A 71,487-nucleotide genomic window follows, 5' to 3' on the forward strand; every position below is an offset into this window, starting at 1 on the left:
AAATCAAGTCCCATTATCAGTATAGAGGAGGCACATGTGACAATCATACTCTCGCACACAATCACACTCACAACAACTTCTTGGAAGATTATTTCTGTGCCGGACACCGGTAACATTTCGGTTGCGACCCCCTATAATTAAATTAGTCTTTGGAAGTTTCCAAAAAAAACGTTGACCGCCAACTCTCACATGACCAGCCCAAATAGCCCTGGGATGGAAGCTCACAAATACCGCCCAAGTCATATGACTCGCGTTGGATCTCACTACGACGATCATCAAACGATAACGAATACCATCGCGTGAAAGCGAGAGAAGAGGGAAACAAACCGCATACACACATTTAATAAAATGGCACAGCGAAACGCCGCCGCAACAAATCAGCGATCGACGCGAGGTTACAACTGGACTCAAGTGTTTGCTGTGCAGGTGAGAGTGTCAATAACAACTTCATTGGAATCACACACAGTTCGATTGGCTGCGTTGCACATTATGTGGGAATGAGTAGGATCGTAGCATTTCTCCAGGAAACGGTGCTGACTGACGTGTACTATCAGTGTTGTGGTTTTTTGTACTTTTTGAGCATATACAAATAATATGATTTTATGTTCAAAAAGTCTCTTGCTGCCCTAAACATTGAAATGACATCAAAGAAAAATGAAGAGTACAGCTTCTTAGAAAAAATACCCACATTCTTTCAAAATATGATGTTTGGTGAAGTGTCAAACAAATCAATATTGAAGAATAATATGATGAGAAAAAGTTGTCAAAAGAATGTGGAGTTGATCCGGAGCGTTTGGTACGGTATGTCCACTAGGGTGGTCCAAATCCGGACTTTTTTGGGGCTACCCCCTGAAATCAAAGATTGACCCATCACTAGGCTAAATTCCAAATTTGAGCTCATTCTGACCACGGGAACCCCTCCCTCCAATCGCTTAAAGTTTGTATGGGAAAAATCGTCAAAATGTATGGAGAAAAGCAACTGTTTTACTTTTTTTACCTGTGGAAGGCGCCATAATTATCCGATTCTTACCATTTCTCAAATGTAGAACCTTCATTAAATTTAGAACAACTTTCCCGAAGACACCATATTTTTAGGATTTTTTCCCGCGAAGTTATTAGCGCCCAAAGCTGACCATTTTTGCGCGGCCAGCTGTAAGGGGCTACCTAACAACGATGTTTATTTCCAATTCGTACACGCACGTGCTCTCTCTCAGGTTCAAACTCTCTCACGAGCTTGCTCGCCTGCCTGCCTGCCTGCCTGTTTACCAACAAGCGCGCGCTGTTCTCTGCTTGGACTTTTGTCGTCGTCGTCGTTTTCGTTTGCTATCCGCTGCGCTGCGTTTTTTACATGTTTATTATAATGTTGAACTGAAAAACCAGATTTGTTTTGAGATATATAATTTAATGTAATATGTGATCAACAAAAGTTATCATATTATAAGAGCTTGTGAGAGAGAATACAAATTTGATGAATTAGTTCATCCATGAATCGTCATCTGTTCTGATCCAAACCTAATTGCAAACGTTTTGGATTTTAATTTATCTGCTTTTGTTACAAGAAATACCGTGCAGTTTTTTTATAAAAGGAAGGAATTTTCTTTAGTTTTTTTTAAACTGAATCCAAATGAGTATCTTTAAGGAAGGCCGCAACTGCAAGATCTGAAGGTAGTTAACGATTGTGCAGAAAGAACATCTCTTCGAATCGAAAAATTTACAGGTAAACTGACAAAATATGATAAGACCGATTCTTCGGCTCCTTTTCGAAAAATTCCCAAATTTTTTTTTCAGCGTTTTGGCTGTAGTGGCACAATTAAAGAAGAAACCCCCAAATGTTATTACATATTTGAAAAGATAATTGATTTTCCAACATAAAAATGACATGCATAATGAACACTATTATACCTGTGCTTCTTCTGAAATGAAAATGTAGCGGACAACGAAAGGAGCAAATTTATGAAAAACTCTTCCATTCAATGACTTGCAGACCTTATTTGGTCAATATTTTTGGCATTTCAGATAAGAAAACGCATTTAAAGCACATTGCAATTATTAGATCATAATCAAAATGAAATTTTTCACATAAAAACACATTGAAAATTGAAAAAGTGACATTTTGGTGTAGCTTCGCAAAAAATCGATCATAAACAGTTGCAATATTAGGTCTAGGAACACAGAAAGAAATATCCAGAAAGAATAAAAAAATAATTTGATTAAGTATATTTTTGATAAAGCAAACTACCTCACCTCCGTGTACGCACGAGAGCAAGCAGCAGTCAAGTGCTCTGTGCTCTACCGTTTTTTTCGAAATTTTTCGCCGTAGTTGATTGTGATTACCCGCGAGTTTGCTTCTCCAGCATGCCAAAGGCCGGCCGTGGCCGTGGCAGTTCGAGTGCGGCCTCGAAAACCCGCGAAGTTCGTCTACCGGCCGTGTGCAAAAGGTAAACAAACAAACGCCGTGTCGGCCGCCATCGCGCAGGGGAGCGTGAGCGCAGATGGAATCGACAAAAGTATCTACATCCCGGATACGTTCCGAGATCACCAGTGCGAACCCGTTCCGGTACTTCCGGTGCCACGACCAGTGGCACATCAACATCCGCCAACATCCCCATCAGGAACGAGTTCCAGATGCTGAGCGACGATGAAGAAAACAACACCGACGGTAGCAGTACTACCGACGACGACGACGATGAAGGGCGTGCACGGAAGAAAGTGTCGACGCCAAAAAAGAACAATTCTGCAAAGGAACGTAGACCACCTCCAATTTTTGTTTTGGAAACGTTGGCGGACGATGTTGACGAGTTGCTGGAAGGCCTCGGATATTGTCTGAAAATCGGTAAGTCGTCAGTGCAAGTTTACACTTTTGACAAAAAGAACTTCGACCTGGTTGTGGAGAAACTGAAGCGTCAAAACTTCAAGTTTTACACATTCGACCCCGTGCAGAAGACTGCCGTTAAGGTCGTTTTGCAGGGGTACCAAGACCGCCCGATCTCCGACCTCAAGAAGGACCTCTCGGGTGCTGGCATAACGCCGCGTGACATAAAAGTCCTCTCGCGGAAGACAACAGTAACAGGTACACACACCCTGTACCTGTTGTACTTCGACCGCGGCACCGTCAAAATTCAAGACCTGCGGCGAACTAAGGCGTTGGACGGGTTTTGGGTAAACTGGCGGTTCTACTCAAAGAACCCGTTGGACGCAGCACAATGCCACCGTTGCCAGAAATTCGGCCACGGCTCGCGGAACTGCAACCTCCCGCCCCGCTGTGTGAAGTGCGGTGAATCACACCTTTCTGAGGCGTAGCACTGCCGTGCAAGGCGGATTTAGGGACAAGGCAGAGCAAACGAAGGCGCGCATCAAGTGCGCCAACTGCGGAGGTAACCATACCAGCAACTACCGTGGATGCAGCGCACGGAAAACTACCTCGAGGAGCAGGAAAAGAGGAAGAAGAAAGCAGCAGCGTTCCACCCTCCTCAGCGAAGTACGAGCGAAACCGTGCCGGCAGCTGGTCATCGTACGGTTCCAGCGGACAACTCAGCGTTCCCTCCTGGATGGGGCGATCTTTCGCCAGCGTGGTCGCTGCCGGCAGTGGCAATACGGCCCAGCAAGAAGTTACCGGAGACGATCTCTTTACCCTGCCAGAGTTCTATGCTCTCGCAGGGGAGATGATGACGCGGTTTCGGACCTGCCGTAACAAGGCAGAACAATTCCTGGCCCTTGGGGAGCTGATGATCAAGCACATCTATAAAGGATAAAAACTGTGATCTAGTTTTAAGCTTTTTCTATTTCTATCCCCTTCCCTTGCAATTTTAGTAAGTTTTTTTATTTTTTCTTACTCTTGGTGACACCTTTATTTGCCAGCAATAACTGTTCCAAAATGGATTATGATGTAACACACAGCTGTAAGGAACTCCAAAACTCTGTTATGTACCTCAAAAGAACTTATTGTATCTTGATTATTCACCAATAAAACCGAATTGAAATTGAAATTGAAAGCAAACTACCTAAAGGAACAACATTTATATTACCTGAAGATTTTTAAATAATTGAATCATTATCATGTTTCTTTAGCATATACGAAAAACTTCGTGTAATGCTTGGAAAAAGAAACAAACCCTGTTCTCATGACATTTGCTGTAATTTTTTAATCGAGCCTAAGCTGTCTTTTCTTTAAACTATTTTTTAAGCGCAGTTTTTTTATTTTTGTCATAATTTAAAATTCTTTGTGTAAATATGGGTATTCGGCGCCGTCGCTCTGTGCCATACTTTCATACACTTAGGAGCCCAGGGCGGCGAAGTCCTTGTAGATAAAAAGGAAGACACTAGTGGTTGGTATCAGCAATGGAGGCCGACAGCTATAAAGTCAACTTCGTTTTTTTTTCATAATTTAAGAATTTATATGCTAAATATATCTCAAAACAATCCTGCTATTTTAGTTCAACATTATAATAAACAGCGGCGGATAGCAAACGAAAACGACGACGACGACAAAAGTCCAAGAAGAGAAACAGCGCGCGCTTGTAGGTAAACAGGCAGGCAGGCAGGCAGGCGAGCAAGCTCGTGAGAGAATTTGAATCTGAGAGAGAGCACGTGCGTGTACGAATTGGAAATAAACATCGTTGTTAGGTAGCCCCTTACAGCTGGACGCGCAAAAAGGGTCAGTTTTGGGCGCTAATAACTTCGCGGGAAAAAATCCTAAAAATATGGTGTCTTCGAGAAAGTTGTTCTAAATTTAATGAAGGTTCTACATTTGAGAAATGGTAAGAATCGGATAATTATGGCGCCTTCCACAGGTAAAAAAGTAAAACAGTTGCTTTTCTCCATACATTTTGACGATTTTTCCCATACAAACTTTAAGCGATTGGAGGGAGGGGTTCCCGTGGTCAGAATGAGCTCAAATTTGGAATTTAGCCTAGTGATGGGTCAATCTTTGATTTCAGGGGGTAGCCCCAAAAAAGTCCGGATTTGGACCACCCTAATGTCCACACATTCTCCCTCCCCTGTAGATTCTGTGAAATGTGATCGCAGAATCCTCTATGCGGTAAACACAGCGCAGTAGGGCTGGCCGCTTTAATTTTTGTAGCACATTTTCGAGTGTTCTCGGATGTACTGCAATTATTAATATTGACAAGAAAAGTACTTGGGGCGTAATCGAATCACAAGACTTTCCAGCGTGCTTTCATCGGACTGGCTGTAAGTTAGTAATACAAAACATTGACACTGCACTAAGGAGCGCTAGGTGATCTGATAGAGATAGAGCAAAAACATGTTCCTCTCTTTGACAAATCATTCGTATACGTGCCAGCGTATCGGTGTATTGGTGAGGACTGCAGATCGCTGTCAGGTTTACATAGAGTTATCTAAGCTCGCTCGCACACGCAATACATACGCACGTAGATAACTCTATGCGAGCAAAATTGTAGATTTTTGTTTTTTGCATATTTGGGAGTAACAGTGAAGAAAACTGTTAAGTATGTGTAAAAAAATACCGTTCAAAGGTTTCAACTAATTTGAATGCGCTGAGGACTTTGATATTGATCAGTTTATATACGAGCTCGCTGTAAAATCTGTTATAAAAGGTAACATTTTTCTAGCAAATCTACTATGACAGATTTTGGAACATTTTTTTCCTGTGGGTGCAACAGGGATATTTAATTATTTCGAAAATGTTTAGCCAAAGTTCCATTTATAACGTTTTTGCCTTCTTCACCTCAATGAGGAAAGGCTATAAAATCACTCGAAAAATGAACTTCTTTATTCGACCTCTTAGACCCACCTTCACGCATACCTATCGACTCAGAATCAAATTCTGAACAAATGTATGTGCGTGTGTCTGGATGTGAGTCCGTGCACCGAAAAATATGCACACGATTATCTCCAGACTGGCTAAACCGATTTGGACCGTTTTAGTCTTATTTGATCCGTCTTGGGGTCCCACAAGACCCTAGTTAATATTATATAGTTTAGAAAAGTACTTCAAAAGTTATGCTAAAAAACGATTTGGCTAGAGTTTAAAATATTGTAAAAAAGGGTGGTTTTTGTATGAAAACATCATGCTATATATTGTTAGAAAGGTATTTTAAACCTTTCTAACGCGTTCAAAAGATAGAAGATCTGACAACCCCATCAAAAGTTATGAGCACTTAGGGGAAGGTGGGGCAAGACGACCATATGGGGCAAGAGGAACAATCGCTCGTACGGCCGTAATTTTTACAATTTTGATTATTTCCAGTATGAGGAATTGTTGCTAACAATGCAATTAGCTTATTCTACTACCACATAACCGCCAATACGACGTAAACGCCACGGAGCATAAGATTTAATGAAGTTTTTTTCAAACCCTTTGTTTTCTTATAATATTTGGAAAGTACAAAATAATGCTTAGGGTTCGTTTTAAGGCTCATTTTATCAAAATGCATTTTTTCCTAGATCAGTAGTGTCCCTACCAATGACTTGCACCTATTTTAAAGTATGATTTAACTTTTGGTTATTTTTGTTGAGAGTTTAAAAAAAATCTTGTTCAGGTGGGGCAAGTGTACCATATGAATTTTTAGTAGGGAAAAAAATACGAATTGCTGCAACAACATATTTTATTGTAAAATAAATACATAAACGTTCTTAAAAACTGGTAAACAATTGTTAAAAAAATTGTCCATGCAAAATATAGTGATATTATGAAAATTTCCCTTTTTTCATCAAAGTAATATTTTTTTTCGTAAAAGCGATCAAATTTTTAGTAACATACTATTATTTAATCTAAAAATGAAAGAAATGTTTCAAATACATCCTAATCTGATGTATCTAAGTGATAACAGTTCAATTGTTAGCAAATTAACATGTTTTTGCATGCATTGTTCCTCTTGCCCCAACGGGTTGTTCGTCTTGCCCCACTAGTTGAGTAGAACGTACGGAAAATCAAAAATTTTAAAATCAATTTTTCATATTAAAAAACAGGATTTTTTAAAAACTTGTTTAAACAAAGTGTTAGTCAAGACCTGAAATAAGATGTTAATTAAAAAATCCGACAGATTTTTAACGTTTTTGATGGGTTACAACGATCATTTCCTTAGCTTGTTACACTTGCCCCACTTTCCCCTAAGTGTTAAATATACACTTTTTTGAGGCCGGATCTCAAATATTTTGATGAAAAAGATGTCCGGATCTATAATGCGACCCATCGTTGGATAGATAATCAAAAGACTTTTCCAACAAGCCCGAAAGATTGTACTTTAGTGTTTTTAATTCACCTTTTTGAGGCCGGACTCAGATATTTTGATAAAAGAATTGTTACTTATACACTTTTTTGAGGCTGTGTGGTGTATGAATGCGAGGAAGGCACCAACCACCCTAGATTAAGTAACGTTTTTTTGTATCATTTGGTATGATAATAGCAGAAAAGTATAAAACATCGAAAAATGTTGGAAATGTTATTTTCAAACGAAATGGAATAAAAAAGCTAAATTTCGATCCAAAATATTCAAATCATTTCGGAGTTTTTTTACGTTATTTGAAACTTGTTCTTTGAAATTTTACAAAACTTTCAAGAGATTTTAAAATAAAATAACTAAAACTGCTTGGCGTTTTCATTCATTGAATTTTACATTGTATTATCTATGGCATGTTACAATCAGAGCTCATTTCGCTGTTTATTGGTTGGTTTCAATTAAAAAATCAAAGTTTTGATAAACTGAGGAGTAATTTTACAAGTGATTTCAAATGATATTTAAGTAGTTCTCAGTTGGTCTAAGGCGATTTTTGTTTGACCCTCTACCCTCTACCGCCTAAATTTTGCTTTTTTTCGTGTTCAGAAGGACATCAACAGAAATCGAGTAATAAATAGCCGTATAGGATGTGAGTTTGCCAAATAATTGTTCGAATTGAATGCAAATAATAACAGAAAAAGTGTTGTTAAACAAGTTGTGTTCATTAGAATTCTCCACCACGTTTTAAAATTTTAGTAATATTTTTTCTAAGATTTTAGAAATCTAACAACCGTGTCAAGAGTTATAAACAATGAACACAATGGTGTGCCTATAAATGCATATTTGTCTCATGTGGGATTTCGTCACCTCGAAGTTATTAATTTCTTCTGTTATTGTAAATTTTCCTGAAAACCAAACAGAATCGATCCTCAATTCTGTGGAATCAGAAAAAAAAATATCGAAATGATCAATCCAAATCGTTCCATATGACCAAACTAATTGCAAAAATGTCCAATTCTATACAACTTTCTAGGGACTGTTGGACAAATATGCGATTATTGTACTTTTTAGTTGGAAAACAACTTTAAACGCGTTACTTTACAATAAATCTATTTCAAAAACAATTTCATCTCAAAAATCAGTTAAAATTCAGATTATTTTTAGAGAAAGAAGCAAACCAACGCTGCCCACATTTTCTTTTAAATTTTGTTTTTTTTTCCGTGTTCAGGAGGTCATTTTGAGCAACTTTTGTTCTACAAAAAACTTTACTTCTCTTGTTTTATGTTTTTCTGGTTTCATTTTTAGTATTTTAATTTGCATTTATCTTGATAAGTTTATGTTTGTTTTTGGTAGTATTTGGCCTATTTTACCACCCCCTATCATTACATTTTGCCTATCTAATTTTTTCATGTTTTTGTACAGTCACTTTTTAATTATTTTGTTTGTTTGTCACATAATCTGGTATAAAATGGCACCATTATCATTTAAATTGTAAAAAATGCGTAGAGGCATAGTCTGGGACACTTAAAAAATTACTGCATACTTCTTTTTACTTAAAATATAGAATATGTTAGAAAAAAAACACAGCCAAAATTGACCATTGAAAAAAAAATATATTTTTTCAACATTGGCAGTCACATAAAATAAGTAAAACTTCCAACCCTAAAATTGTCTAAAACTTCAAGAGTTCTTCTTTCCAATGCTTTTTGAAGATCAAAAATTGGTTGAAAAATGTAATTTTGGCGATTTTATAAATAGAAGCCCGTCTAAAGGCGGGGTTGGGTTGTAGAGGGTAAATGGTTGAAAATTCTTTTGCAACCTAATATAACCTAAGAAATATGCTTTTGAGGACAGTGAGTGGTATTACACACTTTTCAGAAGCTGATCTCAGAATTTATGACAAAAATAACGTCCGGATCAACCTGGGAATCTGTCGTTAGATAAGTTAAAGTGGAATATTTTGTGCAGTTTGAATATCAACAACCCACTCTTAAATTATTCGCACACTTATGAAGATGGTGATCTCAGCGGTTTTTAGACTGGACTTCATCATATATATGTAATAGCTTTGGATAAAATTACTACCGGGATGACATTTGGTCTTGGGGTGAAATTGATTCATGCCAATTTGTAGAGACCCTTCTAAGAAAATTACAAATGATTTGGAAACGTCATTATTCAAAGAAAACTCAAGTAGAGTGGATCAACACGCGGAAATTATGAATTGTTGCCACTTTTCTCATGAAATTCTTAGACACAAAGTTATGCGAAAGAAAAACATTTACTCTCTAGATCTACTTTAATATGAATCTGCCATAAATCTAGAAATGATATTGACGTTTGATTACAGTTTTTAAAGGTGTTTTCAAGTAAGTTTCTATCACATCTATTGTCTGTTCTATCTATCTATTGTCTGTGTTTCTATCATCATTTTTGCAAAATAATTTGTCTATACAGTGAGAATCTGAGAATTGGATGGAATAGGACCGAATCCTTCCTGCAAAACATACGAGCATTTTCCTAGAATAAAAGGGTTTCTTGGCCTAATTAACTCAACCTTATCAAAGTTTTGTTATAAGAGAGAATTATCGAAATCATGTGGCTAGGTAGGAAAAAAAAATTACGATATTCGAATAAAGTTTGATAAAATTCTTAAATAATATAACTTTGCTGAGAAGCATTTTCCCTTCAACTCCAAACCCATCTGTAACATATTTCAACCAACTCCAATCTGCACATGACTCCCCCAAATCTCCCCTCCCCTCTCCACCCTTCTTCGATTTTTGCATAACCACTCTCGCCGCGCCGTGATCTTGTGGTTTACCTTCCGCCGCTGCTCGTGTCACATGTACACGACGGCACAATTACAAACGCAGCCACTAATCACATGCGTGCGCTCACATCCACACAATAGAAGGAACTTGATTACGGGCTACCAGCGCAAAAGTTACTACACTCTCGAGTCGAGTTGAGAAACCTTCGATAAGAAAAAATCGTACAATCATCGGCGCGGTTAACACAAATACAACGTTGGCAAGTTGAGGGGGGTTTGGGGGCTTTGCTGAGACCGCCGTCAAGGCGAAGAGAGACAATATAATTGTTAAGTAATGACGTCACATGACTGACTCTGGAAGGCGTCCGAAGACGACAGTGAGTCAATTTCTTGGGAATTTTGTCGTCTTTTTAATAAGGCGAAACATTTGAAAATGCAGAATTTTCGCTTGATATTGCACGATTCAAAGGGAAAAATCGATAATCTGCTCTCGTGTGGTAAACCACCCACTTTTGCTCCCCTTTTGGGGAGGGCGGTCACTCTCAGAGATGTGTTTTTTTTCCCAAGGGGGGTTGAGGAGATGAAAAGCATCCCTTAATCGATAGCCAGCAACTTTTCCGGAGAACGCCCTGCTGAACTAGTTTCTTCAGCTTGATTCGTACAAACTTAAAGATGTTCAAAGTTAGTGCGATTTGCTCAATGTTGAGGAAATTCTTGGAAGTTTAGGCTTAAATAGGTTTAAAGTAACTCAAATCTGTTAAGATACGATCGAGTTATGCTAATATAAGGTAGATCTAAGAAAATAGTTGCAAATTCCAACTATATCGTGATGATTCGCTTGAAAAGTTGGTCACGAGACCGCGGAAAAAAAACGAAGAGGAAGAAGCAATTTCATCATAAATACATTAACAGCTTGTACTGCTGCGGGTGGGCAACTGGTCACATGGGACACCCAGCAGAACCCCGCGTGACCGGAATCGGACGGAACTCGGCGAGGTCAACCGCGGAATCTCGCACTCGAAAAGTTCCGTTCTCTCCAAAAATCCTTGGCGGGCAGGGTGTCCCTTTAAAATCAATAATAATCAACATTCTAGCAGCAGGCTCTGCGATCTCCTCCAGACGTTTCAGTGTGCGTCACAAACACACTGACAGATGGGAGAGATGTCACGAATACACTCTCGTGCTCTCGTGTCAAACGAGTGGAAAAGTAGGCGATTTTCTTCGGGGCAGAAATTTCCACCCAAGCGATCCTATCGCGGAATTTGTAGGGATTCCTTCGGGCAAGAAGTGACCAGGAATCGATTCCAATCCGCTCGTCCAGATGTCCGGACGAATCACATGATCGCACAGGGAACAGGTTGCAACCTTGCACCGTGTCACAATCGCGCACAAACACACACACTCACACCCGCACAAAGCCACATGACCCCCGTCGTCGCGGACATTTTTCTTCTCTCGTCGGGCAAATTCCGGATTTTCCGGAACGGACACTTACCGCTGAAGATGATGGCAGCGGCCGCTCCCATGACGCCGAAGAAGGGCGAGTAGACGGGGTTTTCCTCTCCGAGAACCATTTTGACAAAGTTTTGCTGGCGGCGGTGCTGTTCCGGGTTGCTGCGATGGAGTGTGTTGAGTGAGTGAGTGGCGGCTGTTGGAACCTGCTACGCGACGGCTGGAGAGTCTGCTGGAGAGAAGATGCGACTTACTCGACACACTCACGGTACAAAACTGAATGAACGAACGGCGAGCGCCGCGACGAGCAAATATGGACGGGCGCGCGCGTTGCGTGTGTGTGTGCGTGAGAGCGACCGAGGGGCGGCCGTGTACGGATAGGGCGCGCGGTTTGGGCGTGTGGGTGAGTTTTACACGAGTGCTGGTCACATGACTTGCGTGTGGACGATGATGGTCGCGGCCGATAGAACGGCGGCTGTGATTGGTCGGTTCGGTGGTGTTGTGTGTGCAGGGGGAAATGTTGAGTTTTGCGGCGATTTTGAAGCGACGGGTTGAACAGCCGCAAAAGTGACGTTTGGCGGGTGATCGAGTAAATTTTGCATGTTTTGTATTCTAATAGAATGACAGAAAAATAAATAATAACAATTTTCCGAATATCAAATGTTGCAGAATGAGCTAGTGATAGTGCGTCGAAACAATCGAATGTTTCGTTGTAAAAATGCAAATCGGGATCATCGGGATTAGCGGGACTGAGCGTGTGTTTGTAAACGTAAAACGTAGCTACGCATGATTGTAACGGGATTTGTTGTAGCGTAAAGACAATAGAGTTATCTAAGCCCGCTCTCACGCACACTAGCACGCCATTTGTTTTGCTGGACGGTACAAAATTTAACCTCACTTTTTTTTGTGTACGTACACGCAATACATGCGCACGTAGATAACTCTATGGGGCGTTGTGTTGACACTTTTTAAAGGGCCACTCGGGTCACGTGGATATACGAGCATTCCATCCAGATTCGATAATCTCGATTATCAGAGAACTTAACTACCGTATCAAAAGTCCGGAATTGATTTTTTTTTAGATTCTCAAATCGAAACAAACATGTCAAACAGTCAACGAATCGAAAAAGTTTACAACTCGGGTGAGTTTTCAAAAAGCCGTAAGAGCCACCGTGACCTCCGACACTAATATTCGTATTTCTCCAGCAAAATTTAATTTATTTTTAGATTGGGGCACTTGAAGACGTGTAGATGAACAATTTAAGCATTTTTTAAATTGGCATTTTTTTAATTGGTAAGTAGGTCGAATAGCGAGGCAAAAAGGCTTTGTTTAACATTGGCTCTTAAGGCTTTTTGAAAACTAATCCGAGATCAAGTTTCATTTTAAAACATTGAGTATTGAATTCCCTTTTTTACTGAATTTAAATTGAATTTTCGGTTGATTTACTTTAATTTTGCTTTGAAGTAGAACGAGTTGTTTCTTTTAATTTCGGTATATGTTTCAATATCTTCTCAAAGTACCGATTTTCGTCTACTATTGCAGACTTTATCAGTGTTTTATTTCTCGAAGAGTATTAAAAAACAACCAAAACGGAAAAAACAAAATTTTGGTTCTTTGGACCTCTTAAAAAAAACTTAAGAATTCGTCTCTTTGTAGGGGAAATTCTCGTATGTTTAGCAGGTTAAGTACTCGCCTCAAACTCCATCCAATTTGCTGATTTTCACTATTCAAACAACTATTTTTTTTAAAACTATTTTTTATAATTTGTTTCAAACTTTGAGGATGTCTTCCCAATGGCCTTTTTAAATGCACTTTATTTACACATAAAACGAACGTTTGTATAAGGGCTCATCCACAATACACGGATAAGGGGCCATCCACAAATCTGGGTATCCAAGAACTTCCGGAAGTCATGGCCTGCAAATCTGCCTGATCAACCGGGGTCTATATGGGCGTGTTAACTATCGGAATAGCTTCAGGTAGCCTCAGTGGACCACGATGGACACTTTACGCCATGTTGGATTGTTATGGGTCATCCAAGAATTCCCGGAATTGATGACCTGATGATCTACCTTATCAACGAGGGTCTATATGGGTATATTAACCAACGGAATAGATTCACGTAGCTTCAGCTAACCACGATGGATACTCTGCTGCATTTTGGAATGTTCTGGGTTATCCAGGAACTTCAGAAAGTCATGGCCTGGGTATCTACTTTATCCAAACCATGACTTAAGGCATTTCCTACAATGATTTTTTTTAAGTCAAACCGACAGTTAATACCCCATTCACACGGGCTTCTTATAGCCTGTTTTAAAATGTAAACAATTTTAACTTATACAACTTTGACGGTTAAGGTTTTTAAAACGATTATAACCGGCTATAACTCGCCCGTGCGAGGGGTTCAATTTATATGACCAAAACTGTGTTTTTTTTTTGTTATTGAAAGGCAATTACCAGTAAGAAATAAATTAAACACAAACGTTGAAAAATAATTAAAAATCGCTCACATACATAAGAATGTTTTGTCCGTTTTATTATGTTTCAGACATTTTTGCAATTCTGTTTTGAAACTACTTTACTCGTCCTTATGGAATGCGAAATAGTGTCATATTTTAATCACCTAAAATAACTGTACAAAAAAAGTTCATTTTAAAGTTCATTTTAGCACATATTTTAGTGCTAAAACGTCGAGCTTTTCCGTACTTCTGCCAACAACATTTTCACGCCCAACAAGTCACAAGTTTTCGACTCGTGACAGGAAATCATTTTAGGGTAGGGTAGTCATCAATGAGACACTTTTGGTTTTCAACTTTCAACGATTTTTTGAATTTTTTCATCAGCATGTTTTAATGAGCTTTTTGTTACATTTCCTTTCTTTTAATGTGTTCTAACATTGACCAAAATATGAGATCGATCCGACATCTACAGCCAGAGTTATTCAACTGTCTCATTGTAGAAGCACTTGGCAGGAACAATGAGACAGCTGGGGAACAATGAGACACTCTATGAAAATCAATACTTTTCTCGTAAAACATCATGTTTTTGTATTGTTCCATAGCAGGTGACTTGCCTTCAACAATTTAGAGCAATTTTGCCAACATGAAACTTTAATTAACAAAAGTTATACTAAAAAGTATTTAAATTTTGTAAAATCCATTTATTTACACCAAACAACTTTGTATTTTTGGTTAAATGAGGTTAAAACTCTATAAATATGCCAAGATTACTTTCAATTCATGTTTTGAAAGATTTCCATCGATTTTGAAAAGTTCATTGAAGAAAAATCAAAGTGTCTCATTGTTACCCATGGGCTGAAATGAGTGGGGAACAATGAGACAGCCCTGGATTCTGGGTATATTCTTAATTTTGGCCAAACCTAATGAAAGGACATTGTAGCCCAACTCAATCCCTATAGAACGTCGAATGAAATTTGAAGAAATATTAGTTTTGGTGTAGATGGCAGCCTACGAGCGAAAAAGTATTTTTTGTCCAAAATTTACTTCTACACCCCAGAATCAAAAATTTATGAATAACTTCTCAAGGGGGCGTCCATAACCAAAGCCACTATTATGGCAGATGTGTATTTAGTAGACACACCTTTCCCCAAAATATGAGCCTGACTGATTGAAACTACGACTTGTGAGAGCCATTTTATCATTGTTCCCCGTGTCTCATTGATGACTACTCTACCCTACTGTACACTCAACGCCCGGTGGTTAGTCACTTTTTCGTTTGACACTTTTTAAGTTTGTACCCCGTTGGTTGGTCAAAGTTGAACTAAAAAGTGACGAACTGACACTTTTTACAAGGCGCTCGCGCACACTATCAAAACAAACGTCAAACTAAAAAGTGACCCCGTACGTTTGACAACAGTTGGTGTCAAACCATCGGGGTTTGAGTGTACAGTAATCCCACATTTTCGGAACACCCACAAAATCGTAACATTTTTGTAATCATTTGTCTATAGCATGCCAAATGCATCTTTTTTGTCGACCCTACTATTTTTAGGACCTTGATTTGGACATTGCTATTTCACTAGTAAAAGTAGAACTTTTTTAACAAAAAACAGCTTTTCAAGACTATTTTATCCAGAACAGCTAAACACTGGCTTCAAATTGCCTTTTCCATAATTAAGGGATGTTATTGTACCTTCCATAATTGTGGAACACCTGAATTTTACTGATTCCCATCTGCTGCAACCTTCCATCGGATGAGGAAGTAAAATGTCGGTCCCGGCCTTGGTTGTTAGGCCGTTAAGTCATTCCAGGTGTAGGAGTTGTCTCCATGCCATAAGTACAAACAACACACCAAACCAAGCCTACTCCGGTGGAATCGCTGGCGGCGGTTGGACTCGCAATCCAAAGGTCGTCAGTTCAAACACTGGGGTGGAAGGTTCCTTGGAGTAAAAGAGGTTTGGGTGCTCTCCCCATTCAAGCCTTCGGACTCCTAGGTTCGAGCAGAAACTTGCAATAGAGACCACAAAAGACCCGGGGGTCGTTAATGTGGATGGTTTGATTTTTTTTTTATTATTGAATTTTACTGATATTTTCACAAAAATAATTATCAGACCATTCATAAAACATAACTAAGCTTGAGTTTCATTGGTTTCAGTGTGTGAAGTCATTATTTTGTAAAAATATTTACTCCTGGAGTGAACCAAAGTTTGTTTGCATCCGTAAGAAAAAAGTGTTCCGAATTTGTGGATTTCAAGGGTCAAAGTTTTTCTTTGAAAATTTGATATAAAACGTAAAAATGTATAGCCAGTCTATACATTAATCAAATGATCCCAATTGATCGATAATCGATTTTCTTGATTTTGTTTAGCATTGGCTGATCTGTTAACCGTTCCGAAAATGTGGGATGACTTTACTGAATTGAAAACTAGTTGCATAAATTTCTATTGAATCCTTTTTTGTTATTATTCAAATGGCTCAAATGGCTTGATTGTGCAGTAAAATTATTTATGTGCAGAATATTTTCAACATCTTTTTCTCGAAAACTTTTAAATGTCACTTAAAATTAATGTCTTGCTCACTACTTGTCTCAATTGTTTACATAATTTGTGGATAATCTTCAAACGGTCTAAAACCATAATGACGAGTAATGCAACGTCTAATATCATCCAGATTTTTATAAGAGTTTTATAGATAGTAAAGATAATACTTCATTCAACATTATAGACTGATTCTATTTTAAACTTAATTTAGAAGCATTTTTGTTAACTGATTACTCGATACTATCCCCAACATTGGCCCAACACTTTTCAACAGAATTTGATGGCTTGATGCTTCGTAAATTGTCTCAGACTGTACCACAATGAATTCCACTTCAATCATGTTTAGAGAATTCCCGATCGTTTCCCCCCGTTCAAAAATCTAAAAAGTCTAACAAGTCATATGATGCCTTCAGCTGACGCGGGTTTTACGTAAAAATAAAGGAAAAAAAATCGTCCATATCATGTGTGCATTTCGCGCTCTCTTTACAAGATAAGCAAACTTTGTGTGAGATAGACGTAGGTAGGTAGACGACGTTCTTTGAGTTGGGCTTCCAGCAGGTATGAAGTTGCCTGGCTGGTCCGAAAGAAGAGATATGACGGACGACGGCAGCCCCAGTTTAACGATAAATGGTGCTAAAATGATCTAATCACGGGGACGCGATAATACTCTTTCAGGGATGGTGAATATTATTTCTGTCATCACAAGGGTTTTTCGGGGCAAAGATTTCTCACGGGGTTTGTTATCAGACAGCGCACGTGAGTGATTCGCGGCGAAGCATGTTTTTATGTAATTTTCATTGCGATTAGTTTAAAATAATTAACCGTTTTCAATTTATTCGATGTACGAAAAATAACTCAAACATAAACTATTTTGTACATCGTGGGAAGTCTCCTAAACAAGAAAAGATAGAAAATTTCAAAGAATATTAAAAGGATTATTCAAACTCCTGAGCCAATTTCATACTTACCAAGAAGAGTGTTCGGTGTGTCAGGTGACTTTACCTTAGCTTTTGGAACATCTGGATAAACAATTTGAAATATAATGTAGATAATTTGAGTGGATAACACTTAAAACGATGAAGGTTATTAAAGTTCTGAAATTGAACTTACTATTTCCTCCAGTAGAATCATAAATATAAACCGTTCCTCCACCTAAAAAAATAATTTTATTACATGAAAAGTTGAGAACAAGACATATAATTCTACCAGGTAATTTATGTGTTCCTACGTGATGCAATCCTGTGTCTGAAATTAAATTGGTAATTTTATGTTATTAGATGTTCATTAGGTATAGTGAATTTTTACGATTTTGCAGACAGCGTGAAATTCAAAAATCCCGCGAAATTCAGGATTTCCACAAATCCATGCGTTCAAATAATTTTAACAAATATGCATGCTTAAAATAAAGTTTTCATTTGAAAAAAAAATTAAAAATAGTTTAATAAACATTGAACAGTTCAGACTCGATTATCCGAAGGCCTGGTAGAATTTCACTTCGGATAAGCGAATAAAAAAAAAGGAAAATAAAATAAAATAAAATGCCATGGACTTAGAATTGGAATGAAACAACTTTTTTCGATACTGTTCATGGATATTTTTTTTTTAAATTCAAAAGGTTTTTGAATTAAGAGAAGAGAAGAGAATGCATTTTAAATTGATTTCAGCTGATTGCACTTAAATTTTCATTCAAGTTTTGAACTTTTTTGAAATAAAAAATATTGTTTTGCCTCCTGATTTTTTGGGCCGATTTTGACAAAAAAAAAATAAAAAAAAATTTGTACAAAAATCTTTCGGATTGTTAAACATAAGATTTTAAAGGTTATTTTAACAATTTTCTCGCTCGTGTTTTCGAAATGGTTCGTGTGAAAATTGCATTTTTTTTTAGCGTGAAAAATCACTAAGCCTAAATGGTCATCATTGATGTTATATATAAAATATCCGAACAGTTTTCCAACCAATTTTGCCTTCCTCACTGAGGTACAGTAGACCTACCTTCATGAATCGAAAACTGAACAAATGTCTGTGTGTATGTGTGTGTGTATGTAACCAATAATGTCACTCAGTTTTCTCAGCACTGGCTGAACCGATTTTGACCAAACAAGCCCAAAATATATTTAAAAAAAAACAAAAAATGGGTTTCTTCGTTTTGTTTGCAGAAGAATTTTACATATCCATGCCGGTGTACTCTTTTGTTCTATCTAGATAGGAATCCCAGCAAGCTTAGTACAAAAGAGCACACCAGCATCGATATCGTGATTAACTTCTATTTCAATGTACTATTTATGGACCTTGAATTCAGAATAATCATTTACAGTCATTGCTCCAATTGTGAATAACAACATCTACGACCTTAAAATTTAAATTTGATGAAAAATGAGTTTTTCTCATGATATCTCCGATACTATTTATTGGTTCGATTTCAAATTTTAAAAATTAACTCTATGCGATTTTTTTGCTCTTTTCATTAAAAATAATTTCTGAACTTTAGAATCAAGAATAACTTTTTGAAAAAGCTAAATGTAAATGTTTGGGCATTTTTAAATATTGGACATAGTTTTAAATTTTCAAAATTATTTTTATTTACAAGAGTACCGGGGCGAATTGGGACAGCAGTTTTAACCATGTTATATAACAATTTTTTGATTTTTCTGGTTGGTTTCGGATAGAACAGACTCAGAACACCTAAATGTGTACATCCATTTCCAAATTTAAAACATTTAAGTGCTCTAAACACTGCTGTATTCAGACTGTAGTCCCGATTCGCCCCAGATGACGGTAGTGAATTTAACAAACGTTTTTTAATATAAAAAATCGAACCAATAAAGCTTTCTAGCCAAATGAATTTACCTGAAAAACGAGTATGTTAAAAAGCATTGGAAAGAAGAACTCTTAAAATTTTAGAAAATTTCAGGGTTGGAAGTTTAACTTGTTTTATGTGACTTTGCCAATGTTTTTAAAAATGTCATTTTTTTAGGGGTCAACTTTGGCTGTGTTTTTTAGTAACATTTTCTATATTTTCAGTGAAAAGAAGTATGCAGTAATTTTTGTAGTGTCCCAGACTATGCCTCTACGTATTTTTTTGCAATTTAAACGATGATGGTGCCATTCTAATGAAGAAAATGTGAAAAACATACATAAAATTGAAAAAGTGACTGTAAAAACGTGAAAAAATTAGATAGGCAAAATGTAGTTATATTAGGTGGTAGAATAGGAACAAGATAAATGCAAATTAAAATACTAAAAATAAAACAAGAAAAACTTAAAACAAGAGAAGTTAAGTTTATCATAGCACAAAAGTTGCTCAAAATGTCCTCCTAAGCGCGGGAAAAATAGATATTTTCGAAAAAAAAAAATTGGGCAGTAGAGGGTTAAGAGTGTATCGATGTTCTAGAAAGTTGTATAGTACAGACAATTAGGAAAAAAATATACATAAAAGGCTTGCTTGTAATCATCACGAGTAATCGCAATTTACGAAAAAAAAATTTGAAATTTCAAAATTATTTACCATTATACAAGACCGCAAAATTTTATAGAGCCTTCTATGGAAAAACTAATGAATCATTAATGAATATTAATCATGCAAAATTATTTCATTTGACAAAGGTCCATTCAAATAAAAAAAAAGACGGAAAAACTCGAAAATAATGGCGATATTCTAAAGAATTACCGTCAGTGGGGGTGACATTGGGTCTGGGGGGTTGAGATTGGGTCAAATTGATTTTTTACGGATTTTACAATTTCTCAGGTTATTCTCAATGAAACTGAATTTTGTTAAAAGGGTTGTATATATTCTTTATTATAGAGCTTTTCAGCCGGAGGCTGGTTCAACGTTAAAAGGGTTGTGTAAGGGACATCTTAAGATAACTTCGGTGAAAAAATCTCGTTCCTAGAACAAATCCCTGTTATTTTGGCAGATGTCTGAATTTGAGGTAGGTTTTTGGCCAAAAATGACTTCTCGAAAAATCGTTTTTCTAATATTTTTGTTGGAATCGCTCGAAAACTACCCAAATGTTTGAAAATCTCCACTTCAAACATTTTAGCGTGTCAAAACGATTCCCTCGAACAAGAAACACTGTTGGATGACTTGTTTTAACCATATCGTTGTATTTGAGCATCATTTTAGTTTTATTTGACCCAATGTCACCCCCTCTAAGGGGTGAGATAGGGTCAATTTTCAAACTATTGGCATTTAAGGTAGTGTTCATCAAAATCCACCATATTTTGGGAAAATGCTAGTTAACTATCTAAGAACAAATCTACGTTTAAAGATTTTCGATGTTGTTTAAATGGTTTTTTTTTATAAAGAAATTACGAGAGGTGCATCGTTTTTTGACCCATAGTCACCCCCACTGACGGTACATTGAATGTAAAATTCTAGAATAAATTTTTACATAGGCCCTTTGGATTTTTTTCTAGAATTGCTTTCCTATTGAACAGTTAGATTTGTTTTTAGGAGCTTAATTTGGAGGTCATATATATTTAATGCACATACCTTCATCAGAATCCTCTGGGAGAAAGATGTCCACAGTTCCTCCACCTTCATAGATTAATGATTAAAAATGAATCACATCACATCAATTTCACATGAAAACTTCTTCACTTACCTTTGAGTTTATTTGTCTTTACGTGTCGAAATCCATTACCCGATTGGTTGTTAGTACAAAGACCTAGTTCTGCAGTAACGACAATCCCAATTACTAGCAGTAATATTAAATTCTTGACCATGATGAGCTTGAAACAACTAATGAAGTGACTATCGTGAAGTGATTAGCAGATTCATTTTAAATAATCTGCAACAATCTTCATTGTTTGCTGATTGAGCGATAAGTTATGACAGTTCAAATATTTGTAAATCTGGATTTCTTTCATTCATTACAAACCCAACATTGGTTTAAGTATTACAGTACATATTTATTCCACATCATCATCCACATTAATACGATCAACGTCCCTATCTCCTAAACGAATGCACAGTCCAACGATTAAATTCCCCCACCACACCTAATGCTTATCCAGCACCTTCTCCAGCAGTTCGTTCATACTGGTCAGCAACATGCGCGGATCGTCCACCAACCCAGCCCCAACCATTGCGTTGGAAAACAGCTGCTTGGCGAGCAGTTCCGCCAGCTCCGGATCCGACTGCGTCAGCTTGAACAACTTCTTGACGATCGGATGCTTCGGGTTGATCTCGAGCTGGGGCTGCAACAGCGCGTACCGATTCTCCTCGCTCATGTTGTGGCTCTGGGTCTTGATAAAGTGCCGAGCGGCGGCCATTTCCTCCACCGTCACGACGCACGGATGCGAGTCCAGCTTGGTTGTGGTTTTGACGTTGGTTACTTTGCCGGTTAGTTTTTGCTTGATCCACGGAATCAGCTCGTCGATTTGGGTCTTGAGCAGGGATCCCTCGATGAGGTGGTCGGCGGACTCTTCGGATTTCTCCGATCGTCGCATTTCCTTCTCCACAGAGACGAGGTTCTTGCCGAGGAATTGGCCGAGTTGCATCAGGACCAGCTCGTCGTACGCTTCGTAGCAGAACAGGACTTCGATGCCCTTCTTCTTGAGCGATTCGTAGTACGGTGAGGCTTCGGCCAGGGTTCGGTTGGGTGCGGCCAGGTAGTAAATGTCTTTCTGACCTTCCTGCTGCTGGTTGCAATACTCTGGGAGACTGATCCTCTTGTCCTCTTGCTTGCTTGTTTCGAATCGGAGCAACTTGGCAATCTCTTCCTTCTCGTTCGGTTCCTGGCTTGTGACGATTCCCTCCTTCAGGAATAGACCGTAATCCTTGTAGAACTTGTCGTAATTTTCCGGATCCTTAGTAGAACGATCGTGCAAGAAGCGCAGCACACGATTCGTCAGTACCGTCCTCAACTTCCTGATCAACGCGCTGTTCTGGAGCAACTCACGACTCAAATTAAGCGGAATATCCTCGGAATCAACCACGCCCTTAATAAATCTCAACCACTTTGGCAGCAGATTCTCCGTCTTACTCTGAATCAGCACCTTCCTCGTGTAAAGCGCCACCCCAACGTCCGAATCCCTCGACATCTCAAACAACCCCGGCTTTCCCTCAGGGAAATACAACAACGCCCGAATGCTCAACGGAACGTCCGTCTTGTAGTGCAGCGTGAACCGCGGCGTATCAAAAGTATTCCCCACAAACCGATAAAACTCGTTGTGCTGATCCTGCGTCACGTCCTTCGGTTCCATCAGCCAAATCGGCTGAATCTGGTTCGCCTGCTTCCCGTTCAAGTAGATCGGACTTCCCACAAAGTTGCTGTACTTGCGAATTACCTCCCGAATGCGATCCTCGTCCGAAAATTCTCGACAGTCAGCCTTCAAGTGGATCACGATCTTCGTGCCCACCCGAACATTCTCCGCCTCCTGAATTTCAAAGTTGCCCGAACCGTCAGAGGTCCACTTGTAGCCGATCGAGTCTGTCTTGGAGGATTTGGTGTACACGTCGACGCGGTCCGCGACCATGAAGGCGGAGTAGAACCCGACGCCGAACTGGCCGATGATGTTCTGGGCGTTTTCCGTGGTGGTGCCCTTTTCTTTGACCTGCCGGTGAGAAAGAAAATCAGAAGCTTTTAGGGAAAATGAGTTTGAGCAAATCTCCACGATGGAATCAGAATATTTAAGGAATAATTCGTTTTTTGAGAAATTCAAAATACATGTAGGCCGGGAACCGTGGGTAAGCGTGATTGCTTCTCATCCAGTCGGCCTGGGTTCGATACCAGACGGTCCCGGTGGCATATTTCGAGACGAGATTTGTCGCCTTCCGTCGGACGGGGAAGTAAATTTTGGCCCCGGGCTAACCAAAAAAGGTTAGGTCGTTAGCTCAGTCCAGGTGTAGGAGTCGTCTCCCTGGGTCCTGTCTCGGTGGAGTCGCTGTAGACAGTTGGACTCACAATCCAAAGGTCGTCAGTTCGAATCCCGGGGTCGATGGAAGCTAAGGTGTAAAAAGAGGTTTGCAATTGCCTCAACAATCAAGCCTTCGAACACCTAGTTTCGAGTAGGAATCTCGCAATCGAGAACGCCACAGCAATGCTGTAGAGAGAATAATTTGATTGAATTGAATTTAAAAGTGGCAAAATTTTACATGAAATAACTTTGGTCCAAACTCGATTTTCCGAAGGCCTAGTAAAAAAATCACTTCGGTTAATCGAATTATTTTTTTTTTTGTAATTTGAAGTCCAAGATGGATGCCAAAAGGGTAATGATAAAATAATGAGAAAATGCATTTGGTATACACAAAAAATATTACTGCAAAGACAAAAGTAACTCACTTTTGAATAAAAAGTGGTTGAAATTCGCTACATTAAAAATTATGTGAATCCACGACGCTGATCAAACCCCAACGCATATATTCTAAAAGGCAAACAACCACACAAATTTTACCAAAATGGGATTGCAGAACTCGAATTTGATGTTAAAAGCAAGAAGATAAAAAAAAATACGAAAAACATTTTATTTGTACATGGTTCGATTACCCAAAGCCGCAAACAAACCTTCGGTAATCGAAACTTCGGATAATTGAGTATGAACTGCATTAGAAATCTTTTATTGCAAAAGACGCCATGCAATTCGAAGAAGATCAACAAAAACAAAACGCGCAGTAAGACGCCATGCAATTCGAAGAAGATCAACAAAAACAAAACGCGCAGTATTGCGCGTATTCCCGAAAAAGACACGCGGCATACCAGCCTCGAAACGACGCGCCGCACTTTCGCCAAATGCTTCACTTCAGTTGTTATTATCTCTCAATAGATTATAAGACTTTTAAAAAACTCTACATTTTACTCTTTTGTATTCTCTCATTACACCTGTTCAATAATTATTTTTAGCATTTTTTATGGTATTATTTTTTCAAAATCAAACAAAATCAGATATTTTAACGGGACTTGTTATGAAATGATCGCCGCTTTGTTATTCCCACCTGAAGCGGTATACGGAAGGAGTCGGTCAAGAAAAATTTCAAATGGCAGGGTTTCAGATCTATTATCGAGTTGCTCAAGGTAATTAATCAATTCATAAATTCCATAAGATTTTGACATATCAGAGAATTGAAAAAAGTGAGTAAATAAAGTTATTTATTCAATTTGGTTTAAAACAACAATTCAATTCAATTCAACTTTTATTTTTCGAGATAGCATGTTACAATTTTATTTTATTTGTGCTCGTATAGAGATTTGGATTTTCCTTACAACTATGAATGTTTCAGATACTGACTTGGTAGCATAGAAATTGTTTGTTTCAAATCTTCAAATCTAGGAAAAGGGTGGTAAAAAACCTAACGAAATCCATAACTGCGTTTAAAACAACATAAACAATAAAAAAATAAAATATTGCTATAAATTAAATTTTGCCTTAACTTTTTTTTTAATATTATAATTTTTCTTTTGTTGAAAACCGTGACAAATTTAATTTCAATTATTCTGCTTATTGCATTTTTCGAGACGAGATTTGTCTGATCACGCCTTCCGTCGAACGGAGAAGTAAATGTTGGTCCCGGTCTAACCTAGAGGTTAGGACGTTAGCTCAATCCAAAGGTTGCCAGTTCGAATCCCGAGGTGGATGGGAGCTTAGGTGTATGAAGAGGTTCGCCGTTTCAAACCTTAGGGCACCTATTTTTTGATTACTTGTTGTACTTTTGGTATTGTGGATTTAGTTGGTAGCTGGATTTTCTGGTATCTTCTCACGGTCATTGGAAACGGTCGTGGGTAGACAAAGGAGTTCTCAATTGGAGTGAAAAAGTTGAAATTATAGAAACATTATGGATTAAAATTTTGTTTTTTTAATCACTTCTCCGACATCAGGAAAAGTTGTTTGAACATGCTTGCAAATTTTTTATGTAGTCGGAAAAATATTATTTTTCTTGAAAAAAGTTTAATTTTTAACCACATGATCACCTCTAATTGGGTCCTAAAATGAAGCTTAGATTTCTAATATTATTGTTTACAGTGATAAAGCTTATTTTTCTAAGTACAATGACCCTTTGTACGACCACAAAGAGTTTAAAATGGATTTTTAAATCAATTTTGAAAAATTAACCTCTTGACAGAAAAGCTCCTACTTGACAGCTCGTTCCAAGGGCACCATAGTTAATCCATCGAAAAAATGTTGTCTTGTCATTATTTTTTTTTTTTGCATAAAAATGAAAAATGTGATCAGAAATGGTTTTTGATCGTGTTTTTTTACCGTTGTACATAAAAATTTACATAGGGCTTTAGTACCCAATTCTGCTCGTGCCGCCATCACGCGACCGCGTGCTCTATTTGTTTGTCAACAAAGCTGCAGCTGGAGGGTGAGACGAAGTTATAAAGGGGGGGGGGGGGGGTGGTTTTGACAATTTTATGCCCAAATCTGGCCCGCCGCCTATTTCGACGGTCGTTGAGCCGACGGTCGTTTCCAACGACCGAGTCCACCAAGGCACTGATCGTACAATATATTTTAGCAAATTAAATTTCAAAAATCTCTGTAAAATGAAAAAGGATGAACCGTAAATTCAGCTGATGGCAAGTTACATTTTATGTATCTTTCGTGAACACATTTTTTTTCTAAAATGGCTATTTTTGCGATTATTTTAAGCAGATTTTCGAGTGCCGTGAAATAACCGTAAAATTCCAATGTTTTGTAATTGGCATGACGCGAAATCTCATTTTTTGCAGTGAAAATCATAAACCGTAGATATAATGATAGCAGGAAATCTGTCGAGTTCAGAGAGGCAACGCGACAAAGGTTTTCGACTATCCGTGGATGGCAGTGCTGCGGTACAAAGACGAAGAATTTTGAAGACAAGTGCTTCGGCTCGATCATCCATTGGCGATACATTTTAACGGCGGCCCAATGCCTCTGGCATAAAACTGGGATTAAAGTATGATGCTTTTTTTTAGAGGAAATTTGATCATGACTAACGCTTAATATTTTTCAGTGATCATGTTATTCTGGGAGAACACAACAAAAATACTGATATCGACTGTAACGTCTTTAAAGGTCCCGGTGGAGAAAAAATTGAACGAGAATGTGCTGATCTGGTGCAACGGTACGAAGTGGAATCCTTTGTCTATCATCCAAACTTTTACTACCCGCAATTAACCAACGACATTGGACTGATTCGTCTAGCCACAGAAGTGAGCTGAGAGTGTAAGTTTGCTCTAAAATGTTACTTTAAATATTCAGTAACCCGCTTCGTTTCTACCCATTTAGACAACATCCAGCCAATCTGTCTTCCGGTGACGCCACAACTTCGCGTGAGACTTTTCAAGGAATTCATCGTCACGTGGTGGGGTTTAAACGAATTCTATCAATCGCATCAAGTCCTTCAGGAAGCGGTTCTTCCCTTGGCCAGCAATGCCAATTGTCAGCAGCGATTGAGCATTAAACTGACGGAGAGGCAGCTTTGTGCTGGAGGTGAGCTTCAAGTACAAAGGGGATTTCGAGACATAGGCGGTCCACTGGGTTACGCCACCAACTACAACGGAGCCATGCGTTTTGTGCACGATTTTCACCCGCGTGGCCAGTTACATGGACTGGATACTGGAGAACATTTTACCTTAAGAATCTTCGACATAGTCTTGCGGACTACCGGTTAAACTACTTTATCTAGTAAAACAAATAAGCAATAAATACCTGCTCCAAAAAGTGCTTCGATCCGGACCGCGCAATCGTCCCCAAATTAGCAATCAACTCCTCCTTGGTCATCCCAATCCCGGTGTCCTGAATCGACAGCACCCGGTCCTGCTTGTTCGTCCCAATATGAATCTCCAGCGCCCGATCCTGCTCGGTAAAGTCCTTCTCCCCCTCCCCGGCCGTATGGATCGTGTACCGGAACTTCTCCAGCGCATCGCTAGCGTTCGAAACCAACTCCCGCACGAAAACCTCCTTGTCCGAGTACAGCGACCGGGCCACAATGTCCAACAGCATGCGCGTCTCCGCCTGGAACTCGTGCTTGTCACTCTCGCCGACGGCCTTCTCCGAGTCGCGGATTATCGAGTGATAGCCGGAGGGGGGCTTTTCGTCGGACGCCGCTTCCGTCGAGAAGGCACGGATTGGACGGAACGTCGTCGGGAAGGCTGTTTGTGGAGCAGATGCACAACTTAACTTACGATTGCGTAAGAGCATAATCAGTTTTGCTTACCCCGGTGAACCGGCGTCCCGGCGGCGCTCCACGTGCGATTGGCCAGTCCGACTGCATTGGTGGCCACCTTTCGGTTGGACAGCAACGACCTGGACAGCTTTTGAAGCAGCAGCAGCCGTGTTGTACTCATTTTTTTCGAGAATATTCCAAGTACACACAAGATGCACCAAACTATCTCCAGGCGGTGAGGGTTGAGGACTGATTACAGAATGCTTAGCTTATGCTCTCTCTGTGTGATTCTCTCCTCCACAACCTCGTGTGTTTATGTTATGCTGGTTTATGTTGGCTTGACAGCTTGTGATGAACATCGTAGGCGGGTTTGCTGATAGGGCAGATTATGGTGCACGTGGGCTCATTTTGGTGGAGGCGCACTGTCAGGAAACATTTTTTCATGAAATTTGTTTGGAACAAATTTTAATTTTAGCGAATTAATATTATTTTAAAGTATCGATGTAAATATGTAGCTGAAAACATAATTTTGCTTGCTTCTGCTGTGAGCCTTCATCCGTAATACGCAATTAATTTCAACCTCTGTGGTTCAACTACCATGTGATTCCATCGAAAGTTAGTTCAGGTTGACTTTTGGTGGAGACGCATGAATTGAACTCACCTAACCCCTTTTTTCCCAGAGCAAAAACAAGATTCTTTACAAGTTACCTACTTATCACTATATACCGGCTAGATATAATTGAGATAAGCTGAATATAATGGCTATGAGAGCGAGTTGTGGCGCTATAACCACGGCAAATAGTGTCCAGGGCATTTGTGGAAATACAGTGTCCCATCCTCGGGGGTCCCGGAGCACCAAAACTTCTTAGCTGGTGGCTCCCAAAGATTTATTGCTCCTACAAACAGGAACGTGAGCGGGGTATCCCCACGTTTCTTCCTCCTCTGTCGATTCAGAAATGTGTTGTTGTTTGAACATTCGTGTTCAAATTCAATCCAATTCAAAGAATCATCTTTGCGGTAAACCACAGAGTAACCCAGAGGGAGCACTGGTATTTAATTTATGGTTGCGTTACGCGGTACATCGTGGTACATCGCCCCTTCAGCAAAACTTTTGCGCTTCGTCAGGTCTCGGGGCAAACTGTCATTTGAAGCGTTACTTTTTTATCACAGCAACCTCAGCAACCAGACGCATTTTTCCAGTTGTCATTTTTTTACATTTCCTATATCAACAATGTTGACATTCAAATTTTAAGTATGCCCGAAAAGATTTGTGAATTTTGAGATTCCTCGTTGAATTAAAAAGTGTGTGTATTTGTGCATGTACGTGCCTGTTATGGTTTAACGGCCAAAGTAGGAACGAACCGTTTATACATGCGACCGAACTCTTGGTCGTGATTTCACGTGACTATAATGGACAGAATAATTTCAATGAACAGTTCTTGGAGAATGCTGAATTATACCAAACGACAAATATGAGATGTTTAGTGGAAGAAAATTGGAAATTTTTAATGTATAGTTCTTCTCACTGATTTTTCTCATCGCGACCAAATCATTTTTCGTCGTTTTCTGCTTAAATAACGACCAACCTCAATTATTATTTTTATTGTTAAAGTACAAAGTATTGTCTTTTGTTTTTGTTTTGTTTTGAATTTAAATCTGTAGAGAACGCATGGCATGTGTTTGGAAGTGGTTTTTGACCTCGTTTTTGACTATCATATCAGCAAGTTATTTTCCATCGATAGTTAAAAGTGACCAGATGGAACATCTTGTCTCCAATGCGGGGAACTAGCTGAAACACTTAATTCAGTACATGCTAACGCGTTGCAGCCACTTGTGACTATTCCGTGGATTCTTCTGAAGCATGCACTAACCATCAATAATGTCCTGGAATCAGATCTCATAACATCGGATCATCAAGGAGGAGATTTTTTTTCCAGTTGATCAATCGCTACATCCATTTCATAAATATTTATAGTTTATGGAAGAATTGATGTGAACGCCATGGTGAATGCTCCTGATTTTCACTTAAACTATGAAATTTGAATGATTATGTAGAAAATTCTGTTAAGCTGCAAAATAAATAAACCAATCTTACAAGAAAAACCCGAAATGACATTACTTGTCAAAACAAACAAATCTAAAAAAATCCTTAGTTTACTATGATGAAATTTGTTCTTCAACGGCCTCGTAACGCATAAAACATAACGCCTGAAGACACTGCAATTCCAAAGGGTATAGAAGTAACGGAGCCACCAAATTCGATGACTTTTGTTCGAACTGCTCTCTCTGGATTACTCTGTGGGTAAACTTTACGCAGTTGGCCTGGCCGCTTTAACGTTTGTGATGTTTCAAAGCAATTTATTGCATTGGGCACTGCAATTGTTAATAATGACAAGAGGATGCTAGGCGTTAATCAACCTAAGGCATTTTCCAGGATGCCCTCGAAAGACTGGCTGCGCTAGGGTTAGCTTAGATTAGATTAGATTAGAAGCTGAATATAATGGCTATGAGCAAATATCCTGATGAAATGATTGGAAGAAGAATTCTAGAGTTTTTTTTTGTGGTTTTTGTTTTTTTATGTGATCCAATAAACATTTTTATAACCACCTTTCAGAATTAGTTTATTCCAGAGTGAATAAATTTTGATAATAGGTGGAAATTTAGAACTTTACACCACGTGTATACTAAGCATAATTTATATTTTTTGTATGAAACGTTGTAACCATCTTTTCATTTTATCAGATCATCAAAAGTACCTTGATGAAAAATTATGATTAAAAAAACGTTACTTAATCCTCCTATAGGTGGTTGGTGCCTTCCTCGCATATTTTTATCAAAATATCTGAGCCTCAAAAAAGTTGAATAAAAAAAACTTAAGTACTTATAGCTATTGCTGGGTTGTCAGATCTTCAATCTTTTGGGCTTGTTGGAAAGGTCTTTTGATTACCTATCCAATGATGGGTCGCATGACAGATCCGGACAACTTTTTTATCAAAATATTTGAGATCCGGCCTCAAAAAAGTGTATAAATAACACTTAAGTGCTCATAACTTTTGATGGGGTTGTCAGATCTTCGATCTTTTGAACGCGTTGGAAAGGTATTTCAAATATATAGCATGACGGATTTTCTCACAAAAACCACCCTTTTTTACAATATTTCAAACTGCAGCCAAATTTTTTTTTTGGCATAACTTTTGAAGTTCTTTTTTAAATTTCATAATATTAACTAGGGTCTTGTGGGACCCCAAGGCGGATCAAATGAGACCAAAACGATCTAAATCGGTTCAGCCAGTCCGGAGATAATCGTGTGTATATTTTTCGGTGCACGGATTTACAGACATACACACGCACAGACATTTGTTCAGAATTTGATTCTGAGTCGATAGGTATACGCGAAGGTGGGTCTACGAGGTCAAATAAAGAAGTTCATTTTTCGAGTGATTTTATAGCCTTTCCTCATTGAGGTGAGGAAGGCAAAACCCTGACATGTTTGTTATATCCGTTGTAATTAAAATCACGGTACTAAAAAATGCTTAAGAGTTGCTAATCTCTCAAAACGTTGTAACGCCATGGCAAACCAAATAAAAATAGTAAAAATTAAACAAAAAAACATAAACAAGACAAGTAAAGTTTTTAGAGCTTGAAAAACGATGCACTATTTTTGTTGTCTATCCGAAACCATGCAAAAATGAGCATGAACATGAGCATGAGAGACCACCCATGGTTACCCCTCCGTTGCTGAACAGAATCGTAATATTCTTTCGGCACTACTGATCATAGGCTACGACGATCTACTGGTGCGATCTACTGGTGCTGCAACCTTCCATCGGATGAGGAAGTAAAATGTCGGTCCCGGCCTTGGTTGTTAGGCCGTTAAGTCATTCCAGGTGTAGGAGTTGTCTCCATGCCATAAGTACAAACAACACACCAAACCAAGCATACTCCGGTGGAATCGCTGGCGGCGGTTGGACTCACAATCCAAAGGTCGTCAGTTCAAACACTAGGGTGGAAGGTTCCTTGGAGTAAAAAAGGTTTGGGTGCTCTCCCCATTCAAGCCTTCGGACTCCTAGGTTCGAGCAGAAACTTGCAATAGAGACCACAAAAGACCCGGGGGTCGTTAATGTGGATGGTTTGATTTTTTTTTTGATTTTTTTGATCTACTGGTTCTATCCGAAACCATTCCAAAAATATCCAAATATTGTGCAGTAACAGGGCTGAAACAGCTGTCCCAATGTGCCCCATGTATACCCCTTTGAAATATTCAACCCCAAAAAACAAGTAAACCTTGTAAACCAAATTACAAAAACTCGTCTGTGTACAAAACCGAATACCAGTTGCCATTTAACCGCCAACCTTACAAGTCGCATTCTCAACGCCAGTCCGCAGTTTGTGTGCGCGTCGCCGCTTTTTTTTTAAATGTGCACCGAAGACAAAAACAGTGTGGTTCTGGAGTTTTGTCAACTCCAAACCCAACCAAGCCAAAAGCTTGTAAAAAAATTTCTCGCAGACCTCCAAGTAAACCAAGAAAACTTGCGAGCATTGCAATTTTGCAAAAGAAGGAGAATAGCCGTGTTGCAGTTCGCCGACTCAGCAGTGGCCTCGTCCATCATCGACAAACCTCTGGTATATCAGGGTAGCAAAATCCCGATTTACCTGGACAACAACGCTACGGAAGTTCGTGTGCTTGACCTACCTCTAGGCATAAGCAATGACGACCTAGTATGTAAAACTTTTACCAGCGGTCGTTGGTGATGGTAAAAATTTCGCCGAATTTACTCATCACTTTTACTGTAAAAGTGATGAGTAAATTCGGCGAAATTGTGACCATCAGGCCTGCAAAATGTTTCCAACCCAGCGTACACATGAAGCAAACCAAAATGTCAGTTTACTTCTAGCATCTGACTGTAAGCCTACTGTGTCCGTTCAACCACTGCCGCCTGACTCATGCCGGTCGGCTGCTGGAGAATGAGAGACGTGAAAAAATGAGCTACACTCACTCAATTCGTGTCGTATGACTGACTCGTAAAATCCTCTCTAAACACTATTTTGACTATTTTTAAACATTTGAATGGTTCTAGACTGTGCAAAACACTTAAAACAACCATAACTTATATTCAAAATTACATTTCCACGCATAAATACCAACATTTTGTGTAAAAACTTGTTTCTTTATGTGTGTGCGTGCAACGTCGAATGAGCGTTGGTCGACTACTGCCTCGCATTGCAGCTGCTCAGTGAGCTAGGGCACTCACGACTGAGTCGGGTTTGTTTATGTCACGGTTTTGCGGTTCAGTGAATGGATCTGAAAAAATCGTGTATGCGTCGCCGATTTTCGCGTCAGGACACCCGACATTTTCAGCTCTGGTGACCATCACCAACGACCGCTGGATTAACTTCTTCCCAGGAATCCCAAATGGAGTTCGGACCCTGCGGGTGTTGCTGAAACAGCAAACGCCGAAATCAGTCACTGTAAACAATGCTGCTGCAGCAGTGACGATTAGGCAAAAAATCGCTTTGCAAACTCAAAGCAAAGAACAAAAAAAAAGGGGGGAATCAAGTAAAAAGGTGAACCAAAAAAGCAGTACACAACCGATTGAACCTGAGCCAAGCAGCAGCAGTAAAAGCAACAACAGTAAATCAGACAAAAATGCAATGCAAACAAGTAAAATTGACGAAGAAGCCAACGATGGATTCGAGACTGTGCTTTCTAAGCACACTCGCAAAACCCGGAAGCGCTTACAAGCATATTTGGACGCGGATGACGAATCAACAACAAAACGAAGAGAGATGGCTGAAGAAGAAACAACAGATGAAGAAGATAAGATGTCATAAAAGCAAAATATTATAGGAATAAGTGTTATGAGATAACTGTTAAATCCCTGGAGGAAGAGGACGAAGATAAAATTGAAGAACTTGATAATTTAAGATCAAGATTTTCCGATAAATATTTGAAACATAGACAGAAATCGTTAGAAAAAAGGCATGGTAGCGATTACTGAAATATAGCCAGACAAGTGATTTAAAACTGTGTAATCTTTCCTCTTCTAATATTCACCTTGAAGCAGAGACGCATCGAGCTCTACAGGCTCAATAAAAACTCCTTACCTGCTCTGTATGGTAGAACAGAGCCAGCTCTGTATGGGGAAAAATAATATTGATTTGCATATATCTCAAAAACGATAAGTTTTAGAAAGTTGACATGTTCTAGAAAGTTGCTGGTACCAAAAGGTTCTATATTATTGTCTCAGACGTCATTACAATTTGATTGATTTTAGTTGTGCAAAACAAGAAAAAACTATTTATTTTCTAAGATACAACGTATAGAATATTTTTGTTTTCGACAAAGTTGCTCAGCTACCAAAAATGAACAACTCTCTCGAAGACACCAAAGCTCTATCTTCAATAGATACCGAAATAAAAAATAAAAACTATTTTTATAATAAATACTGCTTGCGACAAACACAAAGCAACCGCGTCGTAGGCACAGGTAATATGAGGCATGTTTGGTAGAGATCGTCTGAAGTGAAAACTAGTATAGCAGAGTGTTCATAGAGAGTTTTTATGTTAAATGCTCTCGTCTGGATGGTTGAAAGAAATTTCAGATAAAATTATACAAATTTATAAAATTATATTCTTTTTATTGTACTGGTAAGTAATTATGATTAGAAACAATAAAATTATTTTACAGCTATTTTATGTTTGTCTTGACAAAACAAATGTTTAACAAAATTACTAGTTTCGTACAACAAATTAAGTTAAAAAAAAACAATTTCAAATACGCAAGTAAAAAATTAAAACTAAATCTTCTAACAATTATTTTAATTTTATAAAAAGAAAATCAGTTAACATATGTTTAACCTTATAAAGATTTCAGGAAACTTTGCCATTTTATTTAATTCAACAGAAAATAAACCATAATATTCAAGCAAGATAACCATTAGAAAGATTTAAGCTCTAAATAATCTCTATGATATTTTTTTTTTAAATTTTGTCACCGTTTTTAAATAAAATAAGAAATTGAAATTAAATAGCAAAACCATTTTTTCTTTATTTCTCAAGCAATGAAATCAGTGAAGAGTTTTAAGCTCTAAATGCTCTCTATGGAAATTTACCATTTTATTACCTGTATTCTAAATATTTTTTTTATTTTTCAAACAGTGAACGCAGTGAAGAGTTTTTAGCTCTAAATGCTCTCTATGGAAATTTGCCATTTCATTACCTGTATTCTAAATATATTTTTTTTATTTTTCAAACAGTGAACGCAGTGAAGAGTTTTTAGCTCTAAATGCTCTCTATAGAAATTTGCCATTTTATTACCTGTATTCTAAATTTTTTTTTTTTTCAAACAGTGAACGCAGTGAAGAGTTTTTAGCTCTAAATGCTCTCTATGGAAATTTGCCATTCTATTACCTGTATTCTAAACAAATTTTATTATTTTTCAAACATAGGAAAGCTGTGAAGAGTTTTAAGCTCTAAATGCTCTCTATGGAAATTTAGCAAAAACATAATCGACAATAAAATATATTATTGATTCATTTTGTCCAACTTAAATTTAATTACAAAATTCAACTCAATTGATTTTTAGATCTTGTAGCGGGTAAAATCAAATTTCATTCAACGAACATAGCAAACTTAAATTTATTTTCCAAATAATTGCAACAGAAAAAACTTTTTCAAGTGCTTCAATTACACGAGTCTGTCAAGCTATTTCCATAGAGAGCTTTTAGAGCTAAAAACACTTCACTGCGTGCCTTTGTTTGAAAAATAAAAAAAATATTTAGAATACAGGTAATAAAATGGTACATTTCCATAGAGAGCATTTAGAGCTTAAAACTCTTCACTGCGTTCACTGTTTAAAAAAAAAAAAAATTTAGAATACAGGTAATAAAATGGCAAATTTCTATAGAGAGCATTTAGAGCTAAAAACTCTTCACTGCGTTCACTGTTTGAAAAATAAAAAAAAATATATTTAGAATACAGGTAATGAAATGGCAAATTTCCATAGAGAGCATTTAGAGCTAAAAACTCTTCACTGCGTTCACTGTTTGAAAAATAAAAAAATATTTAGAATACAGGTAATAAAATGGTAAATTTCCATAGAGAGCATTTAGAGCTTAAAACTCTTCACTGATTTCATTGCTTGAGAAATAAAGAAAAAAATGGTTTTTGCTATTTAATTTCAATTTCTTATTTTATTTAAAAACGGTGACAAAATTTAAAAAAAAAATATCATAGAGATTATTTAGAGCTTAAATCTTTCTAATGGTTATCTTGCTTGAATATTATGGTTTATTTTCTGTTGAATTAAATAAAATGGCAAAGTTTCCTGAAATCTTTATAAGGTTAAACATATGTTAACTGATTTTCTTTTTATAAAATTAAAATAATTGTTAGAAGATTTAGTTTTAATTTTTACTTGCGTATTTGAAATTGTTTTTTTAACTTAATTTGTTGTACGAAACTAGTAATTTTGTTAAACATTTGTTTTGTCAAGACAAACATAAAATAGCTGTAAAATAATTTTATTGTTTCTAATCATAATTACTTACCAGTACAATAAAAAGAATATAATTTTATAAATTTGTATAATTTTATCTGAAATTTCTTTCAACCATCCAGACGAGAGCATTTAACATAAAAACTCTCTATGAACACTCTGCTATACTAGTTTTCACTTCAGACGATCTCTACCAAACATGCCTCATATTACCTGTGCCTACGACGCGGTTGCTTTGTGTTTGTCGCAAGCAGTATTTATTATAAAAATAGTTTTTATTTTTATTTCGGTATCTATTGAAGATAGAGCTTTGGTGTCTTCGAGAGAGTTGTTCATTTTTGTAGCTGAGCAACTTTGTCGAAAACAAAATATTCTATACGTTGTATCTTAGAAAATAAATAGTTTTTCTTGTTTTGCACAACTAAAATCAATCAAATTGTAATGACGTCTGAGACAATAATATAGAACCTTTGGTACCAGCAACTTTCTAGAACATGTCAACTTTCTAAAACTTATCGTTTTTGAGATATATGCAAATCAATATTATTTTTCCCCATACAGAGCTGGCTCTGTTCGCTGCATACAGAGCTTAGCTCTGTTCTACCATACAGAGCAGGTAAGGAGTTTTTATTGAGCCTGTAGAGCTCGATGCGTCTCTGCCTTGAAGAGATGAATGCACAATGGTGTAAAATCTCTATAATAAACCAAAAAAAAACCGAATACAAATTTGATTTTTCCAAATGCTTAAATAATTGTTTTTCAACAAAACTCCTCATGACATTTCCAAAAAAAAAAGTATATCTCGGTTTAGTTTTCAAAAGGTCCTAAGCGCCAGTTGTGAACAAAGCTGTTTTTCGATCAGTCCTCGGCCAATTTACGAATTAACGGATTCAAAAATGCTGTGAATTGTTCATCTACACGTCCCTTAAACGATCTCAATTTGTCTCAGAGAAAATAAATCAAATAAGTGTAGGAGTTCGCGTTGACTGTTAAGAGAAGGTATTAGAATATGCCAAACGAATGAGCATAATATCCTTTTGTGACAATTTGGCAATTTGCCTGCAAACAAGTTTGCGAGTCTGGCAAACTGCTGGACACTTGCTGTTTTTGCATATGGGACATTTATGCGAACATGGGCCTAATAAAACTATCATCTATCAAAAGTTGTGAGCACTTATGTGTTTATTGTACCATAGAAAAAAGACGAGATATTTATTGTTCAAAAAATAATAAAAATCTTCCGAAATTTTTAAGGTTTCCATGTTCCGGGTTCCGGTACTACTCGAAGACTCGCATGAATTTTATAGCACCTGAAGATTTAGGGCGGTAGAAGTTTCTGAATCGAGGGAGGTGGGTGGCGGTGGGGTAAATCAGCTGTTGAGTTCATCGGTGTGTTTTGATTGCGGGTAGGTTCGTACAACATATGTTTTGCTGCTTAACGCCGCATTCAATTTTGTTACATAAAACATACGTTTAGCATAGACTCATTGAACATGCTGGTCAACCAAATTCGCTCCTTCTCAACGACCACTCAACTTGGTTCCCTCGCCCGATGGTACCAAAAGCTGTGGCGTTCCAAGGGTCCCACTAACGGTCCTCCGTACGCGCACGTAACCCAGGTTGGTGACCCGGTTCTACGCCAGAAGGCCCAGCTCGTCCCACCGGAAGCGGTCACCTCGCCGGAGGTGCGCTTTCTCGTCCAGGCCATGATCGACGTGATGCGAAAGTACAGCTGCGTTGGACTGGCCGCGCCACAAATTGGCATTTCGCTGCGGATTCTGGTGATGGAGTTCAAGGATAAGCTCCGCGATGAGTACACGTCTGCGGAGTACAAAATCAAGGAAATGGACACGTTGCCACTGACGGTAGGTCGCCCGACGTTCATGGTAGCGAGTTAAGCTAAGTTGAGCTTCTTTTTTTTTAGGTTTTGATCAATCCGGAACTCAAAGTGACCAACTACGAGAAGAAGAGCTTCACCGAAGCCTGTGCCAGTGTGAAGGGCTTCAGTGCAGAAGTGCCACGGTATTCGGAGGTGCTCCTCAGTGGACTTGATGAGAATGGAAAAAGTAAAGAGTTGGCACTCAAGGGTTGGAATGCGCGGATAGCTCAGCACGAAATGGACCATCTGGATGGGGTCATCTATACGGATGTTATGGACCGGAAGACGTTTTCATGTTCCTGCTGGCAAGCTGTGAATGCAAACTATGGACGGGTGCAGATTGCGTTTCATAAAAAGTAGCAGCCTAATTTGGTAGTTTTGTTAACTTTGCAATAAAATGTTGTACACTGATAATAAACTAGCTGGATTATTTTCATTTCTTGTACATACATCATTAGAAGTGGTAAACAGAGAGTTAAAAATAATTTCGGAAATGTTGTTAACTCAATATTTAATATCATTAGAGTAAAATAATTATAGCTTCCCTAGTTATAACTACTATCCAGACTCAATTATCCGAAGTTCCATTATCCGGAGGTTTGTATAGGACAGTGGTCCTCAGCTCGGCTAATTGCCAAAATTACCCGCGATACCGTAACATCGCGGGCCGCATGTGAAACACAAAACAACATTTCTAAAGCTTGTAAAATTTCAATGGTTAGCATACTTACATTTTCAAGTATTTTAGAAATGTATTTAAATGTTTTCCAATTTTAATATTTTTACAAATTATACTTTTTTATCATGAATTTCACTCTAGCAAAACTTTGTGCGCAAATTTATATTTTTTGTTGAATTTGATATTCAAGGATTTTATTCTATTTAGTTATACATTTCACAATTTTTTTAGAAACAAGAGGGTTTCCAGTACCCTGTCACTATTACTACTACTACTGGTCACTAATCCGAAATTCCCGCCCATAAGGCTGGTACAAATTTTATTTAAAGTTTTATGCTATTTTATGATTTTTTGAAAATTTTCGATGTTTATTATCGCAATTTTTTTTTCGCTAAAATTTTTGTTTTCGTCAAATCTTACATTTTTTGAAAACTAATGGTTGCAAAATAACTTAACCCTCTACAACCTAACCCCGCCTTTAGACGGGCTTCGATCTAAAAAATCGCCAAAAATCAATTTTCCAACCGATTTTTGATCTTTAAAAAGCAGTGGACAGAAGAACTCTTAAAATTTTAGAAAATTTCAGGGGTGGAAGTTTAACTTGTTTTATGTGACTTTGCCAATGTTTTTAAAAAAGTAATTTTTTTAGGGGTCAACTTTGGCTGTGTTTTTTACTAACATTTCCTATATTTTCAGTAAAAAGAAGTATGCAGAAATTTTTGTAGTGTTCCAGGCTATGCCTCTACGCATTTGTTTGCAATCTAAATGATGATGGTGCCATTCTATAGCAAAAAATGTGAAAAACATGCAAAAAAATTGAAAAAGTGACTGTAAAAACGTGAAAAAATTAGATAGGCAAAATGTAATTATATTAGGTGGTAGAATAGGCCAAATAATACCAAAAACAAACATAAACTAAACAAGATAAATGCAAATTAAAATACTAAAAATAAAACAAGAAAACATAAAACAAGAGAAGTAATGTTTTTCGTAGAACAAAAGTTGCTCAAAATGACCTTCTGAACACGGGAAAAATTAATATTTTCGAAAACCAGTGCAAAATGTATTTTAAAACACTTTTTCCATGCAAATGTTGAAACTATGGCTTGTTATTTCAATATTTATATTATCTTAATTTTTTTTTGTTTTTTTTTAGTTCATATGATTTTTAACCATTATTTCAAAATTGACGAAATTACATATGGTACGAACTTGCTTTGAGCAGCAGTTCAGTAATTCCAAAATTATTGAGCAATTCTGCAGTAATTCTTGCAATTTCAGAATTACCTAATAATTTCGTAGTAATTCTTGTAATTCCATAGCTACTTAGTACTTCGTGATTTGACTTCAAATTCTCGTCCAAATTATCGAATGCGAATTTTCTCAACGTTTTATTACCACCATTTTTCCCGCCATCTTGGATTTAAAAATTCTAAATCACTTTAGGGTAGTTAAGAAGGGGTCATACCTAAGAGCGAATCCACGAACATAACCAAACTGCCTGAAATTTTCAGGGGTTGTTTGTACATATAAAACTAGCATCTGGCCAAAATATGAGCACTCAACGGAAAGTGGGGCAAATCGGGACAAAAAAGTTTTAAGTTTCAAAAACGTCAAAAATCTTTAAAATGCTGTAACTTAAGCATAATTCAATTCAATTTCAAAATTCAAAATGCATCTGAAAGAGCTTGAAAAATGCAACAAAATGCAGGGTGAAGCACCTCAATTGGTTAAAATTAAAGGGAATTATTGGCATTTTAGTGAAAAAATAGCACAATTTTCAAACTCAAATAGAAAAGTGTTCCATCCAGATATCAACTCGATACGACCTGCAGCTTGTAAGGGACATCTGGGACAAGTTCTGAGTAACAATTTTAACAATCCACATGACATCAGGACGGTCCCGGTAAAAAATGGAAATTTCCTCTAAATGATTTAAATGGTAACGGAATTTTGTCAAATCATCAAAATCAAACAACGCGTTTCATATTTTATTGTAATATATTTTCCGTAATTTTACTGTTAAACATACTGATACAATTTGTTGTTTTTTACTTCTTTTTCTTGCTGTTTTATCAACTACGCCCTTTTTTCCTGTGTTTAAACTCTAATAAGCATCATCAGTTGATTTTCCGTTCTTCTGTCCTCCTCTCGATCGACTGGTTATACTGTTCTTGTTTAGTTTGAATTTGTTTCCTTATTTGTTTTTTTTTGTTTTTTAAGTATATCTTGCTCACCTTACTTACGAGTAACATTTTAAACTATATAATAATTGTAATATTCGTGTGTGCATGTTTTTTTTTTGATGACTTTTACACCTATAATACTCAAAGGGGGTGGGGGCACAAACAAAAAACGTTAATAGCTTTCGATAGTTTTTGAGGGGGTTTCTTTTTTTCGAGAAAGGTTAACAAAAAAAAGTTTGCAAATTTTGACGCTTTTTTGATTTTTGCCTGTTCTGTCCTCATTGATTTTTGTGGGCGTGTTTTTTTCCATACAAAATATCCAAATATATGACTTTTTTCTCTTTCTCTGTCTTTCAACGTGTGCTAATAATTTGCGCTCTGACTGCATTTGTTTTGTTCAATTTATTTGTTGCTGCTCTGGTTGTATTTCCTGACCTTTTTTTGTTCGACTCCGTTATTTCCGTTTGTTTTTTGTTTGTGGTTTTTGTGTGTTTTAATATTAATGAGGTAGTTATTTGTTCAAAAGTATTTCCATTTTGTGTGTTTTTTTTTGCTTTCTCTCTGTTTTGTTGTGTACGGCGTTTTGTAGAAATGTTCCTGTTAATAAATTTATGCAAATTTTTGGTTTGTTCTATTTTGACTTTTTGGGGTTCGATTATTGTGTTGCAATTTTTATTCCAAATCTGTGGTCCTCTTTGCTGTGATTCTTTCTCCATTTGTGATTGTTTATTCGAAATCATGAGCATTAAAATTATGTGTTATTTTAAATAATTATTTTAAAAATGAATAAGTTGTGAGGGAAAACTTTAAACATTACACGAATATTTTTTGTAAAAGGTTTAACAAATTTATTCACTCACTTATCAAAACGTGAGAGACAATAAATGGAACTGTTTGTGAGAGTGAAGAAACCTATTCAGAAGCGATATTAGAATTACGGTCCAGTTTTGCACTACCGACTAGACTCTTTTTCTGTTTGACTTTCTGATTCATTCTCTGTGTTCACTTTCCTAATCCTTAGTACGAAACAACACCTACTACGAAAATTCATACTCTTCCCGAGGGGGTTGACACCCTGTCCCAGTTCCCAGGATCACTATTTACAACGGATCCCCACAAGAAGCACATGGGACGAGTGATTTGAATTTGAGTTACATTAAGCTATTTGGTTTAACTTTTCTGTTTTCTTTTCATATGTATTTGATTTTTTTTTCATATTTTTGCCACATTCCTTTAGTTTACTTTCAGTTAAGTAAATAATTTATCTAGTTTCCACCGAATATTTTTTTTGTGTGTTTTTGTTAGTATATCGAAGAAGTTTTACTTGCGATCTCATCGTTTCTTTTATACCTTTCCATTAGCTTGCTCGTTTTTTCGCTATCCTCCAGCAAATTCTAATATCGGTAACCGCAATTAAAATCGTGTTTTATTTTGTTAATTTATGATACTCAACACTACTACTTTCTGCACAGGATTAGTGATAATAGCTGATGACTTAAAGACTTGTGATAATCTCTGCTACACGTTAAATGATTATAGGTACGATAAATTTGCTCTGATTTTTTTCCCCCATATTTCCATAAATTATACCATTCATCATACTTTTTCTATAACTCTGCTCGATTCAGTACGCTCCAGCTACCAAATTTTCGTGCTCGTTCTCTGCCTGCCCCAATTCCACAAATAGGCACTGTTGAACTGTTTTCCTTGCTGCCCAACACCTGACTTTGTTGTGCAAATTTATTGTGCTTCCGGTTAAAAAATACTTGATTCGACCCTTTCCCTGATGTTTGTAAAAGTGGTAAAGCTCAATTTTCATCAAATAGTTTAGTGTTCGTATCCTAGCTATCAACAAACGTAAATGAAATCGCTCTTTTAGAATTTATTAAAGATTTTGAAAACTTTTGAAACACCCTGCGTTCCCATCAAATTGTTCAAACTTTAGTGGTTTGATGGAGACGCACGGTCGTTCAACTGTGCAAAATCTCAAATTGTACTTCAAAAATACGTTCTAACAATATATATTCAGCATTTCAGTGATGTTCATCGATAAATAGCTATCAAAAACTATAGAATTTGCGTTAAAACTTGCTTACCCACAGCTACAACTATGATTTTTTTTGTTAAGTCTTTTCCTGCCCCCAGTTGTTCGTCGAAACTGAACAAAATCAACCGAAAAAAGGGTTTAGGGACACACTGTACAAGTCTTTCGAGTAATGATGCGATGCGGTTGTGTTACACTCTCTATACGATTTGTGTGTTTACTCTTATTAATAGGCATATTCTTGATTGGTAAAGTCATTATTCTCTGTTTATTGGAAAGTTTCTTTCTTTTCCGTCTGCCACTTTTCAATAGTTTATTTCTGCACATCTGGCGTCATCTAGTTCTACTCGACTGTTATTTTTTCTGTGTTTTTTTTTCTGATTTTCCCTTGTTTATTTCAGTATCGTTATATCACCTAAATTTTACTCACTGTTTTACACACTTATCGTTTACGGCGGTATTGCGAATTTTACAGTCCGTCACCACATGACTAACCCCCTTTTAGAAAACTAATAAAATCGGTCATCTGCCTCTGTCCCTAGAATTTTCTTACGGCCTACTATTCGACATTGATACTTTTTGGTAGGAGGTGTAGTTTAGCTCGGTGTTTGATTTTCCACGCTTGCTTGTCGACATTCGCTGGTTGAAAATGATTGGAAAACGATGACATTTTATTTGGGTTATTTGAAAGAAAGCAGTAAACTGTCTCCATCGTAGAGCTTTACATGAATATCCAGACAAAACATTTGGTGCAAAAATTGATTTGAAGAACTTTTAATTTAGACAATTGTTTCACTTTTTTTTAAATTTTGTTACAATTAGTTTATAATTATAACATGCTTTGGTTATTAGGATCAAATTCAAAATTAATGCAAGAGCAAACAATGCTTAAATAACACAAATTGACAAAAAATTTATCCATGATGTCTGCTTTACAACTTTCAACTTTGTAAAACATTGTTAATTTGTAAAAAAAAAACAAATGGCAATAAAACAAATATTATTATAAGTTTTTTCAGCGGATAGTTTTAATGAAGATAAAAATGCCATTTATTTTCTAAAAAAAATCTCTGAATGAAACTTAGTGTGTGTAGATCAAGAAATTTATTTTGCATCTTGAGTTCGACCATACAATTGGGTCCTAAAATGAAGCTTAGATTGCTGATATTATTGTTCACAGCGATAAAGCTTATTTTTCTGAGTACAATGGCCCTTTGTACGACCACAAAGAGTTTAAAATGGATTTTTAAATCAATTTTGAAAAATTAACCTCGCGGTACTTCTTGACAGAAAAGCTCCTACTTGACAGCTCGTTCCAAGGAGACCATAGTTGATCCATCGAAAAAATGTTGTATTGTCAATTTTGCATTAAAATGGAAAAAAAAAGTGATCAGAAATGGTTTTTAATCGTGTTTTTTTACCGTTGTAAATAAAAATTGATATAGGGCTTTAGTACCCAATTTTGGCAACGGCTATTAAATTATTCAAAATGTCTAAAATATTCAATAACTCCCCAGAAAACAACCACAATTTTTATGTTCAACTGTTGAAAACACGATAAAACCGGCTCTGTGGCTTAATGGTTACGGATTCTGCCTCATAAGCAGAAGGTTCAGGGATCAAATCCCGGCCGGTACCTTTGAAATTTGGAATCAGGAATTTGAACTTTGAATATGAACAAAAACGAAAATGAATCAGGTGGGATTCGAACTCACACCTCTGGATTGGTGGTCTGGGACGCTAAGCAGTCGGCCATCAGAAGGTTTACACTCTAGCAGTGAATTGATCCGTAGTGTTGAAAGATGTTATCTTCTCATATTAAATACGCGCTGATCCCTGATTTGCCTGACGGGATGAGAAGTCTAAATATAGATCGAGTTTCCTTCAGATGCTTGCTTCTATGTTTAGGCGGGGCCGAACAATGCCCAGCGACCTCGGAATTGGACCGCAAGGAGCTCTGTCATTCTGAAACGGGTCGTTGGAAGCAGCGCGAGGGCTATCACCACCTAATACCCGGGACTGAGATAAGTTGTATCAGCATTCGGCATATACAAAGCCTGATACAAACTATTCTTTCCCATAATATCGCTACCGGTTAGCGGGTATTGGATTGGACCACACACACACACACAACTGTTGAAAACACGATAAAAAACATTTGTGATCACTTTTTTCATTTTAGCGCAAAAAAAAAAATTAAGACAACATTTTTTCGATGGATCAACTATGCTCCCCTTGGAACAAGCTGTCAAGTAGGACTTTTTCTGTCAAGAAGGAACGCGAAGTTATTTTTTAATTGTTTTTAAAATACATTTTAAATCCTTTGCGGTCGTACAAAGGGTCATTGTGGTCAGAAAAATGAGCATTATCGTTGTGAACAATAATATCACAAATCTTGATTTTAGGACCCAATTCCCTATGAAAACATCATGATTCAAAAAAAAAAAAGTTCTCCGATCGGACTCAAAATCGTTCTGCGGGTTCCTATCCAAGCGCGAGAGTGTGTTAGTTTGTAACAAAATTTACACGCAGACATAGGCAAATCGAGTAGAATGATTCGTCTGTCAAAATCAGCTGTGTCCTTTGTTATACCACGAGCACGTGGTAAACAGCTGGTTTTTACAGACGATTGATCTACTCGATTTGCTTTTGTCTGCGTAAAAAAAGTGTAAACAAAATCAGCTGCTTGGAATTTAGCCAATCACAAGCGTTCAAAACCAAAACAATACTTCAAATACAAATACTAACACAGAATGATGGTGTGCGTGAGAGAAACCGTGGAGATCTCTATTATTTGTTTGGCTATTAGGGTGACCTATGCCGTGTTAGGGTGGTTCAAAATATGTTTTTTTCGTCAATTTTCTCTAAATCCACATTTTTCAAAAAATCATAACTTCGTGTCATTTCAATTGATTTTAGCTGTGTTGAACGCAAATGAAAGGTTGAGGAAAAATAATTTAAAATTTCAAAAATCTTATCGTAAAGTCGTATGAAAACTTGAAATGCTGTTTTGATGACTACGTGATTAAAGAGCCTTTGTCTAAAAATATTTTAATATTTTCGGATTCCTTGGAAAATTTTCCCTAGCATATCACAAAATGGTGAAGTTATGTGATCAATATTCCAAGATACGTTTTTTTTACATAAAAACTAGGGTGATCAAAATCCGGGCTTTTTCGGAGCTATCCCCTGAAATCATAGATTAACCCATCATTAGGCTAAATTGCAAATTTGAGCTCATTCTGACCACGGGAACCCCTTCCTCTAATCACTTGAAGTTTGTATGGGAAAAATCGTCAAAATGTATGGAGAAAAGCAACTGCTTCAGTTTTTACCTGTGGAGGGTGCAATAGTCATCAAATCTTTATCATTTCTCAGATGTAGGACCTTCATTGAATTTTGAACAACTTTCCCGAAGGCACCATATTTTTAAGAATCTTTTGCTGAAAAGTTAATAGCTCCCAAAAAGGACAGTTTTTGCGCGGCCGGCTCAAAGGGGCAACATAACAGGCGCACTGACAGGTAGGCAGGCATGCAAGTGCGTTTAAAGATAATTGTTTCTAGGTAGCCCCTTAGAGTCGTCTGCGCAAAAAGAGTCCTTTTCGGATGCTTGATAGCAATTCCAGCCCAAAACAGGATTTTTTTAGGTATTTTTTTTCGACCCTCTCCGATTTAAATGAAACTTTGTAGACATGTTATCCTACGCTTATATAAGCCATCTTTGTGTATATGGAGCCAGTTTTACTCGATAATGGCATTTGAGAATATATTAAGTTTTAAATATTTTTGTATTTCGTAATTCGTATCAAAAAGTGGTCAAAGACAAACTTGTAGGAAATTTGACGGGCTTTCCGAAAAAAATACACTGAAATAGAAAAAAACACTCCATTTTTATGAGGGGAGTCAAATTTTTGGTGAGCCCACGATTTTTTCCGTTCAAATTTTTTTTGTGAAAATAGCCTAAGATGTTACAAAAAAGACTCACGAAAAATGCAGGATGGAGCAACTCACCCAAAATCATTTATCAAAATTTTCAAAAACTGAACACGAGAGTCGATTTTCCAGACAATTTTACATAAAAGTCTGCACATTGACCATTGTCCTAAGTCCAATCCTTGTGAAGTTACAGCGGTTTTAAAAAGAAAAATGTTGAAAAAATAGGTTTTTTGGTGGTTTTTGGCAATTTTTATATGACAGACTTGATTTTTCAGTCTCGAACATATTTTTACCGGAAAGCTCGTTCAATTTACCATAAGATTGTCTTTGAAATAGAGAAAGTTTAAAACTAGATCAAAGAATTTTATCCATTGTAGATGTGCTTAATCATTAGCTCCCCGAGGGCCAGAAATTGCTCCTCCTTGGTCGTTCGAAAAACGAAGAGTTTTTAATAATTTGCAGTCTGGCATGGTGATGGTTTGAAAATTAGGTGTCAAAAGGAAACGGTAACATTGGACCGAGCAGACATCTGCCATACATTCAATATTACGCCTATTTAAAACTTTAGTCTTGATTGATTGATTCCAAAATATTCAAAAAATTGTTTTCGGAAACAACATAAATTTCATGAATGTTTAATTTTTCAACAATTGGAAAAAATTGACAGTTAGTTTGCTGAGAGATTTGTTTTTTGGCAATTGGCAAAATCTGGGAACGTTTGCACGAGACCTATTTTTTTTCTTTTATTCGCTATATTAAGCAAATCATCACCAATGACACAAAATGGCTTCACAAAATGGTCATAGGAAAGGACTCCACAAAGTTTGAGCCAAATTTTAAAATACAGAAAAAAGTGGTCGAAATCGGCTGATTTCGTAGAGAATTGCTAAAATACAGATCGAGAAATCTACCGGTACTATGTTGTGGCAGGGCCAGACAATAACCAATGACCTCTGAATTGGACCGCCAGGAGCTATGACGTTCTGAAATACTCCGGATTAAAATAAGCTGTATCTGCCTGTTACATTACCAAATAAAAATTCACAATTATTCACTTTTTGTCTGCCACCTTAAATTTCATCTTCCCAGATAACTTTGTTCCTTTTCTGGGTCATATTTAAGCCCGTAAGAAGACAACAAATTTAGAAAAAATCGGTCCGATTGTCCTAAGATTTGGTTGCCCCCACGAGAACTTCGAATAACACAACTTGGGTTTCGCCAAGGAATGATAATTATGGGCTCTCTGAACATGCTCCAAACGACAGAATTGAATTTTAGTGGATTCTCTGGCAATAAAAAAAATATTAAATTTCGGGTATAAATGGTATGAAATAATCTTGAACAACCATGCGCACCCACGTTTATCCATAATGGGGAGCGTATAGTTGCTTAAGTTGATCCCATAGCATTTATACCAAAATTTACAATTTTATGTATTAGAAGGGAGTTCATTACTGACACCAATTACAAAAATGTCAAAGTATGCTATTGTTTATAATTTAAAACAAGTTGTTATGGATCCTTACCTTTTGTGGAACCAGTAGAAACCTTATCGCCAAACAAAAATTGCAAATCAAGACCAAGAAGACATGACACGAACTGATGAAATAAACGAAACCAAACAAACCAACAAGATAGAGAAGACAGTTAAAAAATGGGAGATGTGACTTGTGTGGAAATAATAAAATCAAAATAAAACAAACGCATTGTTTTGAATATTTTCAGCACTTGTATTATTGTGTATACCATATTAAAAGCTATGCATCGAGTTTAGAAATAATTACAGTTGTAACATTTACTACAAGAGAAAAAAAACTTATGCTCGAAATCTTACGAAACCTAAAATATTTTACACTAGATGGGGGGACGTCGTGTACAACTAGTTGTTGGGAAAAGTTTATGAAGAAAAATTAAAATAAAAAAAAAACGAATAAATCTAAACGTAAGGAAGAAGCACTAATGAAAATTGCATTTAGGAAGAAGGTAATTAAGTGTGTATGAAACATTCGCACACACCTTATTTCGCTCTCTCGCGTTGATTATCTACATTACATGTAAAGAAATGTTTTGTGTTTTTCACTTTTTTTTACCTAAAATAATTAAACTATACCGTTTTTGTTCGAAACGTTTCACTCTTCTAAATTTCCGTGTGGCGGCGGGTGGGACAAATTTTGCTTGTTTTTGTTTTGTTATTTTTGCGTAATACAGCTAACTTAAATTATAACTTGCTTTCAGACGAACCAAAAGTTGAAGAATTCTTTAATTTTTTTCACTTTCTTTGAAGAAAAAATTATTATGCACACGTTGCGTGTAAATTGTATACATTTTCCTTTTAAAAGTTTTTTCTTGCTCAGAAAGAAGTGGTTCGAAAATTAATTTAATTCAATTTGTTAAATTTTCATACAATAAAAATTTTGATCAGTCCAAAGGTTCAGAGTGATATTTTCCCTTCCTCAACGTGTCTAACCTTTTAATTTGAAGGTTTTTTTTAAGGGAAAAAGGAGTTTATTTAGCGAGTGCCTGCACTCGCGATGTGTTTTAAATGATGATTTTTATTTGCTGAAATTTGTTCCGTTTGAATGGCAGTTGATTACACTTTTGTTTTTGTCTAGATATTTATTTGAGCTAATTTCGATGGAGACGCCTGATAAATTAAACGTGTGCACTTGTTTGCGTGTGTGTGTGTGTGTGTGTGTGTGTGTGTGTGTTTGTGAGTTTGTATTGGTTTCATTGTACTAAACGCCTAGCTTTGTGTCTATTGTTGTATGGCAGTGTTGTCAAAATCATTGTTTTTGTTTTTTTCGACTCCAAAAACGAGTAAAATTCTTGCAGTTGGACAAAATACTGCGAAAAACACTGAACAAAATGCGCACAACAAATTTATAAGTTATTCTGCCTCCATTCTCAAACCACGATCGCTTCCATTTACCTCCTAAGGTGGTGTTTACGCCACTTAAGTGTGTATTTGTGTTAGTGTGTGTTGCGTGCGTGTGAAATTGCTGTCTTTAAACACTTAATCAGTCATTGGTTTTGGCAGTGATCTTTTCCTTCGACAGAAAAAATGAACTTAATTCTTTCTCCTCACTTTCTCGCTAATACAAAAAAATCGAAATTTAGTTACACGGAAAAAATGTGACATGAATAATGTGAAATAACCTATCTTTACGCGCTCACCTTTAATTACACCGTCTTGCTCTCTTGTTCTTGTCACCGATTCGCTAACGTTTCAAAAATGCTCTAACACTAGATTTTCTTGTTTTGTTTACTTTTTGCTTTAAGATAGACACCTAGGTTTTGTTTGCAATTCACGATTTCACGGATTTTTTTTTAAATGTGTGTTTGTGTGTGAGTTTGGGACACCCAAGAGGATAGGAAACAGTAAACCTACCCCGAAAAACGGGGTTAGGAGCAGGAGAGAAAGACATCCTTGGGGTTAGTGGTAGAAACATGATTTTTGTTCTGCTTGCAGATTTGGTTGACTCTTTTTTTTCAGTAAGTGTATTTGTTTTTTTGGTTGTGCAAGTGGATGCCACTTCATTACTACCTGTTACTATGTACTATCTTGTGTTTTTCTTCGATTTTTTGGGTTTGCAGAGCGCCTACTTGGATTTTAATTTGTCTGTACAACACTAGAGAAGCGACATCTACTGGCTGTTTGATACCATGTTGGATTTCGTAAACGGGTTTGCTTTAGACAACTATTTACAGTTTTATTTTCATACTTTCGAATCAAAACGGTCGTTCTGTTTGTATGTACACAGTTTTACATGGATTTTTGTTTCTTTTTGGGCAGTTTTGCAGACAAAGTGTGACACAAAGGTTGAAAAGAACAAAAAATACGACTAGCGTAGTAAAAACTTTCGGTCGAGAAAGAGAGTTTGATGTTTTTGTTTGTTTGTTTGTATGCGCACAAGTCATGGTAACACGCGGTTAAGTGTGTGTGTTTATTTCTTATGTTGTTTGAATTTAACCTAAAACTGACTGGATTTGATTTAACGCGAATTTCGAGCGGTTCAGTTGAACAATACTAGTGTTTTGGGGCCATTTAGGTTGGGGCTTTTCAATTTTGGTATCTTTCTAAAAATGGTCAGTCTTAAATCACTATTGCATTTATTTTACTTTATTTTTTGATTTGTTGAACCTCTTTGCTGGTTATTTTCAGGTGCAGACGAAGTAAGTTTTTATGTTTCTTGTTGAACAGCTAAAACAGATTAACAAACATAATGTCATATTTTTGAACATTAGTTCTGACTTTAAAAAAATTCTTGAAATATACCTTAAAATTGTTTTTTTTTTTACAAATCTTCTTATTTAAATGAAAAGCAGAAGAGACAAAAATACACATTTTCAAAAACCAAAACCAACCAAAAATTGACAAGACAACATTTTTTCGATGGATCAACTATGGTCCCCTTGGAACGAGCTGTCAACTAGGACCTTTTCTGTTTTTTTTAAACTGATTTAAAAATCCATTTTAGATTCTTTGCGATCGCAAAAAGGGTCATTGGGCTTAGAAAAATGCGCTTTATCGTTGTGAACAATAATATCACAAATTTAAGCTTGATTTTAAGACCCAATTTTTGATCCAGATGGGCATGTTTAACAACCGTACAGAAAAAATCTGGTGATATTTGCCGAAAAATTATAAATTTTTTACTTTACTAACTGCTAGCCGATTTTTGACAGCTTGAAAACCCGCCTTACCTTATCTTTTCTAGATGTCTTAGGATCAGCCTTGAAAGATTAAAAAACTATCGTTTTTTGGACATACTTTTCAATCTTAAAAAAAAAATTGCTCATTTTAAAAAAATCGGAGAGATTTACACCGCAATACAATTTTTACGTTAATAATTGATACTTTTTGAAAAATATCGATTATTTTGAAAATGACAGAAAAAAATATCAATATCAAACGACGTATCCGATTTTTGACTTATTGATAATTTTCAAGGCTCCGTGGCTTAATGGTTACGGCTTCTGCCTCACAAGCAGAAGGTTCAGGGATCAAATCCCGGCCGGTACCTTTGAAATTTGGAATCAGGAATTTGAACTTTGAATATGAACAAAAACGAAAATGAAACAGGTGGGATTCGAACTCTCACCTTTGGATTGGTGGTCTGGGACGCTAAGCAATCGGCCATCAGAAGGTTTACACACTATCAATGAAATGATCCGTAGTGTTGAAACATGTTATCTTCTCATATTAAATACGCGCTGATCCCTGATTTGCCTGACGGGATTGGAAGTCTAAATATAGATCGAGTTTCCTTCAGATGCTTGCTTCTATGTTTAGGCGGGGCCGAACAATGCCCAGCGACCTCGGAATTGGACCGCAAGGAGCTCTGTCATTCTGAAACGGGTCGTTGGAAGCAGCGCGAGGGCTATCACCAACTAATACCCGGGACTGAGATAAACTGTATCAGCATTCGGCATATACAAAGTCTGATACAAACTATACTTTCCCATAATTTCGCTACCGGTTAGCGGGTATTGGATTGGACCACACACACACATTGATAATTTTCAAGGTAAAATAAAAGTTCAACAAAATAGCACATTTTTGTGAGTATTTGACAGTAAAATTGTGCATTTGAAATTTACAATTTGTATTAAACGAAGAATAAAATCCAATCGATTTATGACTCGTTGCCATTTTTGGTGTCAAATCCCTTTCAAAATAAAAAAAACCTACTTTTGTAAAAAATTCATTGTTTTTCCAAATATATTTTTTTATAAATTGTTTTGTGGGTTTCGAATGACGCAGAACTTCGTATAGTTATCACCATATCGAAATTTTCTATGTTATTACGCAAATTTTGACAAAATACCGCACATTTTTTAAATACTCAAATTTAAAAAAAAATCAATATGAAAACGTATAAAATTTCGTATAAATTTTTAGCTGATCGACATTTTTCATTGCAAAATACATAAGCTTTTTAAATATTTAAATTTTAATGATGAAAATTATCCTAAAATAGCTTATTTTTGGAAAATATTTATTATTTTCAATTTAAAATGTGGATTTTAGGTGACGCAAAATTTCGTATAGTTTTACACAAAATAACTTGCAAAATACCGTATATTTTTGACAATACCAAAATTGTCAGAATACTCAATCGAAAGACGTCAAATTTCTTTTACGTTTTAAACTGATTTAACTTAATTTTACTCACTGAAATTTTCACAACGTATTTTTAAAAGATACTGAATTATTTGCATGGGAAACAAACGACGCAAAATTTTGTACAGACTTTAAACTGACTGTCAATTTTTGGTGTAAAATACTTAATTGTTCACAAAATACCATGTTTGTGTGAAACTTCTGGAATTTACAAAAGTGAAGAGTGGCACAGGAAGCAGATTGATCAATGTCTTATGGGATTGGAAATTTGAAGACAGTTCGAGGACCCATCTGGTCTTTGCTCTATGTTAAGGTGGGGCCAGACAATGACCAATGGCCTTGGAATTGGACTGCAAAGAGCTCTGTCATATACCCAAAATTTAAATTTACAGCAAAAACTTTAATGTTTCAGGAGCGTTCAATTTGGTGTGGGGTTTTTTTTCAACATGTGATATCAGCATTTCGGTCAAGATGGCTTAGAAAATCTATGCGACAAATTCGGTTACCGATTTTAAACAAATTTATTAGATTAGGATTATATTTTTCACTATTACTCGTATGAACATTTAATTACTAACATTTCTTGACGTCAAGAATATTAAAAGAAACAGAAATTCATTCGTTCTGCAACCCTGAAATCCAACCGACAAGTCGGTTCAACACCGTTTGCCCAAAGTTGGTTTGAAGACGTTTTTTTCCCTAACACGATACCCTTCGTCTCTTACCCCTACAAATTTATAATTTACCGATTTTGCTGTTTAATTTTAAATATTGAGATCAACGAAAAAGTTTGTTCGCGCTACTTTCTTCTCACAATTTTGCCTGGAGGCTCTCTCACTTGATTTACGAAATTTGTGTGTGTCTGAATTTAAACAATAAATTACTCTAAAATAAGTGCAAATTTGCACTTTCTCTGCGCTCGTCCTTAATTTAACATTCTCTTTCACTTTACTAATGAAGTAAAATTAATGATTTGTTTTAAATATTCGCGCATTGCGCGACACGCACAGAAAAATTCTCTAGACACGAAACCTAACTAAACTCCTAGCACTAATCACTTTGCCGCTCTTACAGGAAACAAACTAAAATATTTAAAATTGTTTAAAATAAACAGACGGAAGAAGGTCCAACGACGAAATCATTAACTTGAAATGGCGCTACGGCGACGACGACGACGAAGTAAACACATCCACAAAGAGCGCTGTACAATACTTGTTCAAAAATTCATACTTTAGAGTCCACCTTGTTGTTGCTGCTGCTGCCGGGCGTTCCGGCGCCGGATGCAGTTGAGCGCCTTCCGGGTGCGCTTCTGGGCCAACGATCCGGCCAAGAGTCGCGTGGCCAGCGGCAGTTTCGGACGTGAACCGGAAGCCGCCGGCGTCTTTGGCACGGGTCAGGACGTCGTCGAGGAAACGCTGCTGCTACTGCTGCTCGAGGAAGATCCACATCCGCTGGACAGTAGCGAGGACGCCGACGAGGACAGTCCGGAAGAGAGGGTTGGCGTGGCCGACGCCGGTTCCTTTGGCGGTTTCCGGAACTTTTTCGGACTCGTCCGCGAGTTGAACGGAATCGGCGTCGAGATCGAACTGCTACTGCCGCTGCAGCATCCGCTGGACGAGCTGGCACTGCTGCTGCCACTGCTGCAGGGTGTCGAGTCCTGCTGGGCGGCGACCGCCGCAAGCTTCGCGTTGAGTTCGCTGATGCAGGATAGCAGCTCGGCGTTGGCCTTCCGGTTGGTGCTGAGCTGGCTCTCCAGCTCGAAGCGCTGGTCCGGGTTTAGCTCGGCGATCGAGACATCCTTGGTGAGGGAGACCTCGGCTTCGGGGATCCAGTCGTCGGAGATGCTGGAGGGATGAAACGAATTTTAGTACAAACTATTTCACATATTTAAACTCTGAGACTATCAACCAACTTAATATACTTTTGTAATTGTGCTGAAAATGTAATTTCAAGAAGTTTGAGATGCAGTATGATTATCCGGAACACCCGGAATTGGTTCCAGAGTGGCCACAGAATGTTCACTTTACATTAGGTAGTCACAATTTTCAATTTCACGAAGTTTGATATGCAACTTGACAGAATTTTTGAATATTCCGGAAGTGTCCTCCCTCCGGAACAACCGGAACCGGTTCCAGAGTGGACATAGAATGTGCACATGACTTTAGATGCACTCAACTTTCAATTTTAAGAGGTTTGATATGCAGCATGATATTGTTTCTTACACATTTCGAAAGTGTCCTCTTTGCGAAACACCCGGAACCGGTCCCGGAGGACCACCGAATAACCACGTGACTTTAGATAGACTCAATTTTCAATTTCACGAAGTTTGATATGCAACATAATAAAGTTATTAGCATATTTCGGAAGTGTCCTCTCTCCGGAATACCCGGAACCGGTTCCAGAGTGGCTGCCGAATATCCACATGACTTTAGATGCATTAAATTCTAAATTTCATGAAATTTGATATGCAACATGATATGATTTCTTACAACTTCTAAAAGTGTCCCTCCACCGGAACCGGTTCCGTAGTTTGTAGGTTAGTTCTAGATTAACAGTCGCAGATCAATAAAAACCCAACACCAAAAAAAAACAATACTTACACATCCCGCGGGTGCCACTTGACAAACACCTCCACCGTTCCGTCGCCCGTTACGCGCCGTCCCGCCGCCTGGCCCTGGAAGCTAACCGTGCCGTAGCGTGCGCTGGCCACGCTGCCCGCCAGGATCAGCCGGTGCTGCAGACCCTCCATCACGCCGATGTCGAAAAAGTCGAACCGACGAGCTAAAACATTCAACAAAACAAAAACCCCCGGTCAGAGCCACCAGGAAAGCAGGGGACGGGTCCGGTCTGGGGCCACCGGGGTAGGACACACCACATCTGCGCCGCGGAGGTTGACATTTTTCGTGTGCTCAGTCCCTTTTTTGGTTTGCGATGGGTACCGAAAAGATGTTAGGCCGCTTGAAAGGTGGTGCGCGCTGGGTGTCCGACCCCTTGGGTAGGCGTGGCCCGTCCCCGTCGATTCGCGGATTGGGTTCCACTTGGAATATTCACGGTTTTCTTCGTGGAGTGGTGATTATATATCTAAAACGTTAGTGCGGGACGCGACTATTTGGGGTTGGAAATTGAGAAGTTGGGTTTTGGGGCATTTGCAGGAGGTCAAAAGGGTCTTCATACGTACTGAAACAGGGGCTTCCTTGGGTTTTATTCTATGATTTGAGTGGGTTTCAAGTGGAATGGGATTGAGATCAAAGTAACCCAAGTTTCTAACAAAATAAAAACATTGAAAAGGCAACACTGGTAAGTGACGTTTCTGAAAGTGTTGCCTCGAAAATGTAAACAATGTATAATTCAAGTTAAAAATTATTGTGTAAAACATTATCAGTGTGTAGGACATCCCTGCATTTTGTTTGTTAGATTGACAGCTGGCTTTAAAAATAAACTGTCAGAGTAGTAAAAACGTGTTTTGTGTTTGGGTCCGCTGCATTAAAAATAAATTTAAGGTAAGTATATTCTAAGACGACCCAGTTTTGAAGAAATTTAGGCTGTATCAAGACTAGAAAAGAGTGCTGGAGTCAGAAGCCAGAGTCGGAGTTCAAAAGTTCACATTCTGTACGTATGCCAACCTCCCCGTTCGCCTTCAATCACCCGTTGAAACCCACATTCTCACCATCTTAAGATCAAAGCAGTACTCACCGGACCAGGGTTGGCGCCTGAAGCGCAGCTTTTTGCCCGTTTTCCTCAAAACCTTAGGCAGTGGCAGATCCGACGAGCGCTTGCCCGACGCGGCGTTGTCCGAGTTGGTAAAGTGGTTGTTGACGTGCTTCTCCAGGGCCAGCTGGAACGTTTAAAACGAGGGAGGTTAGAATCGATTCTGCCGTGTCTTGCGGAAGAAGGTCTTACCTGCGAACCGAACCGCATGCCGCAGCCGGGAACGATGCACTTGTGGGACTTGGTGCCGCCGTGGGACTGCACGTGCCGGTCCAGCCACTTGCGGCTGCACGACTCCTTGTTGTACACCTTGCAGCCGTCCCAGAGGCACACGAACGGGCCGGACTGGCTGTTGACGTGCTGGATCTGCAGGTGGTCCTGCAGGTGCCAGCTGGTGTCGAACTGGGCGTTGCACTCGCTCCAGTAGCACACGCCAAAGAGGCGACCGTCCGACAGTCGGCGGAAGCCCTTGCGGCCAAACTTGTGGTGGGCGCCGTTCAGCGCCGGGAAGCGGATCGTCTTGGGCTGGGAGAGGATTGGGCTTTTGGCGCAATCCGGCATGGGTGGAACGTTCAGGAAGTCCGTCTCGATGCTGGGCGGTGATTGCAGTTCGATCGGGGTGGTTGAGCGCTGAGATTCGGAGGGAGCCGAGCCGGATGATGAGGGTGGTTGCTGATCGTCCAGCGGGCTGTTGAGGTTGGTGGAGTCCTGGTCGGAGGAGGCGGACATCGATTCCTGGGGTGGTTCCTCGTCCAGCTTGGATTTGATCAGCTCCAGGACCAGACTCTTCGGGGACGTTTGGCTGGGAGGTAGAGGTTTCTCGACGGTCGACACAAGTGGCAGCAGTGGAGGGAGCTCTGGTTCCGGCGCCGGAGGAGGAGTTGGTGGGGAAGGTGGCTGCTCTTCTGTTGAGGGTGAAGCCGGTTCCGTTTCCGGAGTTGGTGGTGGCGAAGGACTAGAGGGGGCCTTCTGGGAGGAGTCGTCGTCCTTTTTCTGGGGGCTTCCCGAGTCCGGAGTTCCGGGCGAGCAGAGATCGATGGCGAGCGACTTGTCCTCGGAGTCGCTGGAGTTGGCGACGATGCCGGAGTCGTTGCTGCTGCCGCAGCAGTCCAGGGTGAGTGGGTTGAGGGCAGGCGGGGACTTGTTGTCGATGATTCGGGGGGAGGGGATCGGTTGAGGGTGGTGTGACGCGGGCGCCAACGCCGGGACCGGCAGGTTTGGTTTGTTTGAGGTGGCTTTGGCGGCTACCGATGCGGAGAGGACCAGTTTGGGGACGGGAACTGTGGACACTGGTGGGACCAGTTTTGGGGGATTCGTCGACATCACGGGGGTGATCGAGATCGAGGGTTTGTTCAGCTGAACGGGGACCAGTTTGGGAGGTTCACTGCTGGAGATGGGTTTGATGGGAGGTGGCGGCTTGGCAATTGGAGGCGCAGTTCCAGACGACGCGATAATGATCTTCTGGCTGCTCAGCGTGTTCATGATGGGCTTGCTGGTGGTGGAGTAGGTCGGCACGGTTGCCACGAGCGGTGGCGGGGACAGCGGCTGGGCCATCGTGGTCGATCCGGACGGCAGCGTCGAGGTTGAGATCGTGATGGGACTAGTGGTGAACGTGGGCGGCGCCGTCGACTGGTTCAAGAACAGATGGGACGAGATAGGAACGAACTGCGGTCCCTGGCCGAGCTTGGCAGTGGCCTGCAGGTTCTGAAGCAGTGCCTGCGGGATGTTGGCCAGGAGTTGGTGAAAGTTTGACTGCGCTTGTTGCTGTTGCTGCTGCTGCTGTTGCAGGATGGCAGTGATATTTGGTAACTGCTGCGTTGGCGGTTGAGGTTGACTGGGTTGCAGGGGATGGAGAGCGGGGATGTTGGCCTGGGCCAGTGCTTGCTGCAGACTGGCTGCGTTCAGCATGGTTGGCAAACTGGCTGCGTTCAGCAGGAAGCCTCCGGCCGGGGTCATGATCAGCTGCTGGGGAGCGAACGCAGTCTGTGCGGCGCTTGCCTGCTGGAACAGCTGAGCTGGCTGCGTCTGCAGGGCGTACGTAGCCTTGCCGGTGTGAGCCTGGGGGATTGGAGATGGCTTGCTTTGCGAGCAGTCCGTTGAGGCTCATGTTGACGGCCGCTTCCATGGCCAGCGTTTGCTGCGTCGTGGTGACCGGTTGACCCGAGGAGGTCGCCAGCTGTTGCTGCTGCTGCTGGAGTTGGTGCAGCTTGATGACGGCGCCGTTCATGAAGAGTTGCGTCGTCCCGTTGTTCAGTCGGGCTGCGGTTAGGCCGTGCGGGGCGGCCGCAGCATTATTCATGAGTAAATTGCTGGTCGTGGGACTGCTGGTCGCGGTGGACACGACGGCTGGCAGCTTGCTGGTCGAGGACGTCGGCACGAGGTTCGGTATTTGCACGAGGTTTGGCATGACGGCTGTGGATTGCGGGTGAAACTGGAACATGGTGGAACCCAGCTTGGTTGGTGTCCTGGGAGGACTGTTGATTTGCGGCTGCTGCTGAACAGCTTGCTTGAACTGTTGCTGCGCTTGCTGTTGCTGGTTTTGGTTGGTGTTGGTTTGGGAGGTTTGCTGTTGCTGCTGTTGCGGGATCCGGATCGCCGTCAGCAGAACCGTCGGCTGCTGCTGCTGGGACTTGACGAGTTCCGGCTTGGTTTGGTTCATGGCCAGCTTTGGATCGGCCGTCCGCGGCGCAATGGTGACAGGTTTCTTGGGCTGTCCCACCCCGAGACTTCCACCCTGGGTCGTTTGGCCGACCTTCCGCGTAAGCGACACCGTCGGCGCTATCCGGGCAGTCTTTCGTTCGACCTTCTTCAGGGTTGCTGCGGACGCAGCCTGTTGTTGTTGTTGCTGCTGCTGCTGTTGTTGCTGTTGTTGTTGCTGTTGATGCAGCAGATTGAGGTACTTCTCGAAGCTGGCGTTGGTGCTCTTGAGTGAACCCGCACTCGTGGCAACCGTGGCCGTCTTGATGATGCTCTTCTGCTGCAGCACCGTCGCCGTCGTCGTCATCAACTCCGTCGTCGTGGTCGTCGTAATTTCCGCTTCCGCCTCGCCCCCCGTCGACGTCATCGAAGAGGTCGTCGTCTTGAGCGTCGCAGCACGTCCCGCTATAGTTTTAATATTTTTCTTTAGATTATTAAATGTGTTGGTGGTTTTCATTTGGGACTTGAAGTAACCTGTTATCTTGTTTGCCGCGTCGCCGTTGGCAGTGAAGTTTTGCTTGGTTTGGTGGTGGTGGGCGTGGTTCTTCCCCGCTGAGATCTGCTGCTGTTGCTGCTGCTGATTGATGTTGTTGCTGGCGGCGACGATCGCCATTTGGGTGAGCTTTTTCGTGGTGGCGGCTGCGGCAGTCGCGCTCAGGCCCGAACCGACCGCAACCAGACCGGGTGGCCCCCCGTACGCACTGGCTGCGGCGCCAGTGTTTGTCCCAACGGACTTGCTTCCCGTTCCGGTCTCCACGCTCGTCGACCGTATCCGTTTGGCACCGTTGGCAACGGCGTTATTGCTTCTGGGTTCGGACGCAGCCAGTGCTGAGGTGGAAACGGGCTGCGTCGGCTGTAACCGCTTGAGTTTGTTGATGGGCGTCACCGAGATGGAAGCGGCTGCGGCGGCCGCAGTCAAGGCAGTGTTTTGTTGTTGTTGTTGCTGAGTAGTCAGTGTGAGAGTATTGGTTCCTGCTGAAGGTGGATTGTTGTTGTTGCTATTGCTGTTATTGCTAATGGCGGTGTTGTTGTTACTGTTTGGGCTGTTATTGCTGTTGGTGGCGGCCCCGGAAGTGGTGCCGGTGGCTGCGTTCGTGTTGTTGCTCGTGTTCCACGGCCACTGGTGGGGCTGGTATTGCTGTTTGATCGTCAGGTTGCCGCCCTGCGTGTGCGGGGCCATTTTGGTGCTCATGGAAGATGGCTGCGTCTTGAGACAGCTGTCGGCACGGAAAGGGTTGCGTACGCTGAGTTTTTGTTTGCGTGTGTTTAGTAGGTTGCGGCACTGCCGCTTGTGGAGCGATGCGCTCCTAACCTAAAGTATTGAAGCGCCTTGTCACCATTGTTGTTGACTCGCCAAAACTGGCTGCGTACGGCGTTCTGTAAGAGAGAAGATAAAATGAGGTTAGGTTAGAAGTAGATCACTTGAAAAATTACTATTACAAGCTAAAACTAATCTCTCATCAAGGATGGTACGCAGCCTTTCCTGAACCATCAGTCTGCCACCATTATCGAGAAGGAAAGCCCAAGACGCAATAACCCACTTCTGGGAATATTACACTTTATCTCCTCGCTCTCTCTCTCAACCACATGTTCCAGCAGAGGAAGCATGCGAAGAAGGAGATACGTGAAACGAGCAGCAAAACACAAACTGATCAACATCAACAACAAAGAACTCAGCTTCGTCCAGCAGGTAACCTCGCGAAAGGTTGAAGAAAGAAACGAACTAACACGACCAACCAACTCCTCTCCAGCATCCAGCGAACCGCAGCTAGAAAGAACAAGTATCGTTTTAAAACCGGTTCCGAGAATCGTCGTCTTCGACGACGGAGAGTTAGACCCGAGTCTGGTAATCCAACGGTTTTCGGGACGGACAAGTCACGCACCTAATTCTTTGACGGTCATCTCGAACCGTTTTAGTAGGTCTTAGGATCAATGGACTCTTGAGAGTGCGAATTCGTGGATGGGAAGGAGAGTGTCAAGTGAGAGGTTAGAAATAGACAAACGACCGATTGTTGAGAGGTGTCCAACTCAACGGAGGATGACCGGCAAGAATGAAAAGGTGTGGACGAGAGCGCAAACAAGTGAAACCGATAAATATTTGCGCGGACTTTTAAATAATTTTGGCGCGAGGAGGGGGGTAATGAGGTTGAAAAGAGTAATGATGAAATTAGTGTGACTTGATGGTTATTGAGACTAAGTGAATTTGTCAAGATGATGATTAGCAATTGGGCGTCTATGGGAAAATAATAATGAATTTAACTTTCGTTAAAAGAAAATTATGCTTTATTTTTAAATTATAAAAATATCTTCGTTAAAAAAATTGTAACATTTCATAGAGATTTCTTTTTTCTACATTGAAAGAAAATCGGACAAATAGTTGCCAAGATATTGACAGCTCGATAATGGTGGTTATTTGCCTTCGCTCCTCGCTCGGTTTTCTTCAGCCTTCGATTGGAATGGGTATTCAAAATTCAAACGTCAGAAGACTTAGCGCGTTTGTTTTTTTGGTGGTGCTTGCTAATTATTCACATTTTTCGGGATTATTTTTCAAGTGAGTGACTAAGTAATGGTCAAAAGAACATGTTGCCGGAAGTTGGAAGCAATTTTATATCTTAAGCGCTTTGAAATCGTAAGCGCAAGTGAAAAGGTATTGATGGCGACTTTCGTTAAGCAGTTAACATCTGACCTTGCGTGTGGATGTGTGTGCCACCAAAATGATGAGAAATGGTCTCGCAAAATAGAAATTATGATCAAAAGAGCATTAACATTGATCTTTTTGGCCAGTAAATTTGCGTGCTCACTCGAGGCGGTGCTGTTGCTGGTAAGTTTATAGCCTAAATAGTATTTTTGGAGCTTAAATCGAGCATCAAACTCTCCATATGACGAAGATAGGTGTTTGATTAGAAAGGGTATATTTCCCCTATCGATAACATTTCCGCAGTTACCAAATCGACCAGAAAACCCTTTTAGAGGCACAGATTTTCGAAAATTGTATTTTTGTTTGTATGGAATGCTGCCAAAATAATTCAAAATGCCTTCTTTGGTTATAGTATCAGACAATTGGGTACTAAAGCCCTATGTCAATTTTTATGTACAACGATAAAAAACACGATTAAAAACAATTTCTGATCACTTTTTTTCATTTTAATTTTAATTTTTTTTTGACAAGACAACATTTTTTCGATGGATCAACTATGGTCCCCTTAGAACGAGCTGTCAAGTAGGAGCTTTTCTGTCAAGAAGTACCGCGAGGTTAATTTTTCAAAATTGATTTAAAAATCCATTTTAAACTCTTTGTGGTCGTACAAAGGGTCATTTGACTCAGAAAAATAAGCTTTACCGCTGTAAACAATAATATCAGCAATCTAAGCTTCATTTTAGGACCCAATTCGAAGGTCTAAACAATAAAATTTCATGAAATCGGGAAATTTTGCTCACAATTTTGTTGAAAAAAAAAAACGTAAAAAGAATTAAACTAAACCACTTTTTAATCAAAATTTAAAAATTTCTCATACAAAATTATAATAAGTTATTATGATGAATTTTAACTTTACAGCAATAAACATGTAGTGATTCAGCATGTAATAAGCTTGCGTGTTAAATAAATTTTGCATTATTTTATGATCAAATCAAATTATTCGCTCTACAGAATTGCCTTGGCGTTCTCGATTGCGAGATTCCTACTCGAAACTAGGTGTCCGAAAGCTTGATTGTTGAGGCAATTGTAAACCTCCTTTTACACCTAAGCTTCCATCCACCCAGGGATTCGAACTGACGACCTTTGGATTGTTAGTCCAACTGACTACCAGCGCACAGTGGGAAAAATCGAGGCAAAAAACGGACTTAATTGATGCCAGTCAATTAGAACTTTCAACGAAGACTTTTCTTATGTGAAAAATTCCGAGGAATCGATTGGTGATAGACTGATAACTGATAGTGAGAATCCGCGGAAATTTGCGCAAGACCCGTTTAAGGCCGACTTACCCTAGTTTTTGCTGTTTTTATTAGTTTTAAATATTTTGCTGAAATGTTCAATATTTTGACATAACTTTTTCTTAAGTGAAAAAAAATTCAGAGGAATCGATTGACGATACACAGCTAAAAAAGTAGTAATCCAGCTGCGTGTAAAAGGCCTGGGTGTAAAATAAATATTGCATTATTTTATGTAATTTTATGTGATTTTACACCCTGAAATATGTAGCCCATCAGTATGGGAAACCTACATGACCGAAATGTCGAGCTCATATATGCATTTATCCTTACAGCTTTTCATCGGTCTGATGGCCGAGTGGGCTAAAGCGCCAGCCCTTACTGTTGGTGCTGGGTTTGAATCCCGTCGGTTGCAACTTTTTTTTTGTGTTTGCAAAAATTGTACATGCAGTGTGTAATATTAAGTGTTTATTTTGACGAAGGTGATGTGCATGCTTTTGCATGCGATTTTACCATCGGATTATTTGCTGTGTAGTGAGAACCATCAAAATGTACTTTTGTATTATTTTGATGGAGTAGAGAAGAGAGAAGAAAAATTTGAGTCAACGCTTTGAGCATTTCAGCAACATATTTGAAGCTAATAAAAACAGTAAACAAATAGAATAAATCGGCCTTAAACGGGCCTTGCGCGAATTTCCGCGGATTCTCACCGCCAACAATCGATTTCTCGGAATTTTTCACATAAGAAATGTCTTGGTTGAAAGTTCTAATTGACTGGCATCAATTAAGTCCGTTTTTTGCCTCGATTTTTCCCACTGTGCAGCGGACTCCACCGAGGCAGGACCCAGGGAAACGACATTTACTTCCCGTCCGACGGAAGGCGTGATCAGACAAATCTCGTCTCGAAAAATGCCACCGGGACCGTCTAGGATCAAATGTTTTATGTAATACTACACGCATAAACATGTAGCCAGAAAACCTACTCGTCCGGAATGTTAAGCTATTTGCGTTCTTTCTTCCTAATCGAGGAACGAAAATAGGCCTTAAACTTTTGTTAACTTTTAAATAGTTATACGAAAATTTGGCAGTGATTTAACTGTAATTGTGTAATAAATAGTTTTGAGTACACAGCTAAAAAAGTAGTTATCCAGCTGCGTGTAAAAGGCCTGGGTGTAAAATAAATGTTGCAATATTTTATGAAATTCTATGTAATATTACACCCTGAAATATGTAGCCCATTAGTATGGGAAAGCTACTTGACCGAAATGTCAAGCTCATATATGCGTTTATCCTTACAGATTTTCATCGGTCTGATGGCCGAGTGGGCTAAGGCGCCAGGTTTGAATCCCGTCGGTTGCAACTTTTTTTTTTTGTGTTTGCAAAAATTGTACATGCAGTGTGTCATATTATGTGTTTATTTTGACGAAGGTGATGTGCATGCTTTTGCATGCGATTTTACCATCTGATTTTTTGCTGTGTAGGGTTTGCAGATTTAACCCCCTCAACCTAACTTTATCTCTTGGAGGGTCTTCAATCTAAAAATTCGACAAAAATCATGTTTTCAACCAATCCTGGATCTTTAAAAAGCATTAGAAAAAAGAACTTTGAAAATTTTAGAAAATATCAAGGATAGAATTTTTACTTGTTTTATGGGACTTTGACAATGTTTTTAAATTTGTTTTTCAGAGATCAACTTTGGTTGTAATTTTTTACTAACTTTTTCAATATTTTATGCATAAATAAGTATGCAGTAATTTTTGCAATGTCTCAGGCTATCTATCTACGTATTTTTACAGTTTAAATGATAGCGGTATCATTCTATAGTTGAAAATGTGAAAAACAAGCGAAAAAATTAAAAAGGCAAAAGTAATGAATTAAGGTGTTAAAATAAGCAAAAACTATCAGAAACAACCCTAAACTAAACATGATAATTGCAAATTAAAATACTTAAAAATGAAACAAGAAAAACATTAAACAAGAAAAGTTTTTCCTAGGATAAAAGTTGCTCAAAATGACCCCTTAAACTCTAGAGAGTTAAAGTATTTGGCATGAAATTCATTACGATTGTTCCTATGCTGGGCTAATGAAATGACCGTATAGTAAATTTATTTTGACAAGCGTGGGATGGCATCTTGGGCTGAACTTGATCTCGATCTTCTGCCAATATTTCGCTAGTTCCAAAATATGCGAAATTCTTTCACATCAAAGAAGAATTCGCAAAATAAAAAAAAACTTGGCTGTCCCAATTTGCATTTTTACAATCTGTTCTATCCTTCTCTATTTTTTAAGTTCTGATTTTCATTCGATTCATACACGCGGTTTTATTGGTTCTTCATTTGCCTATGAATCGCGTGAAATTCCATAACGCAAAATTCCTTTTGCGTTTCTTGAACCACATTTCGTGATGTTGAGTTCTTTAGAGAAATTTTTTTTTTTATTTATTTTCTCAATATCGCATCGAGCCAAACAATATCTTTACTACGCGCTCAATCCACGAGTTATACTTTTGCTTATTTTCACCCATTTCTGGAAAACAAAGCGAGTTGAAAAAAACAAAATCAATAAACCCGTCTGGCCTTTGGCTGCTGAGCAGCAGCAGCAGTGTTACTGACTGGGAAATGTTTTGTTTGGGTGTCCTCGCGAACGCGTGTCACTTCCAGCCGCTGTATATAGTCACTAGAGCAGCGACCATGTGGCAAGTCAAGGCGTCGCGACGCCACCCGGCCACGTGAGACGCTCGGTCCGCAATAGAAAAGTTGTCGATTAGAACCAAAAAAAAAAAAAAATGCCGCATGGTCAAAACAAAACAGATAATCCCAGCTGGTTAGATTATATAAGCTAAACTGACTGGCATGCAATCGGGGGGCAGAATTCTGAGGTTCTTGTAATGTGTCTGAGTCTGAGTCTGGAAATAGGTACATTCGGTTGTTGCTCCTGCTGGTGGAGACCGCGTGCTTTGGACTGGACACAAAGTGATTAGAGACAGAACTCGGCGAGACGTGCTAAAACTGTGACAACTTTGAACTAAAATAGAATAGAAATGAGATCGTGATCGTGGGATTGGGAAGAATTATGCCAAGTCATTTTGGAGCATTTGCATACGGCACCGATTAGGCGTCAAGCACAAATGTCACATTTTAATTTGAGAAACCCCCTGCTACTAAATTTAAGTAGTAACTATTTTGTGTTTTTTTCAGTTCATTTGAAAATGTTACAAAAATCACAAGGAAGGAAATATTTGTTATTTTCAATATCGTCATTCCAATAAAACATATTCACAAGCTTTGAATCATTTAAAAAACGGCTTTTATCAAATTTTTGGCAAAGTCGAGATTTCATCGTCCAAAGCTTGATTTTCATAAAATAGTGTTTAGTTTTGGCTGCCGATGCGAACATCCCATTCGCATTCCAAAAACGTGTAATTTTAAATCTGTTTATGTGTAATTTTTCTAACTCCACATAAAATCAAGTAAAATAACATCGAAAAATGGTAATGTTGTAAAATTTTGCAACCTTATTTCTACTGTGTTGTCAAGAATATTCTTCTGTAAGTTAATTTAAGTAGAGAAATCCGAGTTTTCCTTTTTTTGGGCGATAATAATGACTGAGAGGGTCCAATTTCTTGGGATTGACAGAGAGGCTGCACAGTTAATAAAAGTTGAATTTTGAAAGGATGAATTCTTGGAGGTGTAATATTATCAATTTTTTTTAAGTCAATGTTTTCTCACGTAAAATTACACAGTTTTTGGCACAAAACATTCATGATACTTATTTGATAAATGAAGGTTTAAAGAGAGGTGATATTCATTCATCAAATTTTCAACCAATTTTCCAATTCCACTGTTTCAAATTTAACGATCGATTGATTTGTTAGTTTTTTATTATTACTCAAATATTAGTTTAAGTGAATTTTTTAGCTAATATCAACTTTTTAGTTGAGTTAGATTTTTTTAACTATTTCATCCAAAAAGTCATGTTTAAAAAATATATCCACAAAGTAAAAAAACGGTTTTATGGAAGGTTGGAAATTTCTTTCTTAGAATATCTCTTTTTTGCAGTTTTACCTAAATAATGTGTAAAACGTTACTTGGTGCCTTCCTCTCATTTATAGTGATTCCAACCCCCCTAAAGTGTCCACATGTTTATGGATTTCTTCTTACGTTCACAGCACCTAAGAGGTCCTAATTAAAATAAGTGATGAGTAAAAAAAAACAGACTACCTACAGACTTTTTGTCAAGCTTATACAGACACGGCCTTTGAGGAAAATGGCATCCCTCTACACGAGCTGAGAAACCTTAAAAAATTATTCAATCATATTTGCAATTTTTCCGTCAAAATGCGCTATTTTCTCCACATTTTCATTTTAGCTCGTCGCAGTTAAGAAATAATATGACGGCGGTTTGGCGGTGATGAAATATTAAGAAAATGCATTTGGTAATTTAATAGACAACCACCTTCCTATTTGAAACAAAATGGGGTCGCTAAACACGAATTGGATGATAAAGTTAAGAAAAAGAAAGTCAAAAAAATGTTTATTTTTTCCTCGAGGGAGGTCGGGCAACAATATGAGCGTTTTGAAAATTTCGTCGTTTATGGACACCCCCTGAACAATTTAAGAACAAATTTCTGAGGTTGGCGGGGCAATCGCCCCATGTTGCCCCACCCTGTGCACGCTAGTGTTCTTGACTCAATTATCTGCAGTCCCATAAAAACCATTGGATAATTAAAGTTCGAATAATTGTGTCTGTACTGTGTTTATTTCTGGAAAATCTTAATGTGTACATATTTTTAATTCGTTAGATTAAGAATCGATTAAGCTAAGATCAGTTAATCATCTAATCTAATCTAATCTAATCGAACACAAGCGCAGCCAGTCCGAAGAAAACATCCGGGAAGAACTTATGGTTAGATTACGCCTCAAGTTCTTTCTTGTCATTATTAATGATTGCAGTACTTTCGAGAACCCCCCGAAATGTATTACACTCACTAAAGCGGCCCGGCCTACTGCGTTGCATTAACCGCAAGAGACAGATTCTATGAACGGAACCCACATTCCATGGAATCATCAGGGGAAGAAGAAGAAGTGAGGACATACCGTACCAACCACTTCGAGTTATTTATAGAATATGGTGTGTAGTGTGTGTAGGGGAATTGTTGGGGAAGGGATTGTTGTATTATATAGTAAATGACCTTGTGACATTATTTCACCACTACGGATTAATTCACTCAAGGGGTGTCAACCCCTCGGTGGCCGAGTGGCTAGAGCATCTGACTACCAATCCAAAGGTGTGAGTTCGAATCCCACCTGATTCCATGCGTTTTTTGTTCATATTCAAAGTTCAATTATAGTCGAATAATTTCAAGGAGACCGGTCGGGAATCGAACCCGGAACCTTCCGCTTATGAGGCGGGAGCCGTAGCCATTAAGCCACGGGCCGGTCTTAAGCTAAGATCAGTTAATCATCTGTAAAAAAAATACAAAAAGCTCCCAAAAAATCGGTAGTACTATGAACAACAATGAACTTCATCACCGAATTGCAGTAAAAAAGTGTGTAGTACAGTCCAGACTCGATTATCCGAAGCCTCGATTATCTGAAGTTTCGATTATCCGAAGGTTTGTATGGACTTCGGATAATCGAATCACGATATAAATAATATTTTATTTTGTTTTTTTCTTTTTCTTGTTAAAATTTGAGTTCTGCGACCCCATTTTAGTCAAACTTGAATAGTTGATTGCTTATTAAATAATAAAATGCATTTTTCCAATATTTCGTCACCGCCATATTGGCCACCATCTTGGATTAAAAAATGTTAATCACTTTAGCGTAGTTTAGGGGTCATACTTAAGCTCGACAATCAAAAATAAGACAGCGAATTTTTTTTCTTGATTCGATTATCCGAAGTGAAATTTTTCCGAGGCCTTCAGATAATCGAGTCTGGACTATAATGCTAAAAAAATTATATTAGAAAGAAATTTAATTTTTATCAAACTCATATTTCAGATATTTTTTAAATAGACGACTTCTGAATGGCGTGATCAACTAATTACATTAGAACTGAATACTTCAGAGAATCTTCTAAACCAAGTACAGTCATCCCACATATTCGGAACACCCACAAATTTGGAACACTTTTATGATAATTTGTCAATAGCATGCCAAAAGTAGCTTTTCTGTCGACTCTACTATTTTTAGAACCTTCATTTGGACATTATCTAGCTATTTCACTAGTAAAAGTCATACTTTTGAACAACAAACTTCATTCCAAGACTATTTTGTCCAGAGCAGCAAAACACTCCCTCCAAATGGCCTGTTTCATAATTGTGGGATGTTATTGTGCCTCCCACAATTGTGGAACACCTGAATTCAACTGATATTTTCACAAAAAAAGTTATCAAACCATGTATAATACATCACTAAGCTTGAGTTTCATTGGTTTCAGTGTGTGAAGTCATTATTTGGTAATAAATATGTACTCCTGGAGAGATCCAAAGTTTTTTTACATTCGTAAGAAAAAAGTGTTCCGAATTTGTGGATTTCAAGGGTCAAAGTAATTCTTCAAAAACTTCATATAAAAGTTAAAATTTACAGATGTTCGATACAGCATTCGAAAGATCGCAAGAAAAGCTTTCAAATGAAGGTAAAAGCGAATAATTAAGTTCAATTATCGATTTGCTATGATTCACAAGTAGTCTCCAAAAATCACAACCAACCAATCACTTCACCTTCAAAACGTGAAATTTGATAACATCGAGAAACGACGCACAATTATGCACGGACTAACGGGACTTTTAAACACATCCATTCAGTCACGCAAACGCTCACACACATTTTTCTACAACTTGTTCTAACCATTATTATTTATCCCATTCCCTCGATCCTAAAACCTTGCGAGAGAGTCCAATCGACCAGCCATTCCCAATTCTGGGGGGAAGAATGAAGAAAGAAGCAACAAAAAAAAACGCGCAGAAATTCAAGATTACAACTCGGCGAATAAAAAATGAGGAAAGAGAGAGAGAGGGAGAGATACGAACAAAAGAGAGCCCCAAAAACACACATTAGGTTGAGCGATCGTAAAGTTTGCCCCAAAGCTAAAAGAATTTTCGCTGAAAGAAGGCGAATAAAAGTGAAAAAAATACAAGCTGGAAGTGTAAGCGAACGAGAGCAGAGTGGCGAATGATGGGAAGGGAAAGAAAAGAATATGGGAAAACAGGTAAAGAGAGTTATAATTCCTCCGCCAACCAACCTGACTGACTGGCCAACTTTGATGGGGGGAAGAGAGGGAGCCGCGAGCCGAGCTCTTCGTGACCTTGGCTGTTTAGGTACAATGACCGCTCGTGCTGCTGCTCCCCTTCTGCCCTTTTTTTTTGCTTTTGATTGATTGCCTCTCTTTTTCCTGTGTGTGTTGAGAATTATCGCAAATTTTGAGCTTCTCGCGAAAAATCATCATCATCAAATTTGAATTTTGATTAAAATTGGACTCGTTTCGAGTTCTTGAATGATTAAAATTATAAAATTACTCAAAATGCAATCATGCAAAGTTGCACTTTGATAGCTCTAAATCGAGAGCCGCCCGAACGCTTCCGAAAGCCGAATCTTTCCGAGCTTCCTCGAAGCTTGCGCGATCGGTCGCGCTCGGCTCTGATCGGCGGCTCTCGGGAAGGAATTTCGCATCGCAGTCGGCGACGATTTCCGACCGGTTCGCGAAGTAGGCCGCGGCCACCTTCGGTCGCGAAACTGTAGCCATCTCGCTCGCCGAATTCCGACGCATGCTTCGATCGGCGGTGAGTGGGTGAGTTACCTGTGTCGCTCGCGCCATATGATTTGCATTCACGTGCGCCTTTGTATTGGTGTGTTTATGATTGTAGGAACAACTCTCGCGTTCTTGTTCAATGTTGGCTCTCAGAAGTGCTCGTGAGAAATTCCTTTCCACCCCGTTTTCTTAACCAATTCGCTGAATTTGATTCATTGAACTTGCAAATTTCGCAGCGAAAATTTCCATTCAAAAACGATTGTTTACCCAAAAGCATGAAATATCATCTTGCGAACGCTTCCCCACGTTCTAAAACAATCGTGATGATAAATAAAGCCCTTTTCGAGAGAAACGTGTGAGAGCGAGGGGCGCGACGAAAAGTGAGCGGAAGAAGACACACTCTCTTCCTCACTTCCTTCCTGGCTTTCCCCTCTCTCACTCGCTAACTTTCCTTCCCGCTCCCCTTTATTTCTTTTCCTGACCCCCCCAAAAACCTGACTGAACGTGCTTATTTATGTTCTCGACCAAGGCGCTTTTTACTCGTT

The 71,487-nt window shown here is 38.7% G+C and overlaps 5 protein-coding genes and 1 long non-coding RNA gene across 7 annotated transcripts in view; 2 read left to right on the forward strand and 4 right to left on the reverse strand.

Moving 5' to 3' along the window:
• The window catches only part of LOC6043654 (V-type proton ATPase 16 kDa proteolipid subunit), a 21,247-nt gene extending 9,538 nt beyond the window's left edge, over window positions 1-11,709 (reverse strand). Inside the window, 1 exon segment of the mRNA XM_038250278.1 lies at window positions 11,468-11,709. Coding sequence (XP_038106206.1) covers window positions 11,468-11,546 — 79 coding nt within the window. The 5' untranslated portion in view covers window positions 11,547-11,709.
• Window positions 11,710-17,230: 5,521 nt separating this feature from the next.
• Window positions 17,231-21,171, reverse strand: LOC119765972. The gene is made up of 6 exons (XM_038250277.1): window positions 21,029-21,171; window positions 20,917-20,961; window positions 17,631-17,669; window positions 17,535-17,576; window positions 17,393-17,443; window positions 17,231-17,316 (listed from the first exon to the last, which is right to left on the reverse strand). The coding sequence occupies exons 1-6, from the start codon at window positions 21,147-21,149 to the stop codon at window positions 17,291-17,293; spliced, it is 324 nt and encodes a 107-aa protein (XP_038106205.1). The 5' UTR covers window positions 21,150-21,171; the 3' UTR covers window positions 17,231-17,290.
• A 143-nt stretch (window positions 21,172-21,314) lies between these two features.
• On the reverse strand, window positions 21,315-27,831 carry LOC6043653 (heat shock protein 75 kDa, mitochondrial). The gene is made up of 3 exons (XM_038250276.1): window positions 27,562-27,831; window positions 27,054-27,496; window positions 21,315-22,982 (listed from the first exon to the last, which is right to left on the reverse strand). Exons 1-3 carry the CDS (start codon window positions 27,689-27,691, stop codon window positions 21,426-21,428), a joined length of 2,130 nt encoding a protein of 709 aa, XP_038106204.1. The 5' UTR covers window positions 27,692-27,831; the 3' UTR covers window positions 21,315-21,425.
• LOC119765973 lies at window positions 26,362-27,074 on the forward strand. Its single transcript, XR_005276938.1, has 2 exons — window positions 26,362-26,567; window positions 26,631-27,074. It is a non-coding gene; the product is annotated as an uncharacterized LOC119765973 (long non-coding RNA).
• Window positions 27,832-37,343: 9,512 nt separating the features above from the next.
• On the forward strand, window positions 37,344-38,304 carry LOC6043656 (peptide deformylase, mitochondrial). Of its 2 annotated transcripts, none has more exons than XM_038258177.1 (3): window positions 37,344-37,413; window positions 37,485-37,872; window positions 37,932-38,304. In XM_038258177.1, the coding sequence occupies exons 2-3, from the start codon at window positions 37,501-37,503 to the stop codon at window positions 38,244-38,246; spliced, it is 687 nt and encodes a 228-aa protein (XP_038114105.1). In that variant the 5' UTR covers window positions 37,344-37,413; window positions 37,485-37,500; the 3' UTR covers window positions 38,247-38,304. The 2 variants fall into 2 exon arrangements, with proteins under 2 accessions (XP_038114105.1, XP_038114104.1); XM_038258176.1 differs by having other exon boundaries at window positions 37,351-37,417.
• A 15,138-nt stretch (window positions 38,305-53,442) lies between these two features.
• Window positions 53,443-70,936, reverse strand: LOC6043655 (zinc finger protein jing homolog). Its single transcript, XM_038250474.1, is given in 8 exon segments — window positions 53,443-54,699; window positions 55,456-55,636; window positions 56,549-56,690; window positions 56,756-58,357; window positions 58,359-59,665; window positions 59,735-60,572; window positions 60,632-60,637; window positions 70,769-70,936. Coding segments are annotated over 8 exon segments (4,695 nt in total). The 3' UTR covers window positions 53,443-54,248.
• Between the last annotated feature and the right edge of the window lie 551 nt (window positions 70,937-71,487).

The sequence above is a fragment of the Culex quinquefasciatus genome, chromosome 2 (assembly GCF_015732765.1).
Source record: "Culex quinquefasciatus strain JHB chromosome 2, VPISU_Cqui_1.0_pri_paternal, whole genome shotgun sequence".
Lineage (NCBI taxonomy): Eukaryota > Metazoa > Arthropoda > Insecta > Diptera > Culicidae > Culex > Culex quinquefasciatus.

What these genes read in the sequence shown, in the direction of transcription:
- LOC6043653 (XM_038250276.1), bottom strand. Translation starts at nt 27,691, where the DNA reads ATGAGTACAACACGGCTGCTGCTGCTTCAAAAGCTGTCCAGGTCGTTG. An exon ending in CGGGACGCCGGTTCACCGGG is followed by an intron (nt 27,497 to 27,561) that starts GTAAGCAAAACT and finishes CTCCACAAACAG; the next exon opens with CCTTCCCGACGACGTTCCGT. An exon ending in CGAAGCACTTTTTGGAGCAG is followed by an intron (nt 22,983 to 27,053) that starts GTATTTATTGCT and finishes TCTCACCGGCAG; the next exon opens with GTCAAAGAAAAGGGCACCAC.
- LOC119765972 (XM_038250277.1), bottom strand. Translation starts at nt 21,149, where the DNA reads ATGGTCAAGAATTTAATATTACTGCTAGTAATTGGGATTGTCGTTACT. An exon ending in TGATTCTACTGGAGGAAATA is followed by an intron (nt 17,444 to 17,534) that starts GTAAGTTCAATT and finishes TTGTTTATCCAG; the next exon opens with ATGTTCCAAAAGCTAAGGTA. An exon ending in CACACCGAACACTCTTCTTG is followed by an intron (nt 17,317 to 17,392) that starts GTAAGTATGAAA and finishes TTTCTTGTTTAG; the next exon opens with GAGACTTCCCACGATGTACA.
- LOC6043656 (XM_038258177.1), top strand. Translation starts at nt 37,501, where the DNA reads ATGCTGGTCAACCAAATTCGCTCCTTCTCAACGACCACTCAACTTGGT. An exon ending in TGGACACGTTGCCACTGACG is followed by an intron (nt 37,873 to 37,931) that starts GTAGGTCGCCCG and finishes CTTTTTTTTTAG; the next exon opens with GTTTTGATCAATCCGGAACT.